Source organism: Sander lucioperca, chromosome 16 (assembly GCF_008315115.2).
Source record: "Sander lucioperca isolate FBNREF2018 chromosome 16, SLUC_FBN_1.2, whole genome shotgun sequence".
NCBI lineage: Eukaryota > Metazoa > Chordata > Actinopteri > Perciformes > Percidae > Sander > Sander lucioperca.
This window is the reverse complement of record NC_050188.1, coordinates 18,194,675-18,266,763: the sequence shown is the minus strand read 5'-3', so window position 1 is coordinate 18,266,763 and position 72,089 is coordinate 18,194,675. Positions and strand designations below refer to the sequence as shown.

At 40.8% G+C, this 72,089-nt stretch overlaps 4 protein-coding genes and 1 long non-coding RNA gene across 7 annotated transcripts in view; 1 reads left to right on the top strand and 4 right to left on the bottom strand.

Annotated features, from left to right (window-relative positions):
- Nucleotides 1-803, bottom strand: part of ripor2 (RHO family interacting cell polarization regulator 2) — a 69,427-nt gene extending 68,624 nt beyond the window's left edge. The window contains exon 1 of the mRNA XM_031296274.2: nt 643-803. Within this exon, the coding sequence (XP_031152134.1) occupies nt 643-703 (61 nt within the window). The 5' untranslated portion in view covers nt 704-803. The remainder of the gene's footprint in view (nt 1-642) is intronic.
- A 12,877-nt stretch (nt 804-13,680) lies between these two features.
- Nucleotides 13,681-26,021, bottom strand: si:dkeyp-120h9.1 (uncharacterized protein LOC566469 homolog). 3 transcript variants are annotated; one of them, XM_035993190.1, is made up of 13 exons: nt 25,799-26,021; nt 22,934-23,048; nt 22,643-22,900; nt 22,161-22,336; nt 21,740-21,882; nt 20,551-20,676; nt 20,126-20,270; nt 18,273-18,396; nt 16,914-17,017; nt 16,668-16,764; nt 16,378-16,527; nt 14,986-15,169; nt 13,681-14,012 (listed from the first exon to the last, which is right to left on the bottom strand). In XM_035993190.1, the coding sequence occupies exons 3-13, from the start codon at nt 22,769-22,771 to the stop codon at nt 13,918-13,920; spliced, it is 1,473 nt and encodes a 490-aa protein (XP_035849083.1). In that variant the 5' UTR covers nt 22,772-22,900; nt 22,934-23,048; nt 25,799-26,021; the 3' UTR covers nt 13,681-13,917. The 3 variants fall into 3 exon arrangements, with proteins under 3 accessions (XP_035849083.1, XP_031152131.1, XP_031152130.1); XM_031296271.2 differs by having other exon boundaries at nt 22,643-22,855; nt 22,996-23,048; XM_031296270.2 differs by having other exon boundaries at nt 22,643-23,048.
- A 3,639-nt stretch (nt 26,022-29,660) lies between these two features.
- stmn2b (stathmin 2b) lies at nt 29,661-40,078 on the top strand. The gene is made up of 5 exons (XM_031296269.2): nt 29,661-29,860; nt 35,853-35,948; nt 36,048-36,220; nt 36,856-37,047; nt 38,299-40,078. Exons 1-5 carry the CDS (start codon nt 29,842-29,844, stop codon nt 38,356-38,358), a joined length of 540 nt encoding a protein of 179 aa, XP_031152129.1. The 5' UTR covers nt 29,661-29,841; the 3' UTR covers nt 38,359-40,078.
- An 89-nt stretch (nt 40,079-40,167) lies between these two features.
- On the bottom strand, nt 40,168-41,483 carry LOC118493436. Its single transcript, XR_004895392.1, has 2 exons — nt 40,725-41,483; nt 40,168-40,357 (listed from the first exon to the last, which is right to left on the bottom strand). It is a non-coding gene; the product is annotated as an uncharacterized LOC118493436 (long non-coding RNA).
- Nucleotides 41,484-41,637: 154 nt separating this feature from the next.
- hey1 (hes-related family bHLH transcription factor with YRPW motif 1) lies at nt 41,638-44,604 on the bottom strand. The gene is made up of 5 exons (XM_031296268.2): nt 44,372-44,604; nt 44,147-44,222; nt 43,916-43,999; nt 43,692-43,773; nt 41,638-43,365 (listed from the first exon to the last, which is right to left on the bottom strand). Exons 1-5 carry the CDS (start codon nt 44,455-44,457, stop codon nt 42,707-42,709), a joined length of 987 nt encoding a protein of 328 aa, XP_031152128.1. The 5' UTR covers nt 44,458-44,604; the 3' UTR covers nt 41,638-42,706.
- Nucleotides 44,605-72,089: the final 27,485 nt, after the last annotated feature.

The window sequence follows — 72,089 nt, the reverse complement described above, 5'->3', positions numbered from 1 at the left end:
GCATGTAGACACAAACACTTAAAGACACACACACACACACACACACACACACACACACACACACACACACACACACACACACACACACACAGGTTCACACATCTTTTCTAGGCATCTGCAAACTGTTCATATTGGAAGAAACCACAGACTGGAGATCACACACTGGATTTTGATTCTACTTTCCTCCAAGAAGTAATAGTACAGGAGAGATGGTCGTAATTACACCAAAACGAGCAGGTAAAACCCAAATTATCCAAATCTTAGACCTAACAATGGGTATAATGAATAAAACTCAGAGCTGCTGCATAAAACCGAGCAAACACAGTGAACCGTTGGTTGAACATGAATGCCTGGAGTCAGAGGTCTTTTATCAGAAAATAAGTCTGTGCAAACAAGAGAGTATCAGAATGTAGGAACTTGCAAATTAGTACTGAATTTAAAAAAGGGTTTTAGTTCAAACTTCACAGATTCTTAGCAGTTTCTCTTACATTATTCAGGCAAACACCACCTGGGCAAACAGGCAGCCTGTAATTGTTTGAATATGCTGCCTGGTTTAGTGTGCAGTAGGCAGCATAGTGAGATGCAAGAAAAAAGTTAAAAGGATGTTAATAAAAAGCAGGAACAACTGGAAGATATACCTACTGTACGCATATTGATATCGTTTCATCTTTATATGGTTGTATGTCTTGACTCTGCGGTACATTATGTCAAAGAATAATCCCAGCAGACGCCTCCTTGTCAATGTGAAGCCTTCAACTCCTTTTTGTGCTGTCACCAATTTCTACTTCTGTGCTCTCTCCCTGTCTCTCCCTGTCGCTATTGTATTTTGTCTTTTTCTGTTCCACAATTGGATCCTTTTCTCTCGCTCATTTACTCTTTGCCTTTCTGTCTCTGTCCCAGAGGGCACCGAGGGCATCAGACAATAGCAGCAATACAGCCGCTCCCTGCCAGCTGTGCAGACTGGCACCACAGAGATGGCAGTGGCCATGTTGTGCCCTGCTGCTGCCGGCTACACCTGAAGGGAAGAGATAACAGCTAAAGCACTCAACCAAATGACCCAGCAGACCACAGCCTTATATCTGTTGATCTCTGAACAGGCTGGCGAACTAGCTTACAGTTCAGTTGTAAACAAGCGTCACTTTCAGGGCCAAGGAGCACATCATTAACTTACTACATTAGGTTGTTACGGTTTACGTTAAAAAAAAGCCATGTGCACGACCAGCACATCCACTGTGTATAAATAATCCACTATGTGAAAGCCAGTCCTGGATGCTAATAGAGTTTAGGCTAACATTTGCAATATTGTACAAACACATTGCTTAGTCTAATCAGACTTATAATATCAGGACTGACTAAGTAGATCTAACGCAAGACTGCAATACAAAACCAAGATTCTCTTTGACAAGAATTTTGAGAGGGGAGTCTTCCACCATTATTATTTTAAATAATAATGCATGCGCTGTGCGTAGCAACAGTAACAGCAACTGAGAGTTTATGAAAGTACACTTAGGCTACAGCCAATCACCTTGCTATGACTAAGCATATTTCTGACAGTTAATATCTTCCCACAGCCCCAAGCAGTTCATTAAATATTGCATAATCTAGTAGCCTACTATTTTATGACAGAGAGACATTTTCCTGTCGGGGTGATCCAGAAGCCAGATGAGGAGGGTTGCAGCAGGGTGGGGCAAAAGCGTGGCAAGAACTCTGAAAACCACAGTTTCCTCTCCCACGCCGCCCAGCACATCACTGTGTCCTCCAGCATACATTAGAGCCAACACCTGCTGGCTACAATGGGGAAGTCAACTTTCAAAACAAGAAAACACAGGCTACTGATGCAATGTACTCTAGATGGACAGTATTACCCAACAAAATGACCTTCACTGTTATTGTTTGAGCTGCAAGCTGCGAGGCATGTTGCACTATTTCTGTTGTCAATAGGTATGTACACACTTACAATCAAACATCTGGATTCAAGAGATAGAATGAGCAGGCAGAGGTGGAATGCATATAGATTTAAACAAATGCGTCCATGTGAACAGGAAGGGAGGATATCACAACACAGTTCTGAGAAATAGGGTGGGGACATGGAAGGAAGGTTGGGCAATAGTGTGTAAAATCACATTAAGTGCCTATTGCAGCTGTATTTCTCTGAGAGTACAACAGAGTGCACATGTGCCACAGGAGCCCTAAAGGGTGTCACAGTTAGGACGTGGGTGGAGGATTTATTCAGCGTCGGAGGATTACAGAACTGGTCACTGAAAGTGTTGCACATGTAGCCTTTCTGCACCGATGGTCAGAGGAAGAGGGGCAGTGGGAGCTGGGCTGGAAACTGTAGTGACAGCTCATCATCACGCATGAGGGCATCTAAAAAAACCAACTAAAGAAGCTCTGCATGTGTGTATGTGACTGTGTTTTCACTGTGTCTGGCTTTGCATCAAGTCAATCCAGAATGATGACATCTGGCGTGACTACAAATCTGTTCTCCCTGGAGTATAAGAATGTACTAGTTACACCAACCTTATATGACCTACATACAGCTGCATTTTTATCACAAAGCAATTTGTTCCTGAGACTTTGTGTATTAGAAACCATCTAAAGGAGCAATATAGATATTCATGCAAATCCTTACATTAAATAATGATGCATCACACTTATATGTATGTTACATGCTTTTAAAAATGTTTTTAAAATATATCTCACATTGCTAATTATAAACATGTTTTTTAAGAAGGTAAATTCAGCAATTTATGGTAAAAATCAAAGCAGCAGAGTCCGAGATCCAAATATGGGTTAAGCTCCAAAACCCCTAGATCCTACATTTCCCATAATGCAACCAATAGCTTCTTTTCGTTAAATCCTCCCCGCCTGCTAAACAGCCACATCTTTCGAACTTCACGCCTCCAGTTTGCAACGCAGGCTTCCTTTTAGAAATGTGTGGTCTCCAAGCTCAAGCCAAGATAACCCCTATGACATCACTATGGGATCATCAGGGTTATTTTGTCAGTTTAAAAAGATATTCCTCCAGAGCCATTGATTACATTATATAACTGTTTATGCAGGTTGACTAGTACTCCCAATTACGAGTTAACTAACCTTTGACAAAATAAATCTAAATCAACACAATGCATACACAAAGCAGAACCTTATTTTGATAAAATATTGTCTAACATGACTCAAAGTTGGACCCTTATGAAGATATTTTGAATAAATAATGACACAAGACTAATCTGACCAAGCATCTAATGCCATCTTTCAGCTAAGGACAGTTTCTTGGTACTCAGAAAGTACTTCACCCACCTTGACACCCAGCCCTATTGGTAACAGTAAATATATTTAATTTTGTTGAAAGAAATAGATTTTAGCTGAGACAGACAGGCCGAGACTCTCCCACAGCATTGGAGAGTGGAATCAAGTCCGTCTTTCCGGTTCATCAGCATTTGAATGTTTCTTCTCATCGGTGAAGCCAGCATGGGTTTAACTTGGGCCAGTGTCCTCTCTTTCTCTCACGCAAGCAAGCACGCACACACGCACGCACACACGCACACACAATTATGTTCGTCTGGCATCCTTCTGAGGGTAATGGACACTCAATAAAGCCACATCCTGGCCACCATGAAAACCCAGGAGTTCTACTGAAAAGCACAAAGAAGAAACTGGTAACCCGGTCCAAACCAAAGGACATGGGAACCATGAGCTCATGAGCTAGTGTTGCCATATACTCAGATGATGCCAACTCTTGTGGCTTGGCCTTGGGACGCTGAAACTTTTGATTAGTCAGCCTTATGCTACTCAGCAGGAACTTGTCATTTGTGTCCCGATGAATTGAATCAAACGATGAGATGGTGGGAGGTGTTTTTGGTCGTCTATGCAGTGTTTGGTGTCTGACAGAAAGATGTCTGAAGACCTGACAGAAACTAAGTGATGATTTGGCAAGTACACAATAAATCCTGAGACAAGAATGTGGACACACATTGAAGAGGAGACAGAGCCAACAAATATCGAGAAAAGATAGAGGGCATTGGACCATGTTCTTTTATGTTATAAGAATTTCATAACATGGAACTTATTCGTCCTGCTATGCTTCAGAGGAACTTCATGTATTTTTGTTTTTATAGTAGTCAAGTATATTGTTCTGCTGCAGTGGGATATTAAACGCCTCAGTGAAAAGTGAAAAAACAACCTCATCTGCACAATGTAATTATCACAGCATTTTCAGCTTTTTCCTGGTATTATCTTGTGTTTTTCCATCATGAAGCACTTTTAAAGTGTTTTCCTACAAACATTGCATCTTGTGAGTCATCATGAAGGAGGCTTATGGAACACAACAGCCAGAAGACAAGGTCAACATGAACTTTTCTATAATAACCTTTGGATTGTAACAACAATAACAACAACAACAACAACAACAACAACAACAACAACAACAACAACAACAACAACGACAACAACAAGCTAATTCATCAATTCTATTTGCTCTATCCTTTATACAGCGATGTCAGTCTAGGCTACAGTGCAGCCCCGCAGAGGCTGGCAGGCATTCAGTGTCCTGCTCGGTGCTTCACCAGTGTGGGTGTTGCCTTGATTCTGAACTTCCCAATATTAAGTGCATTTCAAACCAAATGTTTCAAGCTCCTTCTCAATTTGATGCTTTTACACTGTTTTGGTTTACTCTTACCACTCTCATCATGTCACTTTTCGTCTCAGCAGGCACCTGTTTTCAAAGAAAAAGCTCTGAAAAACCCACTGTACACTTCCTGTCCAGCACCAAATGGCAAACAGACTCCTCAGAAGTTGGTGGAGACCAAAATAGAGCTAAAAGAGAGTGGATATTGAACTCAGGAACATCACATGGACAAAGACATGACTCCAAATGAATGATATTGTTGCTCCGAGTCTGTGGATGTGTAAATATAGGCAAGTATTTGCCAACATGCAAGCCATATCAACTTAAAAGGTGATATATCAGTGTTGTGTTTACAGGTTGTTTCCGCTGCCACCAAAAGGCCAAAAAAGTGAATGCAGCTCAGTTCACATAGCTACAGTTATTGGTATGTAGTCATGCACTTGGGTGGTTTGGGTTTTATTTGGCTATTTGTATTATCTGTCTTATATTAAGTAATTTTTCTTAATTTTGTTTTGCTCTTAGCAACATAAATGAAATTTGCCATTATTGGGATAGTGGCAGAAATCTCAGAGAGACATTTCAAAACCAGAGCAAATAAAACCAGAACCATGGCACAATTTAGTAGTTTTTTACTACTTATTACTTTATTACTGATAGATGGACTAAAGTATAGTCTAATGACAACAGGAGTGCATTATTCATGTCTGGGTTTATAAACATCATGATTAGTGACTGAAAATACTGGCATATATGGAAGACTTGCTGTCAATTAAAACTACATGTACAGCATAAATAAACGCATACAGTATGAGCACTTCTTTGGGAAATGCGGGCAGTGTTTTATTTTGTTCTCTCCTCCCTCCGTCTCTCACTCTCCCCTTGTCTTTCTTTTTTTTTCATTAGTCTTTCTCTTTGTGTTCACAAGCAGCCCACGCAGCAGCCTTGCTTGTTGACTTTGTGTAAAATTATAGAGATAGGGCGGCCAACACGATTCCACACTTACATGTGCCCTGAAAGCTTGTGAACTGAATTCTTTTCAGGGTGAGAGAGGGACGACGAAACATGCAGATAAGCAGGACAGAAAGAGGAAAGAGGGAGAAAAAGTGTGTGTGATAGCAATAAAAGAAATGAGAAAAAAAGAGGGAAAGAAAGAATGAGTGAGCAGCGAGAGAGACAGGGAGAATGATTTCCAGCTACGGCTGACAACTGGAAAATGAGCCAAAGCAATATGTAATCGCCTCTGATGTAGTTTTACCTCCCGACGCCGCCTCCTGCATCAATGGCAGCAGAGGCTACAGTTAGTGAGAAGGCGCGTTGCTATGGAGTGGGAAGATTTTCAGAGAGTGAGCACCATTACAAATCTGGTTGGAGAGAAGAAAGGAAAAGCAGGGGGATAATAAGGATCAGGAGGGGAGGGGAGGGTGGTAGAGAGGCAGATCACAGGGCACAGGGATGATAAGTGAGAAGAGAGGCTGAAGGAGAGATGAGAAAGAAAGCAATAAAGCTAATGCAACCAGGGCAGAGGTGAGGAACAGAGAGGTTCAGAAAAGAGAGTGGGTGACAACAATAGAATAAAGGAGAAGAAAAATGTGCAGGCAGGTCATATAATACAATCTCCTAACGTGTTTTATTTATTTATGGCCTCAGCTCCATTTAAAGTAAAAAATTAGGGCCTGACAGCAAATTAACGAGACTGTTTTCACTGTGCATGTGGTTTTGTGCATCTTGATAGAAGAAAGCAAGTATTTCTCTTTTTCATCCTCTGCATTATTTATAAAAATCAGTCGGATGATCCTTAGAGTAGCACTTTGCCCTCAGCGTGGTGCCAGAAACAGGAAGAATACATTGCAAGGAGGAAGAGAGACGTTTTCATCACACACTACGACATTGTTGAGTGGAGAACAAGTGCAATCTGCAATTTTGTGTTGCTTCACTTCCCTCTGAGCTAAGTAGAGGTGTGTGTGTGTGTGTGTGTGTGTGTGTGTGTGTGTGTGTGTGTGTGTGTGTGTGTAGCATTCACCCATTTCAGTAAATTATCAAACTGTGGAGGCCCCCTACGGGTGAACACTGGGTACACAACAATTATGATATTTTCTTAATGTTTTAGAGAGACATTTGTTAAATAAAATAAGTAAACAATGTACATGGAACTATTTTACACATGTGATGTATTTTTCCACTTATGCAATATATGGGTGGTGGCCAAGTGATAAGGTGTTGGTCTTGTAAATTAAAGATCATGGGTTTGATCCCCATCCATTGCTTTAAAATGTAACAAACTTCTGTTTATCAAGGTTAGGAAGAGTCATGTGCATTACATGTCTAGAAAAAACAATACATAATTCATGATTTACCCACTAGTATGTTTATACTGTATTTTTTTTTAAAGAACTGTGGTTCCCGTGAACACAGACAATGGATGACAAGCTATTCATAAAGACTTATACGTTTATCATAACAACCAACCAAAACAATGAGAACAGCCTAAACTGTCTGTGATACATAACAATGTTAGAGACAGTGACAAAATGTAAATATGTTTAAGTATAGCTTTTCATTCATAGTTAAGACCAGAGTCTCCTACTGCATTACATTACATATATTTGGCAGACAGTATTTGTCTAGTAAGCCACACGCAAATCCGGAGGACTTTGGGGTTCATTGTCTTGCTTAAGGACACTTGGACATCCCTGTGATTACCAGGCACTCAAGCTACAGTCAATTTAAGAAAAAATCAGCATTACATTCATTTAGCAGATTCTTTTGTTCAGGGCAACTTCTATTTTCTTCCATACACATACATCAGGAGCAATTCGGAGTTATGTGTGTTGCTCAAGGACACTTTGACATGAGGAGCCAACACAATTGTTTCTTTTGCCTCATGTTATTGTCCAGCTGTGTCATATAACCACAGTTCCACAGTGAAACCAAGATTATGTAAGATTAATAAAAGATTTTGACATTTGAATTTAACTTATCTAACTCATCTCACCACTGTTTCCACAACAGTGAGACGTGTGGCCTGATAAACACATGGTTACATACTCAGTGACAGACTACAGTGGATGACAATCATAATGCACGCCATCCTAGGCAATAACAAAGGACGAGTGGGCTGTTAAAGTGAGTCACCTCACCTCACTTGCAGATATGAATTTAAGATTAAATGCAATCAAATATCTTGTTCCTGCAAGAAAAATATATATATAAATAAAATATGGATCAATAAAAACACTCCTGCCTAGAGAGCCTGAGTATAACTACAGTTTATCTGCACAAGCATGACAACAAGGCTTTTTGAAGGACAGTAAATATCACCCTCTTAATGTGCATTATAACACAAAACCCAAGTTAACAACTCAGAGGAACATTATTGTTTTCTGTTAGCTGGTCCAAGTGTCCTAGTGTTCTTTATGGTACCATTTACAGTATGACTTTTAACTGTAGCTTCTTTCAACTTCCTGCTTTAGTCGCGTACAACTTTAATAGATTCATATCTGTTGTGCTTGACAGAGCGGTTCCTATAAAAGCTAAAGTGTATCTTTGTTATGAAGTGCTATAAAAAATATTAGATCCAATTATTATACGCTCAAGGCATCTACCCTGTAGTGGCTGCTGGTTAAAAAAAAACTACACTCTATGCTCTCTTATTAATAAATACTGAGATAATCAGCAGTGGAAAAAGCCACTCAAACGCTTCTGAGGAAATAATCAATAACCTTCAACCTTAGTTGAAACATTGGCTTCCAAGCAATGCTGCTGCTGCTGACAGTCAGATTAAAAAGGCTGGAGGGAACATGTTTACTACCAGAGAAACAGACCTTTCAGCTCAACAACATACAGACAACAGCAGCTAGTGTGTGCACTCAGTTTCAATCGATCCTCACTCCTTAATGTACCATTGTGGTAAGCAATTAACACTACACACGTTCTCCCTTTGCATATGTATCCAAAGTTCATATTTATCATCAAAAATATTGTGTGTGTGTGTGCGTGCCAAACATAGTTGCTGATGGGATTTATTAAAAAGTTGAAGTGAACGTGTAAGAATAAGCCTTAATCATCCAGAAGTGCTTCAGTAATAGCCTATTTGTATTATAGTCTGGATCAACGGAAGTACATGTCCAGGATAAAGACTGACATCTGGCGCGATGTCAGGCTTTGCCTCTCACTCTTTTCTGCCATTCTCAAAATTCCTTTGCTACAGGAAACAACAAACTTCGAGCTAGCAAGCTTCATGCTAAAAATGGCAAGTTTTGAAGAAGATTTGGATCGTGCAATAAGGCAGGCCTGCTTGGTTCTTTCAGTGAATGATTGTAAAGATTTACAAAGAATATGTTTACGGCATTTACTATCCAACTGGGACATTTTTGGACTGATTGGCGGGATTGCTATGGACAAAATACACACGGCGATACACTGGTAAGACCAAATTACATTTAACCATGTATCCAGCTAATTCATATAGCTCACGTTACTGTATTGTGTGAACAGTTTACTTCATTTAATATTGAGTGTGGCGTTTTCTTTGCGGTGTGCAAATTTTCCACCAAAACAAGTTCCTTCCCAAGACCATTTTGCAGAGCCACCGTCTTTGCGTCCAGAACTTAGCGCCGCCCAAGACGATTGTGATTGGTTTAAAGAAATGCAAATAACCCAGAGCTTTTTTTTCTCTTATTCTAGAATGTATGTGTGAAGGAACTAAACCTTACTCCACAGAATTTTGGAGATAGGTCTGGCAATGCGAGACTACTTGTACTACAACTAGACACACTTCCATCTTATTTGACCCTGCCTGATAAAATTGCCATTAACCAGGTGTGATGTTTGCAAAATCAGCAGACTAGGAATGGGTCCAAATTTTGAATGCAGAAGATATAAGAGGGAGTTATGTCATAAAACTACATAGAACCTCATCTATAATTTTACTCAAAAAATGAGACATTTCCCACACAATACCACGCTCATCATCAATCTTATCCAACACCTAGTCCACTGTGGGGGATGTAAATGGCGCCTGTTGGTGGAAAAAGAGAGTACCACATACTGAGTCTAATAACTAATTTAAAACACAAAACCTGGAGGATATGCATTATATTTACATGCTTAAAGTCATCAAGTACCATCAGAAATAACAGATAAAAGCAGATAAAAAGGATTTCAGAGCAGCAGTAACAGTCAGAGTCACTATCCACACTTGACAAGACAGATGACTTCACTGGGAGCTTCTCAGTTTCATGGCAGAAGTTAGACAATTAAGGTAAACCCAGGAGACAGGCATTTTGAAAGAAAAACAAATGAGGGCCAAGAAAAGCCAAACTAGTAGAAAACTAATACTAGGACTAAAATCCTCTCATTCAATCCACAGACACTTACGGTTGAACTCTCTGCAGCGAACATGAGGCCTCCAGGGTCGGTTTCGTATCCAATTCAGGCGTCGAGGAAGCTCCATGATGCCAAGCTGGTGCCAGTGTGTGATGGCCACTCACCCATTGAAGAGCAGCACCCCAGTGCTTCTGCCCATCCAGATACTCCAGGACAGATACTCCCCCCAGAGCATTAGTGGTGCCAAGTACCACCCTAAGCAGCCTGGACCTTTTAAAGCTAATAATTCACTTTGTCCGCAGCCCGTCCTGCACTCTCTGGGAGAGAGCTGTTACAGTAGCTGTCATGGTGCTCGGCTGCATTGCTTCTCCACTGCTTTATCTTTTATGCATGAGTCAGTGGAACCCAACTCCCTCCACTCCTGGGGAGGGATAGAGGCAGGCCTCTCCCCAGGAATGAGCGCCTATCGACAGGCAGCATCTGAAATGAAGAGTGCACACCATGCTGAAATGTGACGCCTGTGCACGGAGCCCTCGGGGGAGGCAAGGTGGATTGATAGACAGGAGGTGGGGATTGGCCAGGTACCTGAGGAGGCTGGAAGGAAGATGGGCAGTCAAAGACACCATGGCAGTTTCTGTGTGTACATACTAGAAATACACAGCATCAAGTCATCATCTAACTTTGGCAGTCTAATGAACCTACTCTTACAGCTATGTTGGTCTTTAATTCACTGCCACCCTGAATACTGACTGTTCGTTGGAATTGTGTAGCTATGAAACAGAACACTGGTATTGCATTATTTTGCTCACAAACAAGAAGTTTAACTATGAAATCCAACATGTTGATAATATATGACATTCAAGTTACACGGCCAGGAATTATACAGATTTCTCCTACTATAATACTCATATATACTATAATATGTAACTAAATTGTGTAGTCCACACTTTACAATATTATGCTTATCTTTTACTGAAGAACTCCTAAGTTACTATCAGAACAAGATATTTTGTACTGAATTATTTAGTTTGCTTTGATATTTTTTTTTAAACTGCAAAAAAAAACAACATGGGAATATAGAAACACATTCTGTTAAACTTTAAAATAACTTTGGTTGAAAGCTTCAATGCAGTTTATAGCAACCTATTTACAAAAACAAAAAAGGTACCTGGAGCTAAATCAACAGTGACAGATCACTAAACTGCATTTCATGAAGTGTTACAAGACCATGACCTCTAGTGGCTGTGAGCTGCCCACTGTAACCAGAGGTTCAAGACCAACCTACTGTATGTAGAGGACAGTGAATAAGAAGAGTCAGAGTCACTGAAACATTCTGTACTTGCCTTTATTCAAATTAAACACAGCAACCTTCTGTCTCAGTCCTTCACTGTAAAGCATATCTTGCCATTTGGTTTAAATAAAAAAAAATAGCAACAAAGCAAGCACTTAAACAATTCTACAAATATACAACTTTGTCAAACACAACCCAAGCAGAAAACACACATTCAGTATTTGGTACCCAATGAAACACATCAAATATACTACAACATTCAAGACATGTAAGTATATAAGTTCATAACATGGCAATATATGAAAATACATTGAAATGGTTTACTGCATATATATATATATGGTAGTTTCTTCACACACAACACACACAAAAGTGTGTGTTTAAATGACAGAGAGAAAGCAACATTAAACAGATATTGGTGTGCTTCTATTGGCTGGTGTTGTGCAAGTACTTGACTCAAGACACTGCATATGGTTCAATCTAAAGGCCTGATTATTTCTAGTTGAGAGTTAACAGACCTTTACTAAGATGTGAAGCTGCTCGACCACCTGAAAAACATTTGGCAAACCCACGAGTCAATATGATTGTGCTCAAGAGCTACGTACGTTACAATATCAAAAATTTGGCAGACCACACTAACAGAAGGCACAGAGTTCATAAGGAGTTCATAAGGACTACAGTACAAACACCAAAGTTTGACTAATTTCTACCTGTAGTTCAGCACACTACAGCTATAATTTTCTCACTAAAAAGCAGACATTTTGCTACAGGCCCACTGCACTCTGTGAGCAGAAAGATGGTCCAACTATCAGCTTATTTAAGACCTTTGGCTATGCACGGTGACTAAATGGTCCAAGTTGGTGATATATTCACAAGGCAACAATTACATTAAATCTCCCATTTGTGATACAAATTCTAAAGACAAGAGCGGCTAAAAAAAAGAAAGATCATAAATATCAGCAACATGTGCCCATCAGCATGGTTGATCCTGAGGCTTGTTTCAACAAACACTGCATACTGAAGACAAACATTACCTAGAGGAGTCTGGCAGGTACATTTGTTAAATCCAGAAACAATCACATATGTTTAAAACATTTTTTTTTTTTTTATATATCCAACACTTAAGTTACATTCCTCTCACCAGTTTGTGTTTGTTTGAAAAGAGAGAACAAGGTGACAATATGACAATAACAGCATAAACAAAAACATGCAAATTGTAGATGGACTGGAATGACACTATCTGATTGCTTGTCCCTGGAAGTTATTATTATTAGCTACCACTAGAAGGCACCAGAAATCAAATATAGCCCTGATGCAATCAAAGGATTTATAACATGTCACATGCAATACGGAGGTGGAAACAAATGCAGGAAGCATATAGTGCCGGATGTATGGCCATATTCATATTCAACTGACACATCAGAACAGGCTAGTTCAAACGGAAAGGAAAAACAGCACTTTTGTAAATAATCTCTCTAAAGATCTTTCCATTTGGTCCAGTTCAGTAATAGATCAGAATAAAGCCTTTCTATAACCAAGGCAGCTGTCAAACAAAACAGAAAATGCAAATGAGATGTGCAAATTTGCTGCAGAGGTCTGTCAACAAGTCTGAGAACATTATTTTTGGACATCATCTGGCTGCCTCACCAATACAGTTGATGTTTAAACTCTTTAAAAAACAAAACAAAAAAAATATACATTTATGGTACCACACACTGGCAAATTACCCGTCTGATGTTGATGCAAACCAATCAAAACCTTTACAGGGCAAGCAGTGGGACCCACCCCATTGTAATCAAACATGAAAATGCTTCTTTTTCTGACTTTTTTTCTAATCAATGTTTTCTTTTTTTTTTTTGCTAATTCATTTTATGATCTTAAGGCCCCTAAAAAAGTTCAAATAAGAAGGAAAAAAAAATCACTGTTTGCAACCGGTGATGAGGGGTCACAAGCATCATTTTAAAAATGGTCACAAGGTTTTAACCATCCAGGCTCACCTTTCACAAATTCACATGAGCTACACTAACTTACTTAGTTAACACCAGAGATGTGATGGAACACATGTAAAGCATGGCAGTTTTCAAATTCACCGCTGTGTGTTTTTCAACCTCCTATTTGTAAATAAATCACCTCAGGCATCTTTGCTGAGTCAATACCTTCTGGATCGGGTTGTTAATTTCCATTTGTCGCAGTGTCCCCCTAAGGCTTTCGGTCAGCTTGCTTGTGTGTGTGTGTGTGTGTGTGTGTGTGTGTGTGGTTGTGTGTGGTTGTGTGTGGTTGTGTGTGGTTGTGTGTGGTTGTGTGTGGTTGTGTGTGGTTGTGTGTGGTTGTGTGTGGTTGTGTTGCAGTGTATGGGCACAAGTGTGGAGGGAATTGCACAGCCAACACTGCATTGTGTAAACATGTGAATGTGCTCAGCTTTCACTAAGTTGTTGGAGGGTTATCATGTACACTATTCATTCAGAGCAAAAGCCTTCTCCTTTATACATATGGCTCATGTGTGAGGGGAGAGGAGGTGTGTTGAGCTCACCTCTCCAGTTTCTTCATCCTTCTTTAATCAATCAGACTGTACTTATCTAAATCCTGATTGTCTGCAGCTCACAACTTCCTTTGTGTTCATTCTTCCTCTCCCATCCCTCCATACAGCATTTCACACAAGGCCTTTGTTGCTCCATCATTCCATCTTTTCTGGGTCTATATTGTCCAGGTCGATATCAGGCGAGGCCACACAACACATGCACAGTTTTTGGGTGTACAGAGAGAGGTTATCTGAAGTGATAAACAAAAAAAAACAAGGGTTAAACTCAGAGATATCAGCTTTGAAAATACAGTACTAAAACAACAATTGTAGTGTCGGCCTAAAGCATTTCTAATTTAAACATTTCAGCATTAGATTATTTGATGGGGGGGGGGGGGGGGGTTTCTTCAACTTCAGGTTTTATACTTGCACTACAGAACCCTTTACAGAATGGGGGCTCTATATTACACTGAACTTTGAAACACTAATCTCAATCACTCTTCAGCTCTTAACACTAAGACAAGGAGTTTTTACATGTGGTAGCTGGTCTAACTTACAGTAAGACTAGTAAGCTACTTTAAGAGGTTATCCATAATAACATCACACAACCACATTCATTCACAGGGAAATTTTAGAGCTTATGTCTCAGGACTTTGGGTGTTATTAATGAGCCAGGCCAATATATCAGCCGATATTGGCCTATTGCACATAGTTGATTTTTCAATTGTGAAATGTGCCGCTCAGTATGTATCTTGGTCACAATTCTTTAAAAAAACAAACAAATCCAAGGTTTCCGTATCAAGACTGTTTGCTGTATTATGTGTTTATTTTAAATTACTATGCGCCTATAGCGTAATCGGATTTTTTAAACTCCCAAATATCAATATTGGTCTCAATCATCTCATCATCAGGCTTTAATTTCAACAGCACTTTAGTACAACTGTATGTAATTTAACATTGAAATAGTTGTTTCAAACACAGTCTCAACCCTCCGTAACAGCTAAGAAAAGTCAACCTCTGAACCAGTGAGCTGCTCAGGCAATTCACCCGCCATGTTTTCTCAGACATGTTGGTCTGAACAGTCATGAATTATTTAACATGCATCTACATTTCATTTAAAAATGATTCTAGCAAAAGAAAATATTGTTTTGAAAAGCAGCCAAAGACTACAGTATGAGGGTCTCCCAAAAACAAACATGACCACTGCTATAACATGCTTCTTACTGAGCATTTTACTGAGGAAGGCTGGTCTGGAGCTGGGTGGCAGGTGGATGCAAATGAAGTAGACTGGTACACCAGACAGTGCCACAGCAATTCCAACCAGAGAGTTGATGGTGTCGCTGAAGAGGGGAACCACTATGAGGAATACACTGCACAAGCAGTAGACAATCGGGAAGAACAAAGACAGCTAAAGGGAAGGGAGGGAGGGAGGGAGGACAGGCAGAGAAGGATAACAAGGGCAAAATAAGTAAAGTGGAAGTAGAAAAAAAGGAATGGGGTAGCAAAAGGTCAGGGAGAAAAAAAAAAGTAGAAAGATTAAACTTAAAACAATAACATTAACAAACATTAGTTTGAACCATATTCCTTTGATGATTTAATCATGGCTCTAATTGGCCTTAAATTGCTCTGCCAGTTTGCAGCGCAGTCACTTGGTTACTATGGTTACTAAGAGAATCTGATGAACGTAGTGATCAAAATCAAAACATCATCATTAACATCATCATCACTTGGTACGGCCTGCAATGGAGGCACTGTTGATGGGTAAACAAACGTAAATAAAGGTCTAAACGCTTGAAAGAGCTTAGACAGCATGTTATCTATCTGACTGTATCCCTTTGGAGGAAAGACAGCAACTTTGTGTATCTTCTTACTTTTTATGTTTACTATTTATATACAGTAGTTGTCTGTTCAGCTGCAGCATCTAAGTCATAAGAGATGTCATGATGTGACAGCTTTGGCCAAAGGGTGGCCCTGTTTACCCAGCATACATCTCTAACAGGGTGATGGCAAGGGGAAAGTCACATCCTTTTATATTTTTCCAGGTGTCTAGAGCCACTTCAGCCAGACTGCTAAATTTATAGTTAGACATAGGAACAGCTCTTCCCCCACAGGTCATCTCTCTCATGAACAAGGACACTTGTTAGGTAAACATGAGACTTTGTAATGGTACTACGAAGGGAGAGGGGACTATTTACAGTCAGTCCTTTGTCCCAGTCCAGGGACTGTCGGTGAAGATTATAATGAACACTTTGCAAAGAGGCAGACTTGTAGCCTACCTCCAGTATTGTATTTATTATTATTGAATCCCCTTCTTTTTCTTTTATGTTTTAAGTGATATATAGAGGTACTATATAAAGTTCATTGTATGCAAAAGCACACTTGGCCAATAAAACAGGTTATCCCAGTAATTTACCAGGAACTTTGTGTGAAAGAGGCTTTAGTGAACATTTCTGATGGTTAACTTTATTTTTTTGTTGGTCCCCGTCTGACTTTAATTTTATGTGTCTGCATGTTTCATACTACACTGATGCAGGGAAACTCATGGGTGCCTGGAAGGCACAGTCACAAGGATTCTTAAACATGCGCATCAGCACTCGTGCTGCATCAGTTCTTTACCTTTACAGGTCGGTGCATATCAGGAGCTTTGACGCGAAGGTAGATCATGCTGGCTATTGACAGGCCGATGAACAACCAGTAGTTGAAACTGAAGTAGTTGATCAACTGGAAAACATCAGGCACAGACAGGTAGAACAGAGACATGCCACCCTGAAAAGTAAAGATCACAAACACACAAAAACATTGAGTTTGGTAAAAAGCACACACCGGGGATACAGGCATCCAGAGTTGATCAAAACAACCAAATACACAATTTGATTTCAAGACACACAAAAATATGTGATACTAACGTTGAAAAGCAGGGCAGGAATTGGTGTGAAACGCTTTATGTGGATCATGCACAGCACATTAGGCAGGTGGCCTTCTCTGGAACCAACAAAAAACAACCTGCAGGAAAAACAAAATGGTGAAAACACTTCACCATGTTTACTCATAGTGTTGCTGACATCTTAAAATTCAAAACATTACAGGCAGAAATAGGATTTTGTAGAATAGCATATATCTGTGTACAGGTGTGCTTGTATGTATGTAATGACCTGGAGGCAGCGATGATGGAGGAGTTGAGGCCCCCGTAGCAGGAAATGGCCACAGACAGGGGGATCAGCCATCGACCCCAGCCCAGCACCTCATCTGCAAATGTCTGCGGAGACATCCAACAAAGTTTCTTATTGCTCATATGGATTTATTAGTAAGATCATTGGCCCTTAACGTTAAAACGCAGGATAAGAGTGTTCGCAAACAGTATCAACAGTTGATTACTCTGATGTTCCATATTTAAATCTGTAAAACACAACTCAAATCATAGGATTAGTAATAATGTGACTTCTAAGTGCATACTGATTTGCGCCAATAATTAAAAAATATTTTAACTTACTGATCTAAATACGTTAACACCCCCCCACATGTAGGTCAGTGTAGTTCCTAAAAAAAAAAAAAAAAAATACCAACACTGGCCACCTGTAACCTCTGCTTTTAATCTCAACCAGTTTTGAATGAAGGCAACAAATAGGGGAGAGATAACAGCAGGAATTACCTCTGCAACAAAGAGATTTGGCAAAATGTTGTAGTGCTGTACCATTTGGGGTCTTTGGCCGAGAAAAAGCTAAGTGACTGTGAAGTGGATTTTGGTATTTACTTAGTAATTTCATACTTTGACGTGCTATTTGGCTGTCTGCACATGACAGGTGGATACCAGAGAGCCAAAAGTGCACCTCAGCACTGATAGGTCATCATACAATTTAATTAACTAAAAGTTGTGTGCAAATTAGAGTAATACCTCTTCAAACTCAAAGAAGGTGTATATGATTCTTTAGTCAGGATTCTTTTTAAGGATGCATTTTACAGTAACTGAACTTTCAGTGCAGTGCTGAAGTGTTAAGGCTAAGTAGCGCAAGGGGCCCATGGGACGAGGTTTGCAGAAATATTTGTGTCTTTTCAAGAGAGCAAACAGCCTGTGGCCTGTTGGAACATTAGTAAACCATTAGAATGAATACTAAATATGATCAAATACCAGTACAACGCTTCCTCCTCCAATGGACTAATCACATTATTAACTTCCCCATGTTCCTGTGTGGGGCGTTAACCTCTTTAGCTAAATGAGGTTCCTGCCATCATCTAGACTCCTGCAGTCACAGATAACCAAAAGTGAGCACTGAGCCAGACACTAGTGCCAGCCAGACTAAAAGAGATGACAGCAGAAGACAGGAAGTAAAGATCAAAACCTGCTGCCCCAATGAGGCTGAGCAGATGCCGTCAATTTGGATAAGCCTTTGTGATGTAAAGTACTAATAGAGTTTATGGGTAGATATCAGGATGCACACATACTGCTGGATTTGTTTTCTGCTCATATGCAGCTTCTGTAGTGCAGTGTGGGAAAATGCACTAAAGTTACTCACCACAGCAACGGCTTCGCTGCTGAGCACTTTGTCTGCATCCATGACAACATAGTAAGCTACGTTTGTCAAGATGTAGATCACAGTGACAATGGGCATGGAAATAGCGATGGACAAGGGCAGATTCCTGAAAATGAGAAAAGTGGTTTTCATCAACTCAAGGTTCTCAGTTGTGTCTTAAATATTTACTGAAGAGAGCTGAGAAAAATAATTGCTACAACACACATATGTAGTACTAAAAGCTTCAGAAAGAGAATCCACAAATTCTTACAGTTCATCTGTATCTGTGATGCATACCGTTTCTACTGGGTAAAATGAGGGCATGGTGACTTGTGAAAGTACACAAAATACAGAAAATAAGCATCTCTCTACACATACTCTCATGCAACACAAAACATGCTCTCATATACATTAGACAGGTACCTAATTTATATAGTAAGCACATTAACTCCTTTCAGTGGCAGTTTTTAATTGAACAACCCTGTACGTATTGCACAAAATGACACAATGCACTGACATAATGCACAACCCAAATAGCCTACGTATTGCACAACTAACATATTGCACAGCCCTAATAGCCTATGTATTGCACAAATTACACATTTCCACATAAACTATGCAGTACACAATGACATATTGAACAATCCAACAGCCCATGTATTGCACCACTAACATACTGCATAACCCCAATAACCTACTTATTGCACGATGACATAGTGCATGACCCAGCCAGCCTACATGTTAGTGTTGATAAGCTTAATGGATATAGGCTGGATGGTTTTTGACCCCCATAATCTTCATAGCTGTCTGTACCTGACGGCGATCTGTACTGTACTGTCCTGTCAGGTTACCATACCAGGCTGTGATACCGTATTTTAGAATACTCTCTAGTATTGCATGATAGAACAACATACATTTCTGTTTGACTCCATACACTATGTATTCGTAAAAAAATGCATCCTCTGTTGAAGTCTGGAACAGAGTATTCACGTGGTCCTTCTAGCCGAGTGCATTATTGATACGTACACCAAGGTACTTGTAAGAGCTAACCTGAGTAATGGGTAAGTTGTTGATCACTACAGGCCTGGTGTCGCCTATGGCCTTTGGGTCAAACACCATCTCCTCAGTCTTAGTCACATTTAGCACAAGATAGTTGTCGTCGCACCACTGGACAAATTCCTCAATTTCCGTAAGATACGCTGCTGGGCTGTATCATCTGAGAATTTAATAATATAATTGTCAGTGTGGAGCCTAGTGCAGTCGTTAGTATACAGTGTAAAGAGGACTGGAGAGCTGACACAGCCCTGAGGGGCACCAGTGCTGATTGGCCTGGGCTCCGTGAGAGCATTATTCACTCTGACCTGTTGAGTATAGTTTGTTAAAAAATTAAAATACCAATTGAGAATAAAAGAGTTAACATTCATGTGTTTCAGTTTCTGGATGAGCATGTGAGGCTGTAGAGTGTTAAAAATGAAACTAAAATCAACAAACAAAATGTGTGCGTAGGCCTTGGGGTCCTCAGGTGTTAGTGACCATATATGGAATGCTGTTAATAGCATAATCTGTGCCGCACCCCTGCCTATAAGCAAACTGAAAAGGATCTAAAAACACACTAACATCTTGCTTGAGAAATGACACCATTATCCTGGAGGTCAGTGTCACAGGCCTGAAATCATTATTCACCTTTGGGCAAGGTTTTTTAGGTACAGGTGAATTACTTAGTTTAAAGTCAGATTTATGCAATACTATATTTACAGTGGATACAGTTATGTGGTTAGTAAGTAAAAGCAATGCCATCAGGAATGAAAATCAATAACACTTGTTGTAAAATCTTTCTGAAATACAAGACCTCATACCTCTCTGGGTTTTTGATCTCCTCCGTGATGAAGTTGAGTGTGTCCCAGCCCGAGTATGAATAGAGTGCTGAATAGAGGGCCAAGGCCATGTTACCAGGGTCCAGTTTGGAGCCTTTGAATGAGTCCTCAAAGTTCTGGTCAAAGCCTACACCAACACAGGGTTGTTACATGAGAAGTGTTAACATTTTTTTGCTTTCATCATCCAAGGCTAAATATTTCCTGAATATTTAATCCAGCTGATGCCTTCATTATTTTTTATAAATACACAGAGAACTAGTGTGCCCGGCCTTCTATATACACAAGCCTGAAGCAGTTTAGTAATAGATAAGAAAACATTCATAGCAATCTTGTGGTTCATCCCTTAAATTTTCAGTAAAGTCAGAGCAGTGGTGTTGGAATAATACAAAGTTTCTAGGACATCCTACCTTGTCCCAGCTTAACCAGGCCAGTAATGATGATGACAATGAGAGCTAGGACCTTGGCTACAGTGGAGATGACCTGAAGAATAGCACCCCATTTCACCTTCATACAGTTCACACAAGTCAGCAGACCTGATAGAAACAGTAAGAAAACAGCAGTTAACATGGTGGACACAAGCAGTGGGGAGTAGATAAAGCACAGATTCAAATTTAAAGTCAAGAACTTCTGAAGAAAATGTGTCTTGCTTTATTTAATGTCTGTAATTCTAATTCATTTTCTATAATAAAAGTCAATGAAAAGAGGACTGAGATATACAATCATATACTGAATATTTGTTATTAAGTGGGATAAGGGCATGAGTAAATTCATTTATCAACTTCAAAATTCTGTTTTGCACTGTTTATATGTGGTAAAGCACAAACTCTATAGATCAAAGGGGATTTCCATTACTGAGTTTGAGGCCCTTCCCTGTCACACAGCTCAGACTTGGCTATAGATCTAAACTATAGATCACAAACAAAACCAACAGGTTTTACAGCAGGTTAAAAAGCTGTATTTACATTGCAGTTATTCTTCTTAAATGCTCTTTATCTGAAAGCATCACAAAGCTTTAGGATAGCCATTCACTAAGCACAGTAGGATTAAGAAGAAATCAAGTGTAGCTGCACAGAAATCCCTCTAATGGTTATGGAAACAAAGACTAAATTAAGCAGCCATGTTTGGAAAAGCACCCAAGGCTAACCACATAGAAGTGCGTTATATAATTAAATGCAGCATGCATGGTTTAACAACTACGGAGCATTTTAACACAGCGTTTCCTTATAAACATGTGGCTGTTCCCTGTCAACTATTGTGAGAAACTCTTCCTCAAACATTCAACAGTTTGCAATTGACTTAACAGGATTCACATAGAAGGTGAACATGAACTTACAGCAGCTAGTTACCTCAAATTAAATAAAAATGTCACTGTAAACACAACAGTACACAAGCAGGGTGCAAAAGAAAAGGCAATTTAGCAACCCATGCCGAAAACAGGTCCAACACCTGAACATACTGTGATTGATTTTATTTAGACCTGTGGTTTTCATGACTTCTTTAAGCACCGACTGAACAGTGCAATTACACAGTTGTATTGCATGATGCACATTAGACGACCAGTATTTTGTTCATGCTAGGGACACACACATGCCTTACATATGATGGCAGCAGCGATGAGGCGGACGGCGACATAGGGCGCTGGACAGCTGGGGTAGAAGGGCTTAACCAGGTAGTTGGAGAAGGTCAGAGCTATCACTGCCTGACAAGCAGGCTCAACGATCAACAACGACGTCCACAATCTACAGAAGTGATAAGTCTTAATTATAAGACATTAATCTCTCTCTCTCTCTCTCTCTCTCTCTCTCTCTCTCTCTCTCTCTCTCTCTCTCTCTCTCTCTCTCTCTCTCTCTCTCTCTCTCTCTCTCTCTCTCTCTCTCTCTCTCTCTCTCTCTCTCTCTCTCTCTCTCTCTCTCTCTCTCTCTCACTCTCACACACACACACACACAAAGTGTTTGGTAGACTTGAAAGAACATGTGGTATGCGTTAAAAATAAAAAAAGAGTAAAAGAATTATATACCGAATAAAAGCCAAGAAACCTCCAAAAGCCTCCAGGATGTAGGCATAGGAAGCACCAGATTTACGGATGGTAGTACCCAGCTCAGCATAGCACAGCGCTCCAAACACTGAAAATATCCCTCCAATGGCCCACACTACCAGGGACAGGCCAAACGAGCCTGTGTACTTAAGAACCCCCTGCAGGACAAGAAATGAGGAGAGACTATAGAGCACAGAACTAATTTCAAAGGAACCTAGTTTCAGTTTGTTTAGGGTGCTGTGAAAGCTGTCAATTGAACTCTGGTGCAGACCAAACAAGACTAAGAAATAAACCCTTAACATTACTCAATAAAAACTCATTTCAGATTTAATGTTTGAATAATACAATGCATTTTACGATCAAAGAGCAAGAAACTATTTTCATTTTGTTGATATAAAAATAAACTTTAAGTTTTAGTTAAATCAGGGCAAATAAAATCGGGCTAACAGAGCAGAGACTCTTACCTTAGGTGAGACGAAGATACCGGAGCCTATCATATTTCCCACGATGAGACAGACCCCATGGAGGAGGGAAATCTCCTGCTTCAGCCGCACACCGCTGCCCTGAGACCCTGAGTCTACCTCAGCAACCATTTCGAGGGATTTACAGTCTTCAGCCTCAACTCAGTGGAAGTAACAAATAAGCGATGAGGAGTGATAAAGAGGACGGACTGATTCCTGGCAGAACCAGGTCAGAGGCAATGAGACAAGGAAGAGAAAGAAGAGAGCAATACAATATTGGACAAAATGAAGAAATGAATGTGGACTGGGAGAAGAGAAAGGGAGGTGGGAGTGTAACTGGAAGGCTGAGACTATGCCCGTTTTAAACCACCATTGTTGAATCTGAGGAGTAATTTTTCACTGGGATAATCTGTAAGAAAAAAAAAACAAAAAAAAACAGTGTCACAGAAGTGCTTTACACATCTCAGTTTTGCCGAGAGGAAACGGAGACAGAGTAAGTGATCCTGAGTGTGTCATAGGTACCCCTATATTGCCTAATGGACACTTAGGGGCAAATGGGGTCACTGTAAATGAGTAAATGGGAAATGAATGAGAGGATGGATTAAATGAATGCCTTTTTAGATTTATAGAGGTGCTTTGCATATATAAAAAACAGTAAGTAAGGGACAAGGCAGCTACAGAAACCACAAAAAAAGAGTGTTATAAGTAACCAATAAAATGCAATGCGAAACGATCAAGGGTGGTTTTACATTATTAAACAATTGAAACAAATTTGAAAAAACTTGATGTCAAGCCAAACCAAATGTGATGGTTACAGTTCATGAAGAGCATCATTCCAAAGATGGCGCTGCCCAGAAAAACAGAGTCTATCACAACTTAAAAATGACTAACTAAACTTGTCTTTGTGAAAGCAACTGTACAAATAAGGTAAAGACATATTGGAACTTGAGGAAGAAAACTTGATAGTTTACACTACAACTGTGTAACTAAATATATGTGCATTACTGCTATAGGGCACAGCATCCATTTTACCATATTCTTAACCATATAAAACCATTTTTAAATCACTTTATCACTTCTGTAAGCCTGTAAAGAACTTGTGGTGATACCACAGGTCCATTGGCAGAGATAGTTGTTTTCATGGGTTTGATAACTCCAAGGTGGTCATGCAAGTTTGTCTTTCCAAAAACAGACAGCAGAATTTAAACCTGGTGTTATCATGTGATCTGCACCTTGATACATTATCTGAATAATGACATTTGTTTACATTCCTTTGTATTTGTATAGACCTTTTAAATGGAATTCCATTGCTAGGCAACAGCCTTGCCCTTTGTCAACTTCCTGTCAGTTGATGCCATTCACATACACTGCAACAGGAAATCAACTTGGGTCCATTTAGAATATTTACCGTATGTTTACATCTGTGAAAAGGTCTTATAGACTAACCCTGGTATTAATAAGCATTCTCCGACTTGCCAACACATTCCAGGTCTAGGACAGCAATTCTGTTGTATGGACTGTACTTATTTTTTCCTTTGCCAACGATTGGGTTGTCTGTAGCTCTGGAAGAGGAAGAGTTAGGTTTCAACTTGCCAAACAGGTTGTTTCCTAAAGGTAAATGTGATTTGAAGTATCACTTGACTGTTGTACGCCGTACAAAGCAGTATTTCAGAGGAATAAAACGATCTTTTCAGATTGTTGCACGGCAGTGATGTTCATATTATACCTTAAAGAATGTGGCCAAACCACAGACTGAATGAAATCAGAACTAATGCTAGCAAAGCAGTCTTAGTTAGTGTCCTGATTTAGGATCCTAGTGGCCTGAGGGTAGAAGCTCCTCCCGAGCCTCTCAGTGCTGGTCTGGTATATCTGGTATAACAGAGGGAAAAGGCTGTTACCCGGGTGGTTGGATCTTCAATGACTACCCTAGCCCTTGTCTTAGTATACATTTAAATAGTTGCTAAATTGACTGTGTTTGGAGAGCATGCTCCGGTGTATTAAATCCAGTGCTTCTAATTCACTAGTAAACTGTCTGAACAGTCACAGAAAGTGTTGGTGCACACTGGAACCCCTTTCTGCTTTCCAAACAAATACATTATTTCTGATGGCAAAGTTCACTCTGTGCTCCATTTTTATCGAGTAGTATAACTACTAAGTAGTAACAAACCACTGGATATTAATCAACTGACCAAAAACTGACTCTAACTTACTAACTTCAGTCATTCACTTAGTAAAAAGACCTAGTTGTGGATTCACAGCTGTTTGATTGATTGCTTTCCCGTTTCATGTTTGCTAACACTAGCAAAAAACACAGTAATAGGTCTGTGAGGGACAAGCGCCATGTGTCCCATTAATGGACCAATGAAAGTAGGCTATCATCTGGTCTGCATGCTTGAGCAAACATGGTGCTGCAACTAGGTGCCCCTGTTCATAAACTCAAAGACATCTCTGTGGATGAAATGATTATATTCATAATTTACAACTACAGTTGCTGTTTATTTACCCCCTGTTCATTAGGAAAACACAGGATAACCATCACTATGTTATTAAACGTTGCTGTTAACGCAACAGCTTATTGGATATGGGAGGAAGCAGTTATCTTTATAGGCCTATATAACGTTAGACAAGTTTTAAAACTTAACTACGGTGAGAGCGCAGACAGGATGGGGATGTGAAATGTGGACACGGACAATTGTGTTTCAAGGTTTACTGCACGCGTGTGACTAGAAATGTTAACTTAAGCACCCACTCCTGTCATTCCACTCAACACACCAACATTAACGTTACTTCTTGCTGTTAGTGATTAGCGCCGGATGGATGATTGCTAGCCTTGTTAGCACTGGCCCGACACCTGATCAAGAAGAGAGTAAGGAATCAATTAAAACGTGTTTCACTACGTTAATTCACTAGCTAACACTGGTAACGTTACCCATCTAAACCGTTTAAATTCGCTGTGCTGCAATGTGATATAAAGCTAACAAAGCTAGCTGAGCAATTGATAACGTTATAACATACTTGATGCTGTTGATGCTAACGTAGTCTGTGATATAACTTTAGCTATATGGAAACGCTTCGCCTTCGAGCCATTTACTAGCTCCGGACAGAATTTAAAGAGATTATGAATGTACCTCAAAATAAAATATCATAGGAACTAGTTACCCTTGTGGTGCCGTCTTTTTCCCCAATGGAGCAGCAACCCATGTGCCGTGTTTCAGATTCGATAGACCAATGTTAGCTGGTTACTTAGTCCACAGGCAGTGAACAAACATCTCCAGCAGCTAACTCCTCCTCATCATCATCATCATCATTACCGCCAAAGGATGGTTGGCCCCGCCCCCTGACAGAAAGATGACAGCGATTGTGACGTTTCTTCCATCCCTCAGCAGAAACGCTCACGTACTGCGCTGCTGCGCAAACATTAATACCTTGACTGTATACAGGACCGTAGCCAGGATTTTGAAATTAGCGAGGTCCAGATCATGTTTTGTTTTAATGGAGCTTATCTACTGCAGAGTAAAATGAATACCGAAATGATATATGTCTATAAAAATGACACCTACAAACACAACCCAAGCTACACACTACACACAAACTTATTATCTATAATTAAAAAGCCTACATACACAGGGACATGTGGGCAAAAATACTTTTATTAAAGCTGCACAGTTTGTCACAATCAGTGGAAAAGAACTATGCATTACACAAGTAGCTATAATTAAGTACAGTTTTGAGGTAGGCCTAGGCTACTTGTACTTTACTTCAGTATTTCCATTTTTTGCTACTGTAGCCTACTTCTACTCCACTGCATATCAGAGGGAATTGTAATATTGTAGGCCTACTTTTTACTGCAGTACATTTATTTGGCATATATAGTTTCTTTTTACATAAAACAAGATGTATTATATGATTGAATTCATTTCAAGCATAGCATGTGTGTATCATTAATGATATATGATGCTATGGATTATTACCAGCGGCTCAGCGCATATGTGTAGTCACACAGGCGTGCCACTCTGAGTTTTTTATCTATAGCTGATCTACTTATTCTATATATTTAAATCTCTCAATAAAACACACTATTTTAGATTAGCATCAATTTAAGTTGTTTTAATCCTGTGTTTATACTGCATTTGTTGTTTTATTTTCATGTTCAACTGCACTTAATTTTAATCTTGTTAATATTTTTGCGGCCTGGTTCTTGGTTGTCTTTTGTAAAGCAATTTATGTTTTTGAAAGCCTCAAATTTTTTTCTCTTCTTGTACCCCAACTTGAATTGTTTTATCTGCATGTTCTTTGAATGTGTATAGCATATCTATAGCATTATTAGCCTACAAACCACAACTAAAAACCTCTGTTCTGGTTAATCAATGATCATTCACAAGGTCATCTTAAATTTGTGTATCGTTTTAAATAAACAGTAGCCTACGATGTGCTATGTTATCTATGCAAACACATGCCTTTTGATAAGGAACATGCCGTTGGAGTTATGAACTGTGGTCGTACTTTGTGTTCCCTATATCATGCATAGATTCAGTTGTCAATAAAACTAGCACAAACATGCTGATACCTGCAAACACCTATGAATTAAAGTTTCTAAATGTCTGTCTGAATGAAGCTTGGTTTTGGTATACAATGAATGATTATATACTGGAGGGTATGTGTTGTAAGATTCTCTTAAACCATGCATTCCTCCAGCTAATAGCCTAACTTGAGATTTGCTGCCACCTAGTGATTGTTTTAATGATTCCATCCACTTATTTGGTATGTTATGGCTTGACCGTGAGTATTTTCTGCAGTTACAAAAGGTGATGATTGGTATGATTTTATTTTTTTTTTGCCTGTTTGCATGAATTAGGATTTAGGCCGTGGATGAAAACTGTAATTCAGCTTCAGCCTGATTCTCCTAGAAAGGCATCACTTTGCATGTTTAGGCTTGCAAGGCCCTAAATCGAAATTTTATGAAAATGTTAAAAAAGAAGAAGAAAGTATGCTAAATCTAAATAAGTTTGTCAGTAATTATTCCTCTTTCGGTACCATGGACAGAGACTGTGAGTGCTCTGTAGGCTACGTCCTGCTCATTACCACAGAAACAAAGAGGGAAACACCCACTGTTGAGGGCCTGAACTCTCCATTACAAGAGGACCTTGGATTTGTAGACCTTTGGTTAGGAGAGGCGCGTCAAGGGAGTATGGTAGCTAATATGCTCTAGGAGGCACATAAACGCTCATTACTGACTCAGTGTCAAGCCAATCAGATTTTATGTTGAGACTTCCTGTACGTAATTTCACAATCAAGGCTTTCAAAATGTGGCGCATCATGTTGGGTGTGTTGTGGGGAATTACACAATTTACAGCTTTATCATATTAGGTAAATAATGTTACAAAGTGCTTTACAGTAATAATAAAACAATAGGGATGCAGGAGATTTAGTTTATCACACAGGCCTATGACATTAAAGGGATACTTCACCGATTTAGCATTAAGCTTTGTATCAGTAGAAACACAGTAGTATTTTCGGTGATACCCTCCCTCATGTCCCCCTGAGACTAGAGATCTCTGTATTGTGGGTCTGGAAAAAAATCTTCCAATGACGGAAAATGACGATTTTTGCGTCATCGGAAGATTTTTTGCCCAGAGGCAATGAACTACCATAGACAGTATATAAGAAGTGAACTACAGCCAGTAGCAGGAGCTACTTCCGCATGTTTTCAACCCGCCCACAAGGGGTTGGACTGTCGTTTTTACTTGAAGGTTGCCGAAGCAAAACGAGTGTCAGCCATCTCGAAGCTTCGCTAACAGGGAGCTCTTTCTTTTCAGCAGAAATGTTTTACAACAATTATGTGCATTCAAACTACCGCACATGTGTACCACCAGGATACATTGGTACAGATCGGAGAATATGCAGGACACTTTATTACAGACGGAATACACACTACGCTAGCTTTGCCTGCTACGGAGACCAGCACCTCAGCCTGCGGTGTCGCCCGATGCCAATAGCGGTTGCAGAAGTGTGGAAAGCAGCTAGGTGGAAAGCTAACGCTAGCCGGCCACCTGTTCCATCAATCCTGCTTGCAAGTGTCCGCTCATTAGACAAAAAACTGGACTACATCCAACTTCAACGAAACTCTCAACGCAAGTTCAGAGACTGCTGTGTTTTTGTTGTTGTGGAAACATTGCTGAACAACATCCAGCTACCAGGCCTGCTGCTCTGTCGCCGGGTAAGACTAGTGGAGGTGGGCTGTGTTAACACGGACTGGTGCAGAAATGGGGGTGCTTGTATCCAACTAACTGCTAACTGCTGGTGGAGTTTGTGACTGTTAAATGCCGACCATTCTACATTCCACGCAAATGTATGGCTGTGTTTATATTCTGTGTTTACAGCCCACCAAGTGCTAATGCTAGTATGCTTAGCTGAAATTTATTTATTATTAATTTTGTGTGCACTAAATGTAGCCTGTTTCGTATGTCGTTTTTATATATTTTAAATGTGTAACACCACTTGAGCCACGGTGAAACGTTGTTTCGTGTATATGGTTGAAATGACAATAAAACACACTTGAGTTGAGTTGACCGTCTCACTGTCTGTCTGTCTGTAAACGGTAGGCGTGGCTTGGGAGTGGACTCTAAAGCAGCGAAGCAAGTGCATTCTGGGATTTGGTGTCTTTCATCCACATGAGCCAAAAACACATTTTCTGGCTTTTCTCGGCCTAGAAGCTACCAATTTCTAAAACATTTTCACATTTCTACTACATAAGTGACCCAATTTAAAGATATATTCATCTTTCCAATGGTGAAATATCCCTTTAAATATATCAAATCCTCACAATTGAGAAGCTGGACCAAAGGATTTTTTTTTAATTAAGCTACTAAAACAAATTAGTATTAATTAATATTATCGTTGCAGCTCAACGGTATATTAGAGTAGGCAATAATCGTATTATCGAAATGAAACCGTCAATACATGTTCATAATGGAACATGTTTTAGTATTTTATTCTGAAGGCTAGGTCAGCACACTTCCGGTTATGTTCTAGTTATTTCCCGCTGACTTGACGCAGCTCATAACAGACCACCAGGCGCACCGGCAGTCCCCGTCTCTGCTGACTCAGTGCCTTACCAGCAGTCCCTTCAGCCCGAGATACCGCATCCAGCAACCTACGCACACTCCGCCGATCAACCGCCCCGGCACCACCACCGTACAGAAATGGCTAAGACCGCAATCGGTGAGTTTTGCTTTGATATTTTTTTCTAAGATAACAGCCGCTTCGCAGGTTTGAGGATGCTGAGAGGTTGTGGCGACACCCATGGCACAAAAGGATGCTGAGGGTTGATTAGAGGGAGCGGCCAAACTCCTCTGCAAGTCACTCCTTTAAAATGAAGTTACTGAATTGAAGTAGCATTTTTCTGTCTTTCAATCTTTCTTTTCAGCCATATTTGTGGTTATTGCTTGATCCTAAATCCAAATAAGTGCCGATCAATATGAGCTAGTTTGGGATTCCGTTTGCCATATCAGTGACGCATATTTTTTAAATTCATTTTAAAGCAAACGAATAAAAGAAAATGAATCCACATCAACACGATAAAAGCGATCTTATTTCCTCACACAGCAGCATTTTGTCGATGCCTGCCTGCCGCACCTGACTCAGAGCCGTGCAGCATAATGCTGCGCCAGCGACCCCACCCAACATCTCCGGTCCCTTCAAAGCCAGTCGCTCTCTCCAGGGTGTGAAATATTTCACCGTGACAAATCTCCTTATAAAAAACTGGGCCATCCTATGTAACTGTAGTGTAAAGCCTGCTTAACCAATTTTGTGGGTGACCGCTAAAGGCTTGAATTAGGGAGAGAGAGAGAAAAAGAGCATCCTTTTCCAGAATTGCTTTGCAGTCGAGGGAAGAATTTACGACTGGCGATGAAAATAAATGTCGTCTCAGGAATATCAGACCCCAATCCTATTAGGAAGGTTATAGACTGTACATGTGGCCTATTATGTTCAATAACTGTATTATTATTAAGGCTTTAGCCTAGTGTGACGTGACAGTATTTGGTAGAAATAAAATTAGATTGCATGTTATGGTAGGTGGCAGGCCTTGTATTTGTGTCATCCTATGAATTTTCATATCAAGGCTTGATATATTGTTATTTATGTGCTTTACATTATTTTAACATATTACATGTGAGGCCTATAAACACTGGATGTGACCTGCAGGCTTCATCAAAAAAAAGCCTATAGTCATATCTGACATTAAGAAACGTGTGTTTGCTATTAGGGGTGCATATATAGGCTGAAAAGTGCAATGTGCTGTGGCCAGTTGAGGGGATGGTCTGTTTGTTTGCTGGTTGACTAGGCACTTGATGGATGGAGGAGCATGCAGACAGACAGCGGTAAGGGGTCCTGCATGGTGTCTGCGCTGAGGGACACCGGCAACTAAACCCTGACTCTTATATTTATTCCCCTCTCCTCCTCCTCCTCCTCCCCTTCTTTCCTCCATGATTTAAGATGTGGACAGGCAGAATGGGATGGGCATGGAGCAGACACTCTGGGAGAAAGCAGTCATCATGCCAGTCAGCACCCAGCAGGTCGTTGAGTTCATGTTGGCTCATTTCATTTACAGAAACATGGCAGTGCTCAGAATATTTGTAGAATTACATGTGGAATTTAATTCTACTTGTCCATACTTCTGAGATGGAGGAGCAAAAACACTTCAAGGCTTCATGGGTCAATAAACATTTACTACTGTATTTAAGGACTATAATGCAGGATAAATATACACCTGTATATATGTGAATTTGTGTGTTCTTTTATTCCTTGGAGGAGAACTAAGGCTAGATGTATGAATGATGATGTATCAACTATCCCACAAACAAACTCGTGCTCAGAACCACTCCCATGTGCATTAAGGCCTCTAAGCACTTTTCCTGATCCTTATCGCGCACACTTGTCATATCCAATTAGGTGTGGTCATTCAGCTGGTTCCCTAAAAATCAATTCCTTATGTACAGAGACATAAGCTTCTCAGACAATTGTACCATCAATTTCGAGAAACTGGTCACGTCCAAATCCAGCTACATTTCTGATTGTATCATTTGCATCACTATTGTCATAATGGTCCATGTGCATAAAGCTCATAAAGGCTCCTGGACTCATAATTCATGCTGATTTATCGCCAAGTCTCATCGATCAATGCAGCACGCATCCATTACTGGTTCAGATGACTGCTCTTTGAAATGAGGTTGAGAGGAAGAGGTGACATCAATCCAGCGGTGATGGTATGCCATATGCCCACAATCTGTTCATCACTTGTGAAAATCAACATCTGTATAACACAGTTTAGACATTTTAGCATCCTAGTTTGGCAAATTTGATGTTATCCTCATGTGTTTTAAAGATTCTGGAAATTTCACACAGCTACCTCTTTGGTCTGCACTTTTAATAGACTGATCTGATGCTGTAACAATTGGGTGATTAATTAATTAGTTGATTGACATAAGTTTAAAAGGCAACTTTTATGATAATCGTTAAGTCATTAAAGTCATTTTTTAAGTACCGGTACAAATGCCAAAAAATATCTTGTTACAGCTTCTAAATTGTGAGGATTTGCTGCTTTTCTATGTTTTATGTGATAATAAACTGAATATTTGGGGGTTTTGGCCTGATTGTCTGACAGAAACAAGACATTTAAAGACAACCATGGGCTTTAGGAAACTGAGAAAGGTATTTTCACAATCATTGGACATTTTATAAACCAAAAGATTATTGATTAATTGAAAATGATCCTCATTTGCAGCCATATACACTGATCTCCGTGGACAGAAACAGGGTGTGGTTTAGAAAAAAAAACCCTCCGCCAGCCCATCCCTCCTACATGAAATCTCTGGACCTGCCCTTGATCATCTGGGTGCCATATTGTTTCATTTAATAGCCAATTTTACTGTGGTAATACCTTCATCATTTTGTGATTATATTGTTGCCGGGTGGCATAGCTGTAAAGGGCCTGTATGTGCTGAACACAGATACCAAGCCCATACTGCTGCCAAGTTATAGGACCCAGGAAGGCTGTAACACTGTGATACACAGGGTCACAGTTTGCTCATAGCCTTGTCGACAGTATCCTTTATAGGTTTTTCACTTTGTGCCTTTTTTTTTCAAAAACAGTGACGCTATTGCCTCTATTTTTAAAGTGGGGGTTGGGCATTTTGGAGAAGTAGAAGGCAGGGAGGAAGAGAGTGGTTGAGATAAGTAAAGGAATCAAATAGAGCTGCAGTGGTTTGTGTTACTAGCAGAAATGAAGCTCCCAAGAGATGCAGAGATTGGACAGACAGAGTACAGAGTAAGACAGAGAAATTTGGGATTTAGATGGAAAATACATCAGCAACAGATGAAACAGAGGATTCGGGGTGCTGGGGAAGAGGGATGCCTGCGGTGGATGAGAGGTACCATAGATATTGATGATATGCGCTCTTTAGCTGATGGATTGGAAGAGGAAGTGCAGACAGGATCAGCTCTCTGAGAGGATGCAGAGCTGATTGGTTGAAACCAGCCTGCTGGAGTGGAGTAGAAGCATTAAAGTGGTGTCATGTCTGTCTGAAATTATTTTGTCTCATCTCAGATTGACATACCTGACCCAGCATGTTTGAAACTCAGTGGATATCTTTGAACAGACGCTGGTGTTTGGACACTTCCTGCTGTGGAAAATCATTCTGGATCATTTGTCATTTTTATGTGCCTGATCCACTGGGAATGAGCTTATTACTACAGCAGTTACAGAAGGGAAAATCTTTTATCTCAGGAGAAATACAGAGGCAATTTCATATTTTTGCACAATAAAGAATCTCATATATTTTTGATTAGGGATATAAAAGAAAAATCTCCGGGAGTTGGAGAGCTGTTTCATTTTACAGTGAGTGCTTATCTTCCAAGAAATAAAATTTGCTCTAATACAGTCATAGTGAAAACCAAGCTTACTCACCTCAAAAAGAACTAAACAAACCAGAATAGAGCTGCTACGATTTGTCGATTAATCGGTTAGTCGACAGACTATGAATCAGAAAATGAATCAGCAACTATTTTGATACTCGATTAATCCTTTCATTGTCAAAGTAATTTTTTAAGTAAAAATGCCAAACATTTGATGCTTCCAGCTCCTCAAATGTGAGGATTTGCTGTTGTTAATGGAATATCTTTGGTTTTGGACTGTTCAACTATCAAGTTTGTTTTTTTTTAATTTTTTTATGTTTTATAGACATGACAATTAACCAATTAGTCGAGAAAATCAGCAGACGAATCGATTATGAAAATAATTGTGCGTTTCAGCCCTAAACTATAAATCTAGAATGAAAACATTAATGAACACAGAAAAGACCCCACCCCGAACTTGGCAACCACTGAACATGAATCTCTGCTCCAAAAGCATTTAACCCCAATTACCTGCTCCACTGAATTGTTAACTGTTTGAGTCTTCAGCTGTCAAGTGGGGTTGTGTGTGGGAGAAAATGGCTGCTGGGGTCTTGACATATACACAACACTTAATGAGTCTGTGACAACCCTCCAAAAGCTCTGTCCCCCCCTCTCTCGTGAGCAGAAATGGTGCGGTCTGCTAATTACAATTTTAAGTGCTATCCACCAGAGGTGGCTGCTTCAAGGTTGTCCTCGGGGCAGTTGATGGTGGCTGCAGGTCCCACTGGGAGCTGCCCCCTTTACTGGTTTTTAATCCTCCTGTCTGGGATTACTGTTTATATCAGAAAGGTGCTACAATGACAGTGAAGCCCCACCCCCACAGCCAAACATTTTCTCCGTCTTCCTCCGCCCTCTCTTTCCTTTCATCTGACAGAAATCTCCCTATTTTCGGTTTCTCTACCAAACTCCACCTTTATCTCCTTCCTTCCAGTATTTCTCTGTTTCTTTCAACCCCTTCCCACCCTCTCTCAGTTCCTCCTCAGGGAAGGGGTTAACAAGGCCATAAGAGAGTAGCGAGTGCTACATCTGAGAGTTGATCACATTACTGTGGCGTCTGCCAGTCTGCAGGGCAGAAAGCGAGACACAGAGGGAAGAACAGGAGAGAGTATGAGGGAGAAAAGGATTTGGATTATAATGTACACCATACACCACCATGGAGAAGCTCTTTCACAGTAAATCTCATTTCTGGCTTTGCTACTATAGCCCACTGCAAATCATGAATCAATGTGGCACACTTCAGCCCTGCAGGCCTTGTGCTCTGGGTGATGGATTATGCCATAATATGACAGTCGGCATGCAAATCTCCACCATGAGGCAGTGCACCTTGACAGAACACAGCAGCCATGTGCAAAAGCAGAATATTTCACAAGCTGCAGTGCGTTGCAGATATTTTACTGTTCTCCCTGCAGGGACTGCTGCTGAACTCTGGGCTCACATTACAAAGTAGTAGATGCCAAAAATACAGGAATAAAAAAAATCAAGGTTAGACAAGGTTGGGTGTTCTTTTCTTTTCTGTTTTTTCACCGTCTGCCCTTTGGAGCACTTTGTCCCTCCCTATTGAGTAGGGCGCAGGTTGCCAAATACAACCAGTATGATTTGATGCCAGCTTTGCTCCAGTGTTCTTAACCTTTTGGACCATAAATGGACCAGGGGTGGACAGTCATATTGCTGTGTTATGCTGATAAGCTAAACCCTCGGCTATTAGCCTCTATCCGCAAGCCACAGACAACAGACAACAAAGATAAGAAACAACCCAAAAACTATCCCAACATCTAACGTAAATCCTCGCTTCTTTGCTTTCTAAATTACCTAAAAGCATGATGTTTTTTAGTGTGAGCCTGTGAGTCTGAGAGGCAATAGGGCGTTGGTCTGATAAATAATAGACCAAAATGAAATGCATAGGTAATGATGTGTGAAGAATCCTGTGGGGATGGCAGCATCTTGGATGTTGGGGAAATTAGGCCAAGTAAGGACACATCCATCCTGCTCCCCTCGTGACTCAGTGAAAACAAAGGCTATAAAATGCCTCCAAAACCCAGGGCAGACATCCTTTGATGAGGTCTTCTTTTTAGAGGACTTGATGATTAATTATTCCTCTAAAAATCTGAATATTTACATCAAGGACCTCCTGTGGAGGTGGAAATGGGTTAATGATGTTATCATATTTTTGTATGTTAGTAGGCTAATGATATGTTGTGTATGTGCATGTGTGTTTTAGCAGTTTACATATACACAGTCATGTTTAAATCTTCCTCCACAGCTTACAAAGAGAAGATGAAGGAGATTTCAGTTCTCTCACTCATCTGCTCTTGTCTGTACCCCGAGACCCCCAAAAACATCATGGGTGACTTTGAAGGTATGTGGTAATTAGACTGAAGATTTAATTTGTATATCTTCTTTATAAAACATGCTTGAATTAAAAGTATTTCTTTCTTGTTTATGCACACACATGCAGACATGGACATCAAGCCTATTAACAAGCGAGCCTCAGGCCAGGCCTTTGAGGTCATCCTGAAGCCGACCTCCCCTGTGTCTGAAGCTGCCCACTGCGTCACTACCCCCCCAAAGAAGGACCTTTCCCTGGAGGACATCCAGAAGAAACTGGAGGCAGCTGAGGAACGGAGGAGAGTAAGGATGTTGCCAATCATTTTCATTGCACCCAGCTGCAACGTATCACTTTGCTTCAATTAGTGCTAAGCGCTACAAAAAGCTATTTGTGATGCCCAAACTAAACCATTTCTGACCCAAAACAAAAGGGGAAATGTGTATGCAACTGTAATAACTACTTGACTTAGCTTGACATCGAATTTGATGTCTGGAAGTTTGGTCAACCATGAGTCACATTGACTACTGCAGCTGCCAAACTGCCGTGAAAGATCTAATTGGACTCTGGCTAATTCCTGCAACTCATTGATTTGAATGTCAATACAGTCAATACAAGCAGCTGACAAATCCAGGAGCCCACCAACAAATCAATAACAGAGTTTGACAATTTTTTTGTTTAACACCAGCTGTCTAATACTGTAGGTCAAACATGCAGTATATTTTTTTTAATTATAGTATTTACCAAGAGAGGATGAACATGGCAAGAATCTTACCTCCAGACAATGTATTATGCTTAACATTACTGTGTGAGTCTGATTAGTTTCAGCAGCTCTTACTCATGCTTAGGTTTAGAAAAGAAAGAATCTATGAGTATTCAATAAATCACTGTCTCTCTATCGACTCTTGCTCTCTGACTCATTCCCTTCCTCCCTTTCCAGTCCCAGGAGGCACAGGTACTCCGGGCCCTGGCTGAGAAGCGGGACCACGAGCGCGACGTGCTGCTGAAGGCTATGGAGGAGAACAACAACTTCAGCCGCATGGCCGAGGAGAAGCTCCAGGTGAAGATGGAGCAAAACGAGGAGAACCGACAGGCTTACCTGGCTGCCATGATGGAGCGCCTGCAGGAGAGGGTGAGCAGCAAGGGCATAGCCATGATTTTAGATATACTGAGTTCATAAATCCAAGTCGCCTCTTCTTCAGAAGATTTTGTCTCACAATTATTCTGATTATTTGGATTTATTCATTTAACTGTCGAATTATAATGTCCGTACAATAAGTTTTATTAATACAATCAGTAAGTTCTAAATAGGTTTCTACTTGTTAGTTTCAAACTAATTATTTACTACTACTGTAAATTAGGTTGCAAAATTATCATTTAAAAATTGTCTAAGCTAAAGACTTTAGTAATGTGTAAACTGGTTGCTAGAAAATTATATTTAGTGGCGTCCAATCAAAAGCAGTCAACTACATGTCTGGAAAAAAGAAGTCACTGTAGCATCACAAGCTGTAACTGCTGTACTACTAACTATCCAAAGCATGGATACATGGATAAACATGAGTTTCAGGTTTAGTAGTATTCATGCAGTTTAGAATGAGTGGGGAAATATCTGCTTATGGTAACGTAAATGATGCTATTTAGCTACTCATTTAGTCTTATGTTTTGTAATTTGAAGTATATAATGTTATTTGTGAAACATATTTTAAAATCTTTCCAGTTTACATCATCATTACACAGCATTTTGAGCAAGTGCCAGGTCAGACATGTTAGCCTTATTCCATTAGCCACCTCTTCTACTCTTCACTATGAGCGGGTCATATGTTGGCAAGCTAACATTAACTTTGTCAGTTGCTTTAGTTAGCATGTAATAGTTACTCCAGGCAGTTACTGGGTGTATATACTCTGTAACATTTACGCAAGAAGCAGCTAGTTTGTGTGGTGCAAGCAGTTTTCATTTAATCTCCACTTACGTTATTGGAGGCTAAGTCTGAACTCAGGCAGTGGTACAACTGGTTCCTGGTGAGGAGGGGGATGAAAGAGTGAGGAAAATTTCAAAAAAGTGACAGGAAAGACATGCAGCTGGAGACGAGAAATGAAAAGGTTAAGGAGGGCTGGTACACCTGCTGATGTCTGAAAATGGAGCACCTTTCAGAGAAGAATTAGGTTTGACAAAGACAAAGATGGAGTCTTGTGCTTGGAAGGTGAGAGATAAAGAATCAAATGAGTGGGAGAGAGGAGGACAGGAAGCAGGAAAGGTAAATTAAGTAAATCTTCACTGCATAGGTCAAAGAAGAGAAATGGTGATGTGAGTGAGAACAAATGTCAGGAAAGGCTTGGCAGCAGAAGAAAAAACCATGACATCCTCAATCTGTGTTTTTTCTAGGAGAGGCGCGCTCAGGAGGTGCGCAGGAACAAGGGGTTGAGAGAAGAGGTGACAGCATGAAAAGCCCCAACAGGTTCTACGTCCCACCTTCAACCCCCCACGCCACCCAATACCACCACCACCACCCCCAACCCTGAGGAATACCCCTCTCCCCACCTTATCCCACATGTCCCCACCTTCTCCACCCCTCTGCCATACTCCCCCATACTACTATGAAACTACCACAGCCTGAGAAGCCACCCCGAGACAGTGGGAGGTTCAAATGGGGTTGGGGGTGGAAAGAAAAAGCAAAAATAATTTAGGAAAAAGAAGAAAAATTAATGTCTCCCACCCACTCTTCCCAAAAAAGAATGTTTTCGCTCCGTTTCAAATGAGAATAAAAAAAACCCGAATTGACAAGTGACAGTGGGTATTGGTTTTGTAAATACTTCTTTTTTTGTTATATACAGTACGATACAAGCAGCAAAAGTATTGATTGCAGTGTGCCATTTTTTTCTATATAAGTTTCCTCTCCCTGCTTATAAATGGATGTAATAATTAGTTTATTTTCATGGTTTTTGTTGTTCATTTCAGTCTGAGAATCATTTCAGGCATAGGTGTTTGTTGCAAGTTTTCAAGCTAGCTGATGTTTGCTGCGACTGGTTGCGTCCTGACAAGGACAGCATACTGGCTCCGTTCCCTCGTCCCTCCAAGTAAGCACTTACTCATTTGACCCTGCAGATCTGGATACAAAATTGGATCTGTGTTTGGTCAGAGTGATTTTCCATCCAGTTTGTGCCAATGTTCCAATTAGCGAGGGACGTGCAGGAAAGTTGGCAGAAGGAAAGGGGGCAGTTTGCTTTCTGTGGGGACTGCAAGCTGTCGCTGCACATTCACTCCTGTGAGGTAGATGGTGACTGTACCACAGGAGAACACTATAGCATTTAATGAGCCCATCCTCATCCTCCTTCCCTCCGTCTGCAATCTCTTCATCTCTCCACATACATACATACTGTAGAAGTACTCACTCACACGCTCTCCACATGGGCAGGCATTTAGCCAATCATAGCGCAGAGCTCAGAAGGAGCTCGCTAAATGCTGTCTATCTGACACGGGAAAGCTCACATATCATCTCTGACCAATGGCAGGCCTCTTATATTCCTCAGAAACAAGCTTGCAATCACATTTAAATCACGTGTTACAACACAACTGGAGTTAGTACATCTCAAGACCTAGTGGACTGCAAAGAGAACTTCACCAGACTTGTTACTGTGAATCTTAAATTGGAGAAAATAAAAATCAATTCTAACTTTCTCCTTTTCATAGAGGCTAGAGTAGTGCCCCAACATCATCAGCGCCTACTGGAATCACTGCACTTCATGTCAAGACACTGTAAACATCCCGAAAGGTTGGCACAAGAAATATATTTAAGCCATAACAAGTATAGCTGCAACAATGATTCATGAACATAGTATTGCCATCTGTAAAGGTGTATATGAGCGTATTAAAGTATCGGAATGGCGGTCGCACACGCACGGTAGGCCCGTAGATGTGTGTGAGTGTGTGTGTGTGTATTGCAGAAAGGGCGGGTAGATAACAGAATGTTTGTGCCATGTGATATTGACCCAGTGAAGTATAAACCAACACAATTAAAGTGTGTAACAAGTACATCACAGACAGAGACTGTCCTACCTGCCTCTCTCTCTCTTTCTCTCCTCTGTCCATTTGTGTGTTCCCCCTCTCACGTATATCTTTGTGAGCAAGCAGTGGTTAATAAAGATTTGGGGTTCAGTGAATGAAACTGGCTTTGAGAGTGACTTCTTTCAGATACTGTGATCAGTTGTTTTCCAATGCAGCATTGGAACAATGTTTTTAGAAACACAAATGGCCGTCTTCCATTGTATATTAACCTGTTTACAATTAATCATTTATTAATTTGGTCCATTCACATCTTTAAATTTAAAAATAAAACGTTTCAATTTCACATATCACAGCACAAACACAGCAGGCAATTAATAGTATCAGTCAGGGCTGCAATCCACAAGACTTCAACTCAGGTGAACTCAAGTTCTGACATGTTCTGAAAATGAAAATAATACAAATGAATACATCTTACATAGTATATTTACATTATGTTTAAAAGATAAGACAAAAGATAAGTTGATTCCATAAGTTGATTCCAAAATACTGTTTACAGGTTAATACATCAAAAAATAATTCAATATACATAATAATATAATGCTTCCAAAGGTTTAAAGGAATCAATCAGCGTTATTGGTACTTAATATTGGTATTTTAAGTACATTTATTTTAATACAGGACATTTACTTGTAACATATTGTTACATTGTGTTATTGCAACAATACAGGACATTTACTTGTAACATATTGTTACATTGTGTTATTGCAACTTTTACATAAGTACAGAATGACAGTACCACCACTGACCTCTCCCTGTTCCAAGATCTCAGTTGATGGAGTACCATTTATGACCAGCTAGGGGAGACAAAAGACAAGTTATCTCAACTGAGCCACTCATTGGTCTTGTGGTTTTGGCTGCAGTGAAGCTTATATTGCCATTACCTGGCTCAGCATCATCCTCAGCAATAAAAGAAAAAGGTTAAGGAAAATGACGAGAGAGATAAAAGGGGAAATAGAGAGTGTACATTTCAGAAAAAAACAGATGAAAGAGCAATGGCTATTTTGCCAAGTGAGTAAACTTTTGGTTCAGCAGAAGAGGTGACGGCATGCTGGAGCTGAGAACAGAGGGTGCAGCTGGTGCGAGCTGAAAAGATGGCAAAGGGACAAAACTGTCTGCACACTTCCTTTCTCACAGTTTTTCAGTCCCTCTCTTCTTCTCTCTCCTTTGATCCCCCTGTACCGTTTCTTTCTTGCCCCTTTCCCTCCGTATCCCACTCTATGCTCCATCCTTCTTTTCCTTCTTCATCCTCTTCCAACCTTCCCTCCTTCTTTCCTCCTCCTCCTCTAGTTCCCACGAAGCACATGGGGCCAGTCGGGCTGCTATTGTCCAGGATATCCCCTCCTTGTTAATGGTTTCCTGTGCACACACAGAGGGCTGCTGAGAGAAACAAGCAGCCTCATCTGATACCAGGCGTCACCACGTACTGCACACACACACACACACACACACACACACACACACACACACACACACACACACACACACACACACACACACACACACACACACATCAATAAGCAAACACACACACCATGCATGCACACAAAAACACATTCACGCACACACTTAGACAAACAGACATGCAAATGAACACACACACACACACACACACACACACACACACACACACACATAAAAAGAAGCTGATAAAGCCACAGGTGATTTAACAGAACTCTTTTATTACAGGGAAGTTGTCATTACCATTAGAAAAACTTTGAAACGCTGGGAAATCTGATTTGTCAGTGCTTGCTTGTGCTTTGAACAATCATGAACTATACAACTCACAGTGAGGTTTACCAGGAGACACCAAAATATCAGATGGAAAGCAGGAATCTAAATTGTATTGCCTTGTTTCACTGCAGCTACTGTGACAAATACAAATGGGCTCCCTCTTGATAATTACAGATCAATAATGCTGCTGCTTCTAACAGGTACAAGAAAATAACTTGGAAACAAGGTGATAAAAATCACTCAAGCATCAGTTACGTGAGCAATTAAAACAAAATGTGGAACAGCTGGTAGAAACTGGTAAAACATATGCGTAGCCTCAGTTGTTAAGACAAAATTTACTGTAGAGAGGAAACAACTTAGTGAAAAAAGCTTAAACAATAGAGCTCCATATTAACATCAACGGGTTGTGGCTAAATCATGTTTATCTCAACCAAGCTGGTAGCTAACTTCTGTTCCCAGTATTTAGTCAAACAAACACCTGGTTTCGGTTATTCCACCCCATAAAATGCTGTAAAAAGGGGGTGACTCTCTCAACCACCTCAAGCCCTCCTTTCACACACCCCTCTCTGTATGTAACCAGGGCACCAACACTGGGTGTTTCAGCTCAGAGGGAAAACAAAGGGGGGACAGTTTCGCCCAGGAACTTGACGGGCGGCGACTGCTTGACCATCTGGAAAAGCCATTCCTGATAGGCTGACAACAGTGGGTGAAACTTCTAAAGGGGTGGGCAGGAACATAGATCAATCACAATAAATCACTCCTGTTGCTTTTTAGTCACGGGCTCCCTCCTCACTGTTTTTCTCTTCTATACAAAACACGATACATTAGCAAGAAAATAAAAATCCTATAGCTAGGTGTATCCTCTGAGGGATGTCAACATCATAGAAAAAATAGTACTTTCTTAGCTGGGAAAAAAAAAAAAAATCTTGTCCTTGAAAGTCCAGCTCAGCTGGGTAGTGAGTTGAGTCTATATAATGTGTGGAGGTTTTCATCTCAGTCAGAAAGCTCCTATCTCCATACCCCAGGGTCTGTAGGGTTTGCCCACACTGGATGTTGGGACTGGGGCGCTGATGGCCGTGGTGGGGGAGATGATGGGGAAGGCACTGAAGGGGAAAGGGAACGCCGAGAGAGAGGAGAGGAGAGGAGGGGAGAGCTTGGACGCTGATGAGGAGACCAAGGCGGGGTGTGGGACGGTGGCGGGAGCTGCAGTGGTGGGGGGAACCCGGATTGGGCCTTGATCTGAGTGGGGGGTTGCGCTGCTGCGCCTGCCTGGGACGTGCGTGTCTGCAACCGATGAGGATGAAGAAGAAGAGGAGGAGGAAGAAGTGGATGTAGATGACAGAGGAGTTTGTGGGCTGCTGGTGGTGCTGCGGGGTAAAGGTGCCAGCGGTGCCCCCTGTTGGTGCTGGAGGAGGAGGGTGTGGGTCATGTGGGCAGGAGGGGATCCAAACGCAGAGCCCCACGCCAGATGACTCAGGCCAGAGTGAGCCTCTCTTTGACTGGCATAGTTGTTAAGGTGGGAGACCAGACGGATCCGTAGAGGATCTGTGCCATCCAAGCCTTCGATTATGCTCAGATACCGAGCCGTTTCAGCCAGGCACTCCCTGAAACCCAAACCACGGTAGTCCATCGCCAGGGCATGGGCGTCAAAATAACCTGAGGGGAGAGGAAGGAGACAGCAGATTAGTTTAAAGTCAGCTGAACTGCGACAAAACAAGTTTGTCCAGAACTGAAAGATCTTTGTCTGACATGAATCAATATGCCTCTGGCTCTGAGACTGTGAAAGAGTAAATTTAACTTTATAATCTAGACATTCGTTTTATTCATCTAGGCTACATGTTTATTTATTCCGTTTTGTTTTTCAAGAATGAAAACCAAGTGGGCACAAAAGTAGCCTATTAAAATGTCCAGTTTAAAAATGATGATTTTTTTCAACAAGTGAAAAGTGTTTTTCTGTAACAATAAATGGATCTCAGACACACCTTTGCCTCCAGCAGCATGAAGCATCTTCAGATGGTCAACAGTCATCTGCAAAATCTCCGCTTTCTCCAGTTTGGCTGAGCCCTTCAATGTGTGGGAGACAAAAAGGAGCCAATTAAATATAAATAATCCACAAAAGCAGAAACAAGACAAAGTGGTTCATATGTTTGCAAATAAAACTGTAAAGTACATTTGTATATTGCATATGTTAAAGTCGTATTGTTACCTGTTTCTCAAAGGCGCTGGGAACCAGCCTGCGGAGCTCGCTGAGACTGTTGTTGATCCTGTCACGGCGCCGTTTCTCAATTATCTGAGGAAAGACAAAATAAAAAGCTTAAAGTTATTTACAGAATATGTGCATATGACTACAACTGTGCACATTATGCACAAGGTTTCCATCTGCACAAACGGATTTTTCTATAAAAAAAAATAAATTAAAAAAAAGTAGGCTACTTACTCCTCGACGCCTTTTCCTCGCCTGCACCTGAGTTGATGTTGTGGGAGACAAGGACCCGAGAGGAGAGCTCATGTTCCTTAAAAAAACACGAAACAGAGGTTTAATGAATATCCCGTTGATTTTTTTTCGACATGATTCACACATATTAAATGCTAGTGTTACAGGGTTTTTGTCCATCCACTTTAAAAGAGAAACTAGCTCACACTTCAGAGGCAAATAACTTACCCATTCTCATCGGCGCTCTCCTTCTCCACCTCAATAGTCTCATCCAGCTCGCTGTCCGAGGAGCTAAAATCGTGATTCCTTTTCATTTTGATTCGGATTCGTCCACAATAGTCCTTCAGTGTGCCTGTTGTGTCTTCCTGTAATGCGTCTGCCTAGGTTTGTCCGAAGCGCCTCCGTTTGAAGCGCTCAGCTTTCCCACGGTGTCATTTCAACGCTGGTCCCGGCCAACAAAGGCGGGGGCTCGTGCCAGACCAGCCAATCACAAAGCGGCCGTGGGTTTGAGTGACAGCGCAGTTGGCCCAAGCACATCCAAGTGCGCTTTGACAAGTCAGAGAGAAGTAAAGTGAAGACATCTCACTCTGTGGGTATTACTGGGGGATGTGGAAGAGATTTGAAAGTGTAGGCCTACCTGTCGGGGAGATCTGGCCTCAGGTGTCTTATTATGAAAACACCTTTATTTATAATATTACATCTTTTGAAAAGTGAATAGGTTATGCAAAATAAAAACTGCAATTACGTTCTATAGGCCTACATCTTTTCAAATTCCCATATTGACCTGATATCTCAGTTGATACTCAATTTCTCCAGAAATTCTCTGGACAAGATGAAAGGTGGCCTATTAATAGCTTTATTTATAGGCCCATAGCACCTTGTAAAACAACAAAGTTACAAACGTATGTACAATATAATATAGGCCATAGAGGTAATATAAGATCCAGAACTCAAGACATAGGCTAACAATATACAATAATATAAATAGTTACAATTAAGTACAACAAATAGGCTATGGTCGGTTAAGAAAAAGCCATAAGATGAAAGTAAGTCTTGAGAAGAGTTTTAAAGGAAGATAGGCCTACTGAGTTGGCCAACCCGGGATCCTCAGGCAGGGAGTTCCACAGCTGAGGGGCCCAGACAGCAAAAGCCCGGTCACAGTAGTTTTTTATTTTTTATAATTCATTAGTTTTAGGCTGTGTCATTTCCTCCATCAGCTTGGCCTTGTCCTGAAGCTCAATGGGTTTCTGTGACACTAGACAATGGAGTAATTCATCTTCTAAACATAGAGGATCTTTGGAGAATCTTTGACAGCGGTCCAATGAACTTTCGGTCCGTGACTGCCCCCACCCATGTCAGCCCCCTCCTCCCCCGTGTGTGTCCCGGTGGTGATGAGGAGTGGCTGGCCGGCTGTCAGCACGCGCTGGCCGTGGGAAAGTTCCCTAACCGGCGCTGATAACCAATCAGAGGCCGGCGGCCGTCTCCGGCGCTGGAATGAATGGAGCAATTGGTCGGGGCGACGGGCGGTCTGCGAGCGAGCGTGTGAACCTGTAATCCAATACTAACTCAGCCCTGGAGGAGAGACAGGGAGCACTGCCGCAACCAGAGGAAGCCACCAAGTCTAATCTTACCCCACAGAGAGACCTCATGCACGGTAAAAGACGCTGTAGGGACTTCAAGCACTTTCAACAAAAGACCATAATGCAATCAAAGCCATTCTCGTCTCTTTTCCCCTGGAGTTTCCACATCATCACCACCACAAGACTGGTGGCTCCATAATGGCCACACTCCCCAAATCATTTGACAGAGCTGCTGGTGTGTGTTTGTATACATGGAAGGCTCCTGTTACTGCCTGTGGAGCTGGAGCTCTTCAGTGAAGGGTCTCCTGCAGGGACTGGGCTGTGGTAGCTAGCCTATAGGCTAAGTAACAAACATGCCATTCAATAGAAAAAGGATAATATCATACAGGCCTAAGGCTTTTACATAACTTAGGCTAAACCATTTTACATCAACATGTAAAATGACTTTGTTACTTTAAAGTAAAGTACCTTTTAATTTTTTTTTTTTTTGTAAAGTTTTTGTAGGGCCTATTATTGTTATTGGTAAAGCTGGAGCCAGCAGCCAGTTAGTTTAGCTTAGCACAAAGACTGAAAACGGGGGGAAACAGCTAGCCTGGTTATAAAAATAGCTCAATAATTAATATGTAATTTCTTGTTTGTTTAATCTGTACAAAAACCAAAGTGTAAAAACAATAATTAGTGATTGTGTGATTATGAGGATGTTGCCACGCTTCCAGCTGAGATTCCAGAAAGTTAGTGGTCTGAGCCAAGAAACAGGCCAGTCGGCTACATAACTCTGCATAAAACTGGGAATTGTTGTTTTCACACCAAAAAAGATATAAGATATTAATTAGTGAGCTTTAGAGGTGCTGGTAAGCAGATTTTGTTACCTTTGGTGAGACAGAGCCAGGCTAGTTGTTTCCCCCTGTTTCCAGTCTTTATGCTAAGCTAAGGTAACCACCTGCTGGCTGTAGCTTCAATATTAACTATACACACATTAGAGTGGTATTGATCTTCTCATCTAACTCTCCACCAGAAAGCACATACAAAGCACAGAGGATGGATACCCGATGGGACCCGACGGGCCGGGTTCGGACAGATATTTAGAAATGATGTTCTGGTTCGGGTCGGGCTTGGTCACATCAGCACGATAAGGCATTGAACATTTTAAATTTTAAAAAACTTATTATGTAAATTAGCTTGGGCCATTTTTGGTGGGGGACTTTCGTCAATGGTAAGAGTGATTTTAATTTCAATAAGCTGCTTTTGTGTTAACGTTAATTTTACTTCGCTGGGGACACTCGTGTTGATTTGAATTTCATTAAGAGACCTAGGTCCACAGAACCTCTTGTGTGAATTTTTGGGATTTTGTTCTGTTAGCTTGGGCCATTTTTGGTAGGTCTATGTTAATTTAATTTAAATTGGCTATATGATTGGGCGTCTTGTGAGCGCCTGTGTTAACGTGCGCTTTTTGCCCCGTGTGCGCTCCACGCTGATGCGCTTATCTGTTGACATTTCCGAATGCCTTCCTACAGTTGCTTAATAAAAGCGGGCTTTCCACACAAACAAACGTACATGTGTCATTAGTATGAGAAAAAAATTTGATTTTAACTGTGTCGGGCTCGGGTCGGGCTCGGACATAAATATCTAAATGCCTGTCGGGTTCGGGTCGGGTTCGGTTACTGCTCTGTCTATAACTTTATATATTTAATTCATCAAATTAATTAATTGACACGCATGGTTTTAAAAACATTTAACTAAAACTGAAAGTTACACCATTAACAAAAAAAATGCTTCTTAGTTTCACAAACATCGGCTTGTTAACATTGTTTGCAATCCACATTGAGACCAGTTGGTACCTGCAGCACGCTGACATTTCGTCCAACCTGCTGTTTACAAATCTCTGTGAAGTTCACTTTGTTTAAATAAATAATTCCTCCTGTGATACACCGCCGTTCATTCTGTGATATTTATCTTGTGCTTATAAAAATCAACACTAAATTATGGATCAGTCATGACTAACCTCCACGCACACGCACACGCACACGCACACACACACACACACACACACACACACACACACACACACACACACACACACACACACACACACACACACACAGTGATATGGTGATCCTTATCAGTGGGAGCCAAAAGCAACCAAAGGACGTAATAGTCATCACAGAAAGAGGAGGCTGCCTTGTTTGGTTTATATGAATGAGAGGAAGCACTTAGGGCTGTTTTCATCTTATTGTTGTTGTACAAGGCTATACGCTTATAGCAGGACAGACATACAGATGCACTTCCACATTCATCGAACTGATTATTGGTGTGTGTGTGTGTGTGTGTGTGTTGGGGAGTGGGAGTGTGGGAGTTCACATACGTCCGAGTTCATGCAACCTGAAGCCTTTGTCACAATAAACACAGGTTTACAGGTGTTAATTTCTGACTGTGTGTGTGTGTGTGTGTGTGTGTGTGTGTGTGTGTGTGTGTGTGTGTGTGTGTGTGTGTGTGTGTGTGTAACTAGGGGGAGTGGGAGGGGCCCTCTCGTTGTATTTCAAGTTCACCCAGAGTTCCCACGCTGTTATTTTCTGCACGGCTGTCTTTGTTCTACCGGTCTCATCACATGTTGTGATTAGTAGGGCCTTTCAGGGGCCGCCCTTTGAAGGAGAGGGCCCGGTACACGACATCATCAAATCCCAACCCTCCACCCACCTTCCCTCTTCTACTCCCCTCTTCTCCCGCTGCAAATCAGGCCACCAAACCGACTCAAACTCAGGGCCAAAATAATCAGGGTAGCAGGGATGGTTCACCTCCGTTGCTCTCTCTACTCTTGTATTCGTTTCTCTTTTTCCTTTCATGTCTAATTTCCTGTTTTCACATATTTTCCTCCGTCTTGTTTTCTTGAATCGTATCCTCGCTCTGTCTTTTCTCCCTCTAAATCAGTACTTTGTTGCTGAGATTGAACCCAAAGGGAATTTTGTCCCTCCGAACCTTTTCTTTAGCTGTCAAATCCTCTCAAACGCCGAATATTGATGCACATGGTTAAGGGTCAGTTCAAAAGGGAGACATGAAGACATTAAGACGTTTACTGACATTTTGGCCAGAAAATGATACGTTTCCACATCTTTTGCCCATTGTATTGTTTTCAGCAATAACATGTCATCAGTGCAGACATACAGTAAATTAAGTCTAGACTGTCTTACCAGAAGGGAATGGTTGGAGTTATGTGTGCACACTCAGGCTTGAAGTACAAAGGCAGATTTCACCAATACATTCACTTGAGTGCTGTGCACAGTTCATATTTTCTGCATTAAGTGTAATTACTTCTGCTGTACGTATTTACACAATGGTCCGCATGTAATCAGGTGTTTAGTTGTACTGGTTTGTTTAGATTTGATTTCCTGCAAAGAGCTTGTTTGGATCTACATGACTTCAGTGAGTGTATATTAAGCTAGGCTGCAGTGTTGACGGAGTGACTATGATGAATGATGTTGATATGTTCAGGAACTCTCAGTTACTCCTTAACCAAACAAAGTCATGCTAAACTGTTAACTGCTTCAATATTCTTGGTGGTGCTTGCCTCATGATGGCATGGGCTCATGTCATTTAGAGCCATTTATTTTACAGAAATAATGTTAATGGACAAAACAACAACAACCAGATATCACTTACTAATAAGGTTGATTATACAATCGTCAGTCTGATACAATAATTGTGCTACTTGTCTGGGTCAGAATGAGGGTAAACTGTAATTCCAGTACAAAAGAAATAAATGTTTTGCAAAACAAACAGAACCATATCACATATGAACTAGCTCTGAATAATAATAAAGTATCAATTAAACATGCTCATTGCTTTCTCCTCACATGAATCAGATCCTGCCTGACTCAGCTGTCTTTTAGGTTTTTAATCTGCCTTTCTCTTCTACATCATCCCTGCATGTTATTACCCTGTGACTTTTTTTGCAGAGTATAATTCTCAATTTCTTTAATAAACCTCATAAATCACAAACCTGCCTCAGGGCTGTACAATCTGTACAACATACAATAACCTGTATTCTTATATCATAACTTTAATTTAGAAATCCCTTTATGGGGAAAAAGTGAGAAATCTCAGGAGAATATTATGTCATGCATACAGAGTAGGCTACATTATTTGCTTTCTGATTTATTAAGTGTTCAATAGACATGAAAATCACTTGAAGTGTTGATAATAGATAGTTTAAGCTATGGTCTGGAAACACAAAGCCTTTATTTGGTGTTGTCAGAGTTTCAGTTTTATTGTTTCATTGTACAGAACTCAATACACATCATGTGATATAATAAATCAATTGACATCTGTTCTCAACACTTGTTGCCTTATAAAGTTCATCGTCAAATACATTTTTGTCTTTTAATGTGCGTCGTCATTTTTGCTCATTTTAGTTTAGGGGTCTTTAAATGTGATAATAAAATAACTGCACACATGTTAAATATTTCATTGCAAAAGGACAGAAGAAAGAAGACATAGAAGTTGTAAAAAAAACTGCATTTCATTCATTTGGTTCAAGCAAAAACAGCTACCTGGTGTCAGTACAGTCAAACACCAAACACTAGGGCTGTAACGTTATGCGATATGAAACCGAAATCGCAACACTGAAATCCACGAACCTGTGTCGTGGTGTGAGAAAAAAAAAGAATTGAGGTGTGTATCGAATTGTGGGTCAAAAATCGTGATACGAACCAAATCGTGGGTTTGGTGTATCGTTACAGCCCTACCAAACATGTACAGCAGGTTTCCCACACTTTTTTAAAGATCCCCTCCAGGAATGTTTGAAGACATGAATTACTGTAATACTCTCATAAACTTGTCAAAATGTCTTAAAAGCATAATTAATACCTCATTGAAAAATCCATAATTCAAGATTCAAAATCCTTTGAATATTACCACAATGGGGAAATTCACAGTGTTGCAGCAGCAAGGGATAGGGGGGAAAAGTACAAAAAGAGAATCTAGAGATAAACAATCATTAAATAGTATAAGTAAAGAGAATAAGTAGTTGTAATCGATTAATATGCCAATATTTTTCATTTCAAAAGTTACTACTGAACATAAGACTTCACTGAAAAGTCCTTTCTCAGTGTTTGTGCGTTTCCAGTTGTGATGTCATAAAGTCATGTCCATACGTTCACGTCTTGAACTCAGATTCAAGTTAAGCACAAAGACACATTCCTTCTTCAGCAGATGAATATGAAAACAGCCTTCTAGTGTCACACTCTGCACATACAGTACATCATTCTGCACAGTGAAGCTTAAACACCCAAGTGAAGAAGCAATAAGCAAAACACATGTTGAGTGGAGGGGGACTTTAAATATTTTGTTACATACCTATCTTTGGCTTTGAAGGTGTGACCTTCAGCGAGTCACGGTGAGATACTGAGAGCTGCAATGTCTGCAGGTTAGCCACAGACAGATGTTCGTCCGCTCAAAAACAATACTCTCTCTGGTAAAACCCTGCGGAGGGCGAGCCTTGTTATTGTTTATAAATAGAGCTGTGTGGATCACTGAGGAAGGCTAACTTTGTTTCCCCTGACAGGGAAAGGAAGCGACGGCTAATTCTGCTCCAGACGTGTGTGACACCCGACCATTGTGCTTTAGAGAGAAAGAGGGGGTGAGGGAGAGAGAGGCATTGTTTATAAATGTGTGTCTTTAGGGGGGTGGGTTGTTTGTGAGGCAGGGGTGATATTGTCCTTCAGGAGGGTGGGGGTTTGAACGTTTTTTCATTGTTTGTCCTTGTCTATCACTGACACACTGACAGTTCCCCTGTGAGTTTTATTAATGGGTCCTCTCCTACATTGGTTCTCAAAGAACATATTTCTGTGTGTGTGTGTGTGTGTGTGTGTGTGTGTGTGTGTGTGTGTTGAGGAAGTGAAGGATGTGTCAAAGTTGACCCACTGACACTCATCTCTGTCTTGTCTTGTCTGTAGTGTTCAAGGGCCTCCCTCTGTCACACACAGAGAGAAACCGACTCAATAACACAAGATAAATGCTTTTTTCTCCTTTTGTGCTCTGAATGATTGTTTTACAAGCATCTTATTTTATAAATACATTATTTTAAATAAAAAATAAATAAAAAATATATAATTTTTTAGCAAAATCTATTTTAAAATCCAGATTATAATGGCGTTTTTCCATTACATGGTACCTGCTCGACTCGCCTCGACTCTACTCGCCTCGACTCTACTCGCCTCACTGTGCGTCCGTTGTACTTTGCAGATTTTAGTACCGCCTCAGCGTGGCTGGCCGTCATAGCGGCGCCGCAGTAAACTGCCGTGACCTAACGCGACACACATACAGAACATCGAAGGTGTGTTGTTGTTGCCACAGCCAGGAGACACATTTTGTTTCAAATGAAGCTGGAGGCAGCAAAAAAAACACAGCTGGCTAAACTATTTAAAAATGGCGGGTTTGTTCAGGACACCCCCTCTGTCGCTTTCACGTCACCTTTTGGTATCGGCTCAGCTCGCTTGGAACCTCGACTGAGGTGGTACTAAAAAAAGTACCTGTTAGCAGGTACCAGGTACTTTTTTTCGTAATGGAAAACCAAAAAAGGGGAGTAGAATCGAGGCTAGTCGAGCAGGTACCATGTAATGAAAGCGCCATAATTGTTGAAATCAATGCAAAGAAACAGTTGTTGGCCTTTTTCACAGGTTGGATGGTTTACTTCCGGGTGTTTCTTTCCTTTTCAATATGCACTCCAATATCAGCTCTTGCAATATTGCTCAAAGACACAAAGACAAATTAATTTGATTCAATTCAACTTTATTGTCATTATACTTGCATCTAACAACTCATGGTCTTGCTCATTGTAGATTTATAGATACTGTAATGCATCTGCTAAAAGTTAGAAAGACTTATAGAGTTATAATAATGAGTAGAAAATAATAAATAGTGGAGCATAATATAAATTCATGGATAAAGCTGGTGTTATTCTAGATTATCCTGATTGTGACCATATAACGTGCAAAACCAACAATGTGTTATTCTGTTTCTTATACTTTCTGATTTCTTACTCATGTGGCTTTCAGCTCTGAAGCCCATTGGTTCCAAATCATTAAAAACAACTCATAAAAATGTAGCCTATAGTTTCATTTTTTTTAAGACTTTTCCTAAATTTCCTAAAACAGCTGGTTACTGTACTGGTTTCATTTGTTGGGGGGACTATTTTCAGCGTCAGGTGTACACATTTGGTGCTCTGGGGAATATTGTATATGAATATTGTGGGGATTGTCTCAAAATAAACTACAGTGCCCATGTTGATTGTAATAATGGAACACGTCACCCAGTGCAACAGTGTGTCTTATTTATATGTTTTCAATAGATTTTGGACATAAATGGAGGTCTATGGCACAGAGGAATCAGTTACATCACGCTTGGGCTACACCGTTAGTAGCATCAATTAGTTGTTTTAGCATGGGTTTTGTTGACAAGAACAAAAATACAGAATATTTGTAGTCAAATCCTTTAAAAAAAAAGAAAAATAATAATAAAAAAAAATAGTAGAATAATTAAAATACTGTACATATAAACTATGCAATTAGCATTAGCATAACTGAGCTTAGTTTAACAGCTTCAGGAAAAAAAATCGGTTCTTGAGCCTAGATATGAGGGCTCTGAGGCACCTGTAGAACTTCCCGAGTTGATGGACATACTGTATGTTGCAGGGATCATGTCTGTGATTTTTTTGGCTACAGGAAACTCAGACAACCTGAACACACCCCCTTCATCTGCCATTCTCTGATCTTCTAAATGGTGTGCTAATCTTCAGTCTGATACATTTGATATCTAAATTCAACAGGTGGATGGGAAGCAGAACCTTCGTATTTGAATCCCATTTGTTGCGAGTCAGGTGCTGGTGAATATTCACAGGATGTCATAATCAACACTGTCTGACTTTAATCTGGTTTTGTGGGGGTTTGGGTGTGACTCATGTCTGGAGTCGGTGAAACTCCTGGTGGGTGGTCACTGTGAGGAGAGAGTGAGAGAAAGTCATAGAGAACAAAGGAGGTCATTAAACTTTCATCTCAGCTTGAGGTAATTATTGGCTTTGAGTTTGACCCAGTCACACTTTTAAACTGGCCTTGTGCCATTGGCAAACTGGGAATTTTGTCCTGTTTTGACATTTTATATAATGAAGAGTATATAGGACAAGGATAACCTGCTGGCATGCGACAGAAGTCACGAGTAGCGCAAGAAGTTCATGATTTTTGCATGAAGACTGACTCAGTTGCCCAAAATGTAATCCTTTGATATGGCTGTAGTGTGATCTCTGGGCCTGACATGAAGGTATGTTGAAATTGAGAGGTGAAAAACAACATTGGTTTCATGACACACACACACACACACACACACACACACTTCTAATCACTCATCTTTACTTGCTAATTCGATAACAAGCCTGAACAGTGGAAACATGTTTTAACGTTTGACATTTGGCCTCAAGAAAAAAAAGAAAGGGAGAACAAAACGAGCCTCCCTTCAGTATTTTTGCAGTCTTGGGAGAGATCAGCCCCCCACCCCCACACTACTACTTCCCTCTCCTGCTGCAGTGAGGGGTTGCTGGTCCTCTGACCCCGGTAATGATGGAGGGTTAGGAGTCAGGTTGTGTGAAGGAATCGTCTACGTCTGCAGAGCGCGTGAGGAGCGCCTGGGAACCAGAGCTCGCCGTGTGATCCTGTGAAATTGATCTCTTCAGAGGGGACCAGTGGTGTGTATTTATTTTTATGTGTGGTGGTTGTATGTGTGTGTCTGTGTGTGTGTATGTGTGTGTGTGTGTGTGTGTGTGTGTGTGTGTGTGTGTGTGTGTGTGTAGGAGGGGAGCGACCGCAACAGGAGACACACTAGCGGAAATGGTAGATCCCAGTGGTTGGCCTGTCTTGCCGTGACCAGGGTGCCCTGTCTGCATGCCTGTCTACAGCAGGAATGACAGGAGGCAGCGGAGGGAAAAGGTTGAGACGACTTTAAGCTTCACTGTCTCCTGAGACAGAGAGAAAGAAGCATTTAAATTCCCAAATTAGTATTTTTCACAGTTAAAATAGCAAAAGGCAGCACACTCTATCTCAAACAGCCAGCAGATAAGAAAGGAGTAGACGACATTTTGGGAAATACGCTTATTTACTTTCTTTGCAGAGAGTTAGATGACAATATCTATACCACCCTCATGTTTGTAAGATAAATATGAAGCTGGAGTCAGAAGCCGGTTAGCTTAGCTTAAGATTTGGGGCCCTATCTTGCACCCGGCGCAGCGCAAGTGTCTTTGCTAGTTTAAGGCCAACGCAGTTGTCAATTTCCCGTCCAGCGCCCGCGTTGTTTAAATAGCAAATGCACCTGCGCCCATCTTTGCGCCCATGGGTGTGCTGGTCTTACAGGGAGGTGTGTTCAGGTGAATTCTTGGCGTATTGCTATCTTGAGGCAGCGGGAAGTGATCGCACCATTGACCAACAAAAACCTGGTCTAAAGTCAATAGCGCAGCATTTCATTGTTATTTTAACAGCAAATTAGTCAAATGTGCCTAGGCTCGTGCACAGCGCGCGCACACTATGCTTGTTACACACACACAGGGGAGCGCAGCAGCACACAAACATGCAAAAGATTACAAATAAAAATATTACAGTGCGAATCCACCATCATAATAGCAATGCACCAAGGTACAAACGCGCCTGGCTTTTAAAGGGAATGGGAGATGACACTCTGAAAGGTTTATTGCATGTTACGCCCAAAACACACCTATGAATTAATGAAGATACTAAGTACAACCCTTTTGAACCATGCGCCCGGCATTTCCACCGTCAAACTAGCAAAAGTGGATTTGGACACGCCCTAAATGCAACTGCACCATGCGCTTCACACCGTGCGCTTAGATCGTTAAAATAGGGCCCAAAAACTGGAAGCAGCAGGGGAAACAGCCAGCCTTTACAAAGGTAACACAAGCCACCAACAAGCACCTCTTATTGGCCAAAATGTTGAAAACAACTTAATCTGCTAAGGAGGATTCTTCGATAGGATTGAAAGCTCCAGAACAGCCACTAATGAACATTCTGAGATTGATGTACATTCTTACTGGTGTTTCAGCAAAACACCTTTAAATTGAGTTTAGATCGGGTAGAGTTGTAAATGAAAGAGAGCGAAAGACAAATGAGAAGAGGTTGTTTGTGTTTGTGTGTGTGTGTGTGTGTGTGTGTGTGTGTGTGTGTGTGTGTGTGTGCTTGTTTTACTATATTCGTGGGGTCCAAAAACCGGGGAATACAGTATACTTGTGGAGTCTGCACAGCCTTGTGGGGCCCAAAATGCTGGACCCCACAAGGTTAAAGGGCTGTTTGAGGGTTAAGACGTGGTTTTAGGATTAGGGTTAGAAATAGGTTATGGTTAGGGTGAGGGTAAGGGTTAAGGTTAGGCATTTAGTTGTGATGGTTAAGGTTAGGGTAAGGGGCTAGGGAATGCATTATGTCAATGACGGGTCCCCACAAAGATAGTGCCACAAACCTGTATGTATGTATATGTGTGTGTGTGTGTGTGTGTGTGTGTGTGTGTGTGTGTGTGTGTGTGTGTGTGTGTGTGTGTGTGTGTGTGTGTGTGTGTGTGTGTGTGTGTGTGTGTGTGTCAGTATCTAAGAGACAGACCTCTCCAGTGACAGTCTGGCTGCTCTTTCATCTTCAGCATCTGCTATTCTTCTTAGAGCTCTCGGGCCAAACCACCGCTGTCTGTCTGCTCTGCCTATTTACATGCAACCACTTCTGTCATATCTGCAGGCTCGTTATGGCAGCTACAAAACCAATCCCTCTTCGTGCTGATTCAATCACAGTGGGATCTTCTGAGCTTTTTTTGTCTGTCTGCTCCCTCCCTGAGGCTTTGTACAGACATTTCGAAACAATCAAGATCTATTAGTCGGGACTTGTGATGTCTGATCCCTGCGCTGCACATGGGGTCGGCGTGGAAATGCGGTGCACCCCGTTCAGAAATTCTTTAAGGTTTGCTAAAAAGAAAGAAAAACTGTCAAGAATTTACCATACTTTGGAAGCAAAGCCATAGATGTCTTAAAAAAATGATATGTGTTATGTTGTGATGTGAAGGGGATGGTAATGGAAGGTGTCACATCAAACAGACCAACTGGGAAAGTTTGCACATTGCATTTATTAAGAAAAACAATGCAGTGCAGAGATGGATAATAAAAGGTGAAAATTGTTAGAATAAACATTTTTTTATCCATAAGCGGATTAGACAATAATAAGTTTGCATGGATGGCATGAACTTTAATTGTAGTTTTTACATTGATCTTGTACCAGTTGTTTAATCACTTGATGGATAAATTGTGTTGTTTTTATCTATGGTTATATTTTATGTGTATTTATCTCTTAAGCATTGGTTGATTATAATAGGAGCACTGACATTTCCATGATTTTATGGATACATATATTTAACCTGAACTTTGAAGTCAATATAATGTAGTAATGTTTCAAAAGAAATCATCTTTTGATCTACAATTAATGATTGCTTCATGAAATTAAATCAGAAAACAGCTGATGATATAACAAATTGCGATAAATAAAATAGTGTTTAGTTTGCAGATGACAGCTGATGCTGGTGCTTTGTGCCCACACAAGTCAAATCCAGGTTTGTGGGAAGTCACACACTCATCGAGCTGAGAGAGTCTGACTTTTTACATGTTGTCATTACATCACTCAGAAGCCAGATCAAAACCTTAATTAGACAGACTTCCCTGGCTTGTTTGCTTTTGGACTTGTGAGTGACGTGTGTATGCATTTGTGTGTTTGCACGCACGGGTGTATTTTTGTGTGCACACACACATGCTCTTCTGTGCTTAGAGTGTGGTTGCTATGATTTGAGTTTGGGTTCGCTCACCAAGGTTTGGGTTTGCTGTGTGTGTGTGTGTGTGTGTGTGTGTGTGTGTGTGTGTGTGTGTGTGTGTGTGTGTGTGTGTGTGTGTGTGTGAGTGTTTTGTCACAGAGTGGTTGGCACAGCGCTGATTGCTGTTTATTTGGTCTGTGGGTTGACACAGAGCCTAACAGTCAGGAGCGCTACTGACAGCTCTGTTTTTACTGGGTCTCTGCGGCCGTACCAACACTAACACTGGGGTCGCGCTTATCCCTCTCTCCCCTGCACCCTAAGACTCCCACACCAAGCTTCCTGTCTGTGCTTCCAAATAACATACAGTAAATCATAATGATTACAAGATATTTTTTAATTGTAGAAGAAACTGAGAAAAATTTCAAAAATATTCAAAAAGGACATTAAACTGAATCAAAGTTTTGAGACAAATGTGTGGCTGACTTTTAAGGAAATCTAAAAGCGCTAACAACTCTCACAACCTTTTAAAGGAATAGTTTGATAGTGTACACTTATTCGCTTATTCTTGTAGAAATGGAGAAGATATATGCCACTCTCATGTCTACACTAAGTATCAAGCTACAGCCACCGGCTGGTTATCTTAGCTTAGCATGAAGACTGGAAACAGCCAGAAACCAAAACCAAAAACCAAGCCAGGCTAATTTCCAGTCTTTACACTATGCTAACATAAAATAAGCTAAGCTAATTCAAGCGGCTGCTGACTGTAGCTTCATAGGTACTGTACAGACATGAGAGTGGTATTAATCTACACAGCTAACTTTCTGCAATAAAGCAAATGCATATGTTAACATTTAGCATGGGACTCTTGATTCAGCTTTGACCTTCTATTTGTACTATGTAATGCGCAGCGATTGACTGACTGAAACCTCTTGTTATACCAAGAAAGAAACTGGGAGCAAGCTTTCTTTTGCATGAGTGCATGGTATACGAATGATAATAAGTTATATGATACAATACAATATTGCAGCTAAACATTACATTTAAAAAGCCATCAAACAGCTACAAGATGACAAATAAATGATAACATAGTTGGCCCAGACAAAAATATTGATCTAAACAGTCACAAAAAAACATAACGTGTTAAATTTTACTTTAAAAAAAAAGAGATTTTTCACAGTGTGTGAATGATGGTGGAAACTATGAAAACAAGAACTAGGTTGTAAAATAAATACATTTTCCTTTAAAGTTGTATTTATTTCACAGTCTACAAGTGTTGAATTGACCATCTAACTGTCTCCGCTCATGACTGGTCAGGCCCTGCACACACTGATGTAAGATAAACATACACGCATGCTGACATGCTCAAGATGGTATATGGTACATGAACACTTAGTCAACCATGTAATGTGACCCTGTCTCTGCCAGCACACACACACACACACACACACACACACACACACACACTGCTAAAGAGGTCACCGCTTTACCATCTGGTGGTCAGACCCCCACACACACACACACACACACACACACACACACGGTCACCAATAATGATATAATAACCTGTACTGTCCTACGCACTGGACAACCATGTCTGTCTCCTCACCCAACCTAACCACCCTGTTACACACACACACACACACACACACACACAGCTGACATCTCCTTTTGCCGAGATGGGTTGGTTGTGTGTGTGTGTGTGTGTGTGTGTCTGTGTGTCCCTGCTGTAACGGCTGCTCCTGGCCGTCCACACAGCTGTCTGCAAGACTCTTACACACCCAAACACACACACACAGAGCGGCTGTGAGAGATCCCCCCCACGACTGCTTCCCATGCCTGTGACAGAGAGAAAGGAAAGGAGGGGAAACGGCTGGAAAGGATTACACACAAACCCACTCACTTACACAGCAACAACCACACATGCAAACATGCACACATTATGCAAACACACACACACACACACACACACACACAAACACGTTATCTTAAAAATGTTTTGGGGCCAGATAGCTGAAGAACAGATTAACGTTGTACTCCACCCGCTTCTGTATGAGCATGTGAAGTAAAGTCAGATTTAATAAAGCTTTTTAATTCCAATTCAGAATTTTGTCTTTGATGTGCCTGAAAACGGCAGCATTGCTGATTTGTTCTAACAGCATCAATAATCTTTCTGCTTTATTCAATTTTGGATTATTTGAGTTATATTTAGTAATTGCTGGGAAATCTGGGAACACTGTGATATCTGTGCCATGAGGGATGACTGAGCAATAAAAACAAATGGTCAGACAGGTTGTGAACAAGCCAACGAATTAGCTAGAATATCTAATTCACTTTATTTAAAGGTAAAACGTGATGGATGATTACAACAGACACTTTGGATAATAATTTTACTGTTGGCTTGTTTGTTTAAAACCCATCTCTTGTTCCTCGCCCAATCTGACTTTTCAGAGATGCGGCTGCCTGTGCAGATATCAGTAATTAACTTAGTGCTATTATCACCTAAAGAACAAAGCAAAACAAAGCAAAAATAATATCCAAGATGTATAAACAAAAGACCTAATTATCCTTAAAAAACAACATCTTGCAGTATTGCAAAAAAATTACAAAAACATTGGTTGTTTATTGAAATGACATCTTTCGGTATATTTGCAAAAGCATAATGAGGGCGATGTTTTATATTCCTGCAAAAAAGTCTTAGGAAAGAAGTTGAGGTGGATGGTTGGGTGCAATACTTTGACATCTCAGTTGGCCTCACAGTTCTTCTGTTAAAGGAGAATTCCGGTCGATTTCAACACGTAGCTCTGTTGTTTGTAAATTTGGAGTCAGTAGCGAGAAAAGCAAAAACAATCGGTGTTGCCTACACCGTGTTATCCTCCTGCTACAGTTTGCACCCAGGAGGCTGAAACAGGGCAAGTTTTAAACGTGCTTTTAGCCTCTTAACATGTTCGAAATGTCATTACAAGTGCCTACCCATGTGAAGTGATTCCTTCTGAGTGAACACAGTGAATCTGACTGCAGTAGATGTGAAAGAAATGCATAAAAGTTGTGCTAATTCAGCTCTGTTTAGTTCCGGTGTTGAGACAGCAAGACGAGTGCTTCGGAACCGTCTACAAACTACAACACCAAAAAGAGATACAAAAATATTTTCAAAAATAGGCATTGGAGGAGAGTAATACTAATATAATACAACTTTTTTTCTGCCACATGGCATCGTTTTGTCATTGATTACATGCCACTTTGCACAGTAATACAACAGAGACCTGTTTCCAAAAATGAGACATAAGTATAATGGTAATGGTAACAGTAATGGACAATTCCGCTTCCAACCTATAGGGGGACTGAAGAGGAAAAGTGCTTTGGTGCCTACTGTAAAGGTGCTGGTTGACAAGCAAGGGGGTAAGCCTCTCCTCGGACCGCGAACCTCCTATGGCGCCATTTGAATGCTACAAAGCGATCACCCCCCGTTAGCATTCCATTGACTGCCATTCATTTTGGCGCACTTTGACAGCGAATAACTTCACATCTGAAGCGTTTAAAGAATCTATTTGTCCATTGTTTATTTCTAAAGAAACACGACAATGTATAAAAGGCTTCATTACCTTGTACCTCACGTTATGGCTCCGTAGCAGGCGTTTTTGTAAAAATAGGCTAACGATTGTGTCATAACCACGCGACTTACTGTCGCATAGTAGAGGAATTACCGTATAGTACAGGAGAAGCTCGCAGGCAGTTTCGTCTCACATTAGCTGTGTGTGTACTAATGTTGCTAAAGTGTAATTACTAATGTTAACTAGCATTTTAGTTAGCAATAATTAGCCTGTGCCTATGTTATCTCCTTACATATACCTATGCTCTCCGTCTCTGTAAGATTGGGAATGATTGACATTTCTCTTGGCACAGCTACCAGAAGACTTACAACTTTCAGACAGGTTGCTCACATCACATTTACGTCGTCTCTCTCAGTTGGAGGCTGCGCAGTAACGCTCGGCGCTCACCGGAAAAGTGCTTCTAACGGCCTTCACTGGTCTCCGTCCAGAGCAACGGGATCTATTGGTCCATTCTTATATACAGTCTATGTTGACAAGTAGCTAATGCTAATGCTTTAGCCAGCTAGCACACCCCTGTCTGTCTGTCTCACTCTCCTGGCGCTGCAAGGCTTCAGTCGGGATGAGAGCTGACAACAGCCCCTAAGCACGCTAACGGCAGTTTACTGAACCGTCGGAAAATAGACCCAGGCCCACACCCAAGTCAGAACAGCGGCCATTCGTAACGTTACACCTCCGTTCAGTTTCATATCGCATTTCGTTACAGCCCTACTGTAACACTGATTGTTTTGGTTTTTCTTGCTAATTACAGCACTCCAAATTTACAAACAACAGAGCTACGTGTTAAAATCGACCCGGAATTCTCCTTTAAACATGAAGGCAATCTTTCCTTCTATAGAGTGTAAGTAACTTTCTCTTCTGGAGATGTTTTGATTGCTGAAACTGTGCTATTTTAGTTATTTGTTGAGGGCCTCATGGTATTTCGGACGTGCCATGTGAAAACATGCAGCGGACTCAGGATTATTCCCCATGTTTATGTTTGTATCGGGCGCTTTAACCCGTGTTTGTTATCCTTGCAGATGGAAATAGACAGAGGATGGAGTTTCACAGGCACAGGAAAGGCTTTGTTGGCAACCAGGGCACTCAGAGCTGTCACTGCAGGCGTTAGTATCTGGAAATCTGCACTGATATACTGAGCCCTTGATGGTGATCAGGTTCAGTTGAGAGGTATTGGATGTATTCAGTGGGTTTTAATGAGAGACTACTGTAAAAAACAAAGACAGAGAGAAAGAATTAAAGTCACTTGACAGGATGAGGCTCCATGAAAATCAAAGTTGTGACATCTCTGCAATGATTCCAGACCCCAGATTTAATGCTTGGTGTTCACCGCACATATTTGCTTTGTAGCTTTGTAGCTTTTTTAGCGCTCTCATGAATATTTGGGAGCATGTTGTTTGGGCGACAGTGGGTTCCTCTCTGTGTATGTTTGCATGTGTGTGGTGGTGTGTGTGAGTGAGTACTGTTGTGGTTATTGATGCATACTTCTTATAAGGCACGACATTACGAGCTGAGCAGAAGTTAAGAGGGTGGTGGTGTGTTTGTTGTGTGTGTTGAGAGTGTGGGAGCGAGACAGAGAGAGACAAAGACACTGAGACAGAGAAAATAAGGAAGCAAGAAACAGACAGAGCAAAATGAAAGACAAAGAGAGAAACACGCCAAAACATAATGATTGCATGTGTGTGATTAAGAAGGCAAATGAAAGAGTCAGAACGTGTGTGTGTGTGTGTGTGTGTGTGTGTGTGTGTGTGTGTGTGTGTGTGTGTGTGTGTGTGTGTGTGTGTGTGTGATACAGTGGCAGGAAACCATGAGCATGTACATGATCATCACTTGGTATTGTACATAACCACCCCTGTCTTCTAGACATTATATACAACTAACTAGTAACAGCAAATACTTGGGAACATAATGCCGACTGGATTATGTTTTTTAATCCAGAGGTCTTCAACGTTTTATAAACCAAGGACCCTTTAACTAAAAGAGAGACAGAGCAGGAACCCCCTACTACATTTATTGTACAAAATTAAGTTGCATATTAAACTGGGCCTACAATAATGTGAAAGGCACCTAAAGCCTTTATGCATACCTTTTTAGTGAAGAGAATACTAAGCTATTAAAATAATTATTGTTGGCATTTTATAATCATGTTTTAATGTTAACCATCCATTTGGCACAGTGAATCCTTAGGAATAACTGTATCTGTGGATGGCCTTAGTGACTACTTTACCTATAGGCCAGTTAGCCTATCAATAATGTTTTTTGTTTTTTTTCACTAATAGGCTGATTTATATTTGCTAATAATATGTTGGATTCATGTAAAGACGTTTTCATTTTTGAAAAAAACTTTCAAAAAATTACAAACTGCCCCCCTGCAGTAACTCTGAGAAAATGTTGTTAACATATCTGTTTAGTTGAAAACTGTTGATACTGAATGCATCAGTAAAATGTTTACTGTCAGCGTATTTCATTTGTTTTCCACCAAAATACGAAATCTTGCAATTCAATATTCCCTGGCAGCAACGTAACCATTGTTAAACCTTTTACTGTAATGGTTATGTTTAGGCTCTTGGTTAAGCTAAATTGGGACATATGAGTTTGCTTGAGAATTGATGCAGAACCTTATTTTTAAAGAAATTATGTTTGAATTATAACATGTTATTTTAATAATGTGTGAGTAATACCACTAAGTGTAAGAGCATGTGTGTGTGTGTGTGTGTGTGTGTGTGTGTGTGTGTGTGTGTGTGTGTGTGTGTGTGTGTGTGTGTGCGCGCTCATGGGTGTGGGATCTGCAGCAGCAGCTGGTGGATTATACAGGTCTGATGTGTCCCTCATTTCCTTCAGAACCTGTCGTCATGCTTCCTGTATTTTGGCCAGTAGTGCATGATGTCACTTCCTGCGCTGGATTTTGTGTGTGTGTGTGTGTGTGTGTGTGTGTGTATATGTATGTATGTGTGTGTGTGTGTGTGTGTGTGTGTGTGTGTGTGTGTGTGTGTGTGCATGTGTTTTTGTGGGAGGGTGTGGACCATGCTGGGACCCAGCTGCAATGGGCTCCCAACTGTCTGTCCCAAATGACATCATTACAGGAATCTGAATATATCTTAAAGTGCTCATATTATGCTTTTTGGCTTTTTCCCTTCCCTTTATTGTGTTATACATATTTTTGTGCACGTTATAGGTTTACAAAGTGAAAAAGCCCAAAGTGCACCCCAAAGGGACTTACCATCTCCATCAGAAAACACTGTTCACAAACTGCTTCAAACAGCTCTATTGTAGTCCAGCCTTTACTTCCGTGACAAACGTGCGTCACTTTGTAACAGCTGTTTTATGCTTCTGCGTCGAATCGATGGCGTACCCCCGCGTACCCTAGCGTTATGGCGGTGAAATGCACCACGATGCAAAGCAACCCCGACGCGGAACTCCGAAAGGGTCACGACGCTGTAGGAGCGACGCCATAGCCACAGCATGGAGTTGACGCAGAAGCATAAAACAGCCTTTACACGTTATAATGCTCGCCCAGCTGCTAGCGTGGCATGCCCTCATACTCTGCTTCTGACTGGCTTGTAGTGCTTACCTAGGTACTGCGCATGTGCGACTCCCAACAAAGATGGAACATAAACGCTATGCCTCACTCAGAGAGCTCAACACACAGGGTGTTTTTTGAAAATTAAACCACATAAACCTATTCTGGTACAACCTCTAAATACAATTATGAACCTGAAAATGAGCATAATATGAGCACTTTAAAAGCGGATACATTTCTTACACACTGAGTCACTGACTACGTTTACATGCACATAATATTCTGGTTTTTGCCCTAATTCCGAAAAGGACGATATTCCAACTAAGCTGTTTACATGGCTAATGAAAGTAAGTATTCAACTAATATTCCCGTTTACATGTAACGTTAGCCATGCAAAACAGGATTTTTTCAAAGTTTACCAGCGGCGGCGGACTTGTTGGACCTCTTTCGTCCTTCAACCAGCTTCTCGAAAAGGCCAGCGTAGCGATGTGTGCGAATATCCAAAAACCTGTTGATATCCAAATCTTTGATAATGTTTAAAAGTAGCTGTGTTTCTCCTTCTTATCGGATCTGCAGCCTTGCAAACTGTTGGCTGGTTGGTTTGTGTACAGCAACCATAGCAACGCACAGAGCTGACCATAAACCGTAAACAAGCAAGAGGCGGTAAACTGCGGTAAAAACCCAGATTGAGACGCATATTCCGAATGCGCTGTATACATGTCCAAAGAATGCCTCTAAAACCCGAATAATACCGGAATATCCCACATGTCTTAATCGAAAAATGCTATATTCGGAAAAAGGACTTATTCGGAATATCCAACTGGAATATGCTGTTTACATGACATGTATCAAATTCGGAATATTGTCATATTTGGAATTATAGTGGAATATTGGTGTGCATGTAAACGTACTGATTGTTTCACCAGCGTATTTCACTTCCTAAATATGAGACTTAATCTGGTTACTTTGGGAAATTGGTATACTCTGATTTGATGATTTCCCCTCAATCTTTGATCTTTTTTTTAACATTTGAATCTATTCTGACATTTTTGCTCATATATTTTTTCATACATTTGACCTATTTATACTATCTTAAAGGAAATATATCAGAGCATCAAAAAATCATTGCACATCAAAAATAGATACAATATATAGGATAATGTGCAGATGGAGGATGAATGTTTTGACTAAATCTCATGAAGGAGATGACTGAGAATAATGACAGGACATCACAAAAATAAAGCTGAGTCATACTGAGGTGACAAGATCCTGGTGTGCAGTAATTTTGCTGACTCATTTTAGGACAATATCCTGGCTCAATAGTGGAAAAGGACTGTAATTTTACTGGATAATGTTATTATTAGACAAGTGTTTCACAAGTTTGAGGTGTATGTCTTATTTCAAAAGTAGTTGATTAAGCTATAACTTTAAATGATTATGCAATAATGACAAAGCTATGTGTTCATCCATGGATCCTGGAAAGCTCAGACATTTCGGATCAAAATATTATCATCTTTACATGTTTACAATCATCCATCCATCCATCCATCCATCCATCCTCTCATTTCTCTTCCCTCCACTTCTCCCATCTATTGGTTCTTGTTAGTGTGACCCCATTTCAGAGTCTATGGTTGGCAGCCGGGCTGCTGGGACACATGGTTTGACTGGGAAGGTCTTTCCTCTCACACCATTTATAATCTGGACTGAGAGACTCCCAGGACCAGAGAGCTTGTGCTCACGCACACGCACACAGAAATATAAGCAACATTCAGTGTGAGAATTTGAGCGAGGTCTCTTCACTCAAGTCACACAGATGTTCCTCTTGGCACCTCAGCAGGTTGTGGTAGGGCGGCTCAAGGGGCCTTTCTGGGGTGTGTGTGTGTGTGTGTGTGTGTGTGTGTGTGTGTGCGCTGAGGGCCAAACAGGGCCCCAGAGCCTGGATGAGAGCTTCCTTTGTGGGACACAAAGCATTGTCTGTGCTGGGAAAGGCCATGGAGATGGGAACACCGCCCAGAGCTGGACACTGAGCATTCAAGCTCTGTGAGTGAGTGAGTGAGTGAGTGAGTGAGTGAGTGAGTGAGTGTGTGTGTGTGTGTGTGTGTATGTGTGTGTGTGTGTGTGTGTGTGTGTGTGTGTGTGTGTGTGAGTGTGAGTGTGTGTGTGTGAGAGTGTGTGCGTGTGTGTGTGTGTGTGTGTGTGTGTGTGTGTGTGTGTGTGTGTGTGTGATACTCCAGAAGCTTAATAAACGTACAGTACAAAAATCTGTGTGAGAGAACAGCTGGAAGGACAACGTCAGAGTATTATTCTTTAGGGTCTCAGCAGTTTGAGCTCAGCATGAAGGCCTGATCGCACCAGAAAGTGTCAGGGCGAAAATTCATCCATGTGACTTTGCTAGTTAGTGAACTAATGGAGCCAGTGCATTCTGTTCTCAGGATTGTACAACATTAAATTTAACTAGTACAGTGCCCATTCAAAATGTGTCTGTTTGGAGCAGGCTGATTGCTTGGCCTGTGGTATTGCTGATTGTAGCTTTCTCCAGAACCATCGTACCCTAAAATTACTTACAGAAGGACCCCAAAGCTTAATATGCAATCCCAGTGTTTAGCCTACTGACTTACTGTGTACTATTATATCCGAGGAAAAAATTGCACTACATTTACATGACAGAGAACGTTGCAGATTCAGAATTTACTCACAAAACATCACTATAAAAATGTGGATTAATCACAGACATTTGCCTCATGGATTCATGGCGATTCCGGCTCGTTATGAGAGCCTATCAGCAAAAATCTGCCTTAATCAAGCAGCAGAACCGGACCACGTACAGAGATGGACTTACATTGGACTCACACAGATGGAGTCAGCCCCTCTGGAATGTGAGTATGTGTTGCTTGAGAGAGAGAGAGAGAGAGAGAGAGAGAGAGAGAGAGAGAGAAATATGGGGGGGGGGAGACAATGAAAATAAAGGCTTTTATTGTGAAGGGTAGAACTGCCTTTTTATTGAGTTTCCTCTTAGCAAACCTTACCTAACAATTTTCCCTCAAACCTTTATTGAGAATTTGTTTAGTTTAATTCACAGTTCATCTAAGACCATATGATGAGAATCACTGTCTATACTTTTACTGCCCTATGAGCTTCACAGTAGTGATTACCCCAAAAGTGGTCACTTGAGAAATATGGAAGCAATATAAATGTTTCAACAGAAACAACATCAAATTATCCCTGGGATAAAGCTGTTACCGTGGCAACAGACAGTCTAACAAGCAGCTCCACCCAGCTTTTCTTTCAAATATGATAAGATATGGTGCTGATGAAGGACCAGGAAGCATGGTGGCTATTTTAAGACTTTGGGGACTGTTGCTTGCAAAGTTAGTAAAAGTTGGCATGAGCCAAACGAGTGAAACTTGCATGTGTGCGTTAGCGTGAGTAATGGGGGTGGAGTGGGGGATTCTAGGGATGGTGGGAATGGATGAGGAATGTCAGAAAGCCAAAGAAGGGGAAAGAATGAAAACAAAAAGAATAGAAGTGGTTTATGCCCACAAAACAAAGATGGAGAGAGGGTTTTTTTATAATTGGCCTTTTCCTTCAGGTCCCAGACTCACTGGCTGAGAGGAGACAGGACAGAGGAGTGCATGCAGTCTCTCTCCAACACGCACGCATGCACACACGCATGCACGCACACACGCACGCACACACACACACACACACACGGTCCAAACTGGAGAGGTCTGCAGGAAGATATTAGGAGAGTTTGGAACCGAGGTGATGTGGGAACCTCGATAATGTCTACTTAGTGTCGCCACAGCTCTTTTACTGGCCAAGCACATTACACTAAAACAAAACACACATATAATCACTCACAGTGTACCACACACTCCCAAGCTGTTACAAAAACTTCTGAAACACACACACACACACACACACACACACTCTCTCTCTCTAAACACTCTAAACACTACTTCAGCACATGTGAACATCAGAGCAGGTTGGCCCCATGCCCCTAAGTTCTCTGTGGGTAACTGTGTTTTACATAAGACAAGCGTGACCTTAATGCACCATGGAGAATGGTGTGTGTGTGTGTGTGTGTGTGTGTGTGTGTGTGTGTGTGTGTGTGTGTGTGTGTGTGTGTGTGTGTGTGTGTGTGTACACTTTGCAAACCACCCTGGAAAGCCCCACTCCTTAAAAGCCATGTGGGTCTGCAAACCCTTAACTGCTGTCTCATAGTTTATTCAGCTATTTTTGGGAGCCCATTTATTTCAGCGTTTAAGAAAGCAGGAAACCTGAGAGAGTTTGTTCGGAGGTTTACTTTCTCACAGGGAGGTTGAAGAAATTGTGATGTTTTGGTTGTGTTTTTGGTATATTATTTATGGATTCATTTTCCAAAACATGACTGTTATGTAAGATGGATCTCAGCAAATTTGATGAGATGATTTTTTTACCTAAAGTTAAGCCATATTAAAATAGTTCTATAAAATGTTTTGTTCAAATAGTCACATAAACTTGTAATTAGAGATAGTGCTGCATTAAATCTGTGAAAACAAAATACGCTTCACACAAGAATCTTAACAAATCATTAAGTGATTGTATAGTTTTCTGTTGGTGTTGGAGCCAAAATTATGATTTTGACAGAACAAAAAGGGAGCAAATACATTGTTTGCTGTTTTCAGTTGGAATCCTCTTTTAACTACATTTCTCTACAATGTAAGAAATTCAACCACAAATCACTTTAAATTTGTAATACTGTAATGGTTAGTCTGAAAGGGTTTAAATACTGTAATAAGGCTGCTATTACTCTAAAATTCTGTCCTTCTGGACAAAAATGTACATGAAAAAAAAGACCAAAACCAACAATGCGTAGTAGTACTAAGCCCTAAGGCTATTCATTCCTAATGAAGATATAAATCTTCACAAAAAAAATAAATAAATATATATATAAAATATATATTTCCATATTTTAAAAAAAAAAGTTTCCTAAAAGAGCACTCCAGTCTTTAGCAAACATTACTCAAACATGAGTAAACAGTGCATTTGTTGGGGACTATTTTCAGATGCAGATTAATACAGATTTGCTGCTGTAGTGAGTATTTATGGCAGCTTGATGGTATGCAAGGCAAGGCAATTTCATTTATATAGCACATTTCAGCAACAGTGCAATTAAAAGAGCTGAGAGTTATTGCGGACCTACAGTTATCTGGAAGTTTGTTCCAGATATGTGGAGCATAAAAACTGAATGCTGCTTCCCCCTTGTTGGTTCTGATTCTGGGGACAGCAAGCAGACCTGTCCCAGATGATCTGAGAGGTCTGGGTGGTTCATAGTTTACAAGCAGATCCGAAATGTATTTTGGCCCTAAACCGTTTAGTGATTTATAAACCAGCAGAAGTACTTTGAAATCAATTCTTTGAGGCATAGGAAGCCAGTGTAAAGACTTCAGAACTGGAGTGATGTGATCCACTTTCTTGGTCTTAGTGAGGACTCGAGCAGCAGCGTTTTGAATCAGCTGCAGCTGTCTAATAGATTTTTTAGGGAGACCTGTAAAGACACCGTTATAGCAATCTACTGAAGATAAAAGCATGGACAAGTTTTTCCAAATCCTGTTGACACATAAGTCCTTTAACCCTTGATATATTTTTAAGGTGATAATAGGCAGACTTTGTTATTGTCTTAACGTGGCTGTTAAAATTCAGGTCAGAGTCCATAATTACACCAAGATTTCTGGCTTTGTCTGTTGTTTTTAAAATTGTTGATTGAAGATGATTCATCTTTTGCTCCAAAAATAATCACCTCAGTTTTTTCTTTGTTTAATTTAAGAAAATTCTGGCGCATCCAGTCGTTAGTTTGTTCAATGCACCTAGCCAGTTCTTGTATTGGACTGTAGTCCCCGGGTGACAAGGTTACGTAAATTTGTGTGTCGTTCACATAACTGTGATAACTTATGTTGTTGTTTTCCATAATCTTAGCTAGTGGAAGCATGTAGATATTAAACAGAAGAGGCCCCAGGACGGAGCCTTGGGGAACTCCACACGTCATACTTGTGTGCTCAGATGCATAATTACCTATACACACATAGTAGTTTCTATTCTTTAAATAGGATTCAAACCACTTTAATACTGAGCCAGAAAGGCCAACCCAGTTTTCCAATCGGTTTAGTAATATGTCGTGGTCGACCGTGTCAAATGCGTCAGATTGACTCAAAATAAACTACTATGTTCATTGTAATGAAAAAAACTGTCTCACACACACACACACACACACACACACATAGTAGTACAGTGAATCTTGTCACCGAGCAGGCTGCAGTAGCTCCGGTTGCGGTGTCTAGTTTCATCATGATGAGAGTGTAATCCTTGCAGGTTCCTGCCTGCTGCTTTGTTTTCCCTGCTGTCTGACTCATCCCTCCAACCTGTGGGAAGGAGGGCGAGATGGACTATGTCACTGTCATAACATTGGATTACTGTCTACAATACACTTTCTCAAAGGGATGGGAAAGATGCCCTGGAGTTTCTATCCTCTCCTCTGTCTTTGTCCTCTCACTTTTCTCAGATTGCACTTTTTGTTTATCGCCCATTATCGCCTTTCCTTTTCTTCCTTCTCTATCATCTCCTGTGTTCCAGAGTTTCCTGGTTTACATTCATATACTTAATTATACACAATAAATGAAGGCTCTTTTTAACAAGTAAAATGTTTACCTTCTTAATTACAACAAAGACCTAGCCTAGAAATCTAGACGCACCCTAGTGGCAGCAAAGGTAATTTGCAGCCAGGGGGTCTAGCAACTCTCCGTTGGCTTGCGAGCTGGAAAAAACAAACTTTGTCCTGGCCAATCACATTGTGTATAGAGTCGATGGGCGGCCTTATGGCTGCTGTTGTTTTTTTTTAACAAAATATGAAAGAATAAGTGGTGACCACTAAAAAGTTTAATTACAACTAAGTCTGGGTTTACAGTGTAAATATTGCTGGAGACAACGTATTATTCGTTATGATCAAGAATTATTTGTACAATCGCTCTGAAACCTGTCTCAGAGGGTGGGTGCTCACCTGTGTTTCTGATTTCTTGATTAATAGCTTTTATTCTTACATTGAGTACAAGTGACATATTTGTAGCAGCTTGATAAACACTGACCTTGATCTTAACTCCCCAAGTGAGCTAACGCAAATACATCCACACAATATAAGTTATTGTCAAGTTACTAATACCAGCCCGTTCTTTCACTCCCACCCTTTCTACTTTCTTATTATCTGTGTGAATACCAGGTCTTATCAGTTGGCACCTGCGCCTCTGCTCAGCTTTAGCAGACTCAATCCAGCTGGATCAGAGCTAAACACTGTGGGATTACGACACAGTTTAACACTGAAGCATTGAGACTTAGGCCTGAAAGCCTTTCTGAAGCTGCCTCCACACACGTTAACAATAAACCCG

Bases quoted from the DNA above. Each gene is read 5' to 3' on its own strand.
- stmn2b (XM_031296269.2), top strand. The intron at 35,949-36,047 runs GTATGTGGTAAT...ACACACATGCAG, and splicing joins CATCATGGGTGACTTTGAAG to ACATGGACATCAAGCCTATT. The intron at 37,048-38,298 runs GTGAGCAGCAAG...TGTTTTTTCTAG, and splicing joins TGGAGCGCCTGCAGGAGAGG to GAGAGGCGCGCTCAGGAGGT.
- si:dkeyp-120h9.1 (XM_031296270.2), bottom strand. From the start codon at position 22,771: ATGGTTGCTGAGGTAGACTCAGGGTCTCAGGGCAGCGGTGTGCGGCTG. The intron at 22,337-22,642 runs GTAAGAGTCTCT...CTTGTCCTGCAG, and splicing joins GTATCTTCGTCTCACCTAAG to GGGGTTCTTAAGTACACAGG. The intron at 21,883-22,160 runs GTATATAATTCT...TCACTTCTGTAG, and splicing joins GGTTTCTTGGCTTTTATTCG to ATTGTGGACGTCGTTGTTGA.
- hey1 (XM_031296268.2), bottom strand. From the start codon at position 44,457: ATGAAAAGGAATCACGATTTTAGCTCCTCGGACAGCGAGCTGGATGAG. The intron at 44,000-44,146 runs GTAAGTAGCCTA...GTCTTTCCTCAG, and splicing joins CGAGGAAAAGGCGTCGAGGA to ATAATTGAGAAACGGCGCCG. The intron at 43,774-43,915 runs GTAACAATACGA...CACACATTGAAG, and splicing joins CCAGCGCCTTTGAGAAACAG to GGCTCAGCCAAACTGGAGAA.